This window comes from Quercus robur, chromosome 10, assembly GCF_932294415.1.
Source record: "Quercus robur chromosome 10, dhQueRobu3.1, whole genome shotgun sequence".
Taxonomy (NCBI): domain Eukaryota; kingdom Viridiplantae; phylum Streptophyta; class Magnoliopsida; order Fagales; family Fagaceae; genus Quercus; species Quercus robur.
Window position 1 is genome coordinate 11,312,359 of NC_065543.1, and position 72,089 is coordinate 11,384,447.

The window sequence follows — 72,089 nt, forward strand, 5'->3', positions numbered from 1 at the left end:
TCTCTCCCTCTCTAATTTGTTGTTAGTTGCATCAAGTATCAGCATTCAGGCCTATCTCTTTGAATTGGTTAGGGATGATCTTGCTAGATTGGTTCAAGATGAAGTCCTTTGCTATATGCTTTTAGCAAATGATATAGTTTTAATGGACGAAACCATGTCTAGAATTAATGTCAAGTTAGAAATTGGAGAGGTCTTTCAGCTAAGTAGGACTAAAACAAAGTACATTGAATGTAAGTTCAATAAAAGTAGAAACAAAGAAGAAGTGATTGTAAGACTTGATGATCAAGAGATACCAAAGAGTGTGTGCTTTTGATATATTGGATCGATCGTTCATAAAGATGGAGAGATTATGATGAATTATAGGTTAAGAGCATGGTAGATGAATGAAGCGCATTAGGAGTATTGTATGATTGTAAAATATACCAATTAATTTTAAAAGAAGATTTTAGAAGACTGACTATTAATTCTGCTATATGGTACTGAATTTTGGGTTATTAAGAAGCTAATTTGCTTATAAAATGTGTGTAATTGAAATAAAAACGTTAAAATGGATAAGTAGAAATACAAGATAGGATTTGAAATAAATAAACTAAAATGATTTTTTATGAGCATTTGTGGTAAACACTGTAGTGATATTGGAATGCTATATTGAGAGCTGGAATTTTTCGCCCATGATACAGAGGAACTATTCTGGATTCAGGAGGTAGTCAGGCAAATTTCTTGATGCAAGCCTTTATCTAAACCAAGCGTTCATTCGTCAACATGTCAAGGGACTTTGGATATTACTGGCTTAGGCTTGCAATTTACATTGTAGTCACTATCTGCATTGGGACCATCTATTTGAATGTCGGGACAGGCTACACTTCAATTCTGGTACTTTTGTTCGTTCTTTTCTTTCCCTTTCACTATTTAATCTGAGTGACAGCTGCAATTCCTTATATCTAAAAGCAGTGAATGGAGAAGTTGAGACAAGGATACATGAAGGCAAAGCTTGAGCTTTTTATAGAAAACTTGCTCCTCCTCTTATGCTTCTTAGGCACCAGTATATATGTTTGTCTTTCTAAGAATGAAGTTGAAGAAGTCTAGGTAGATAGAATTTTGGAGCGTCGTTTATCAAGGAGAACACCTTAATTTTGTTGCCTGGTTCTTGATCTATCATTATGACTTCTAAAAGTGAACGATTCCTTTTTTTTTGACACTATTTCTTGATTATTAGTTGATCATCACTATTCTGAAGTGTCAATGTCAGAACTGTGCATCTTAGGAACAAAAATTATATTAATCGCAATGGTACCTTTCAAGTAGCCCTAGTTGCAATTAAGTATTTTATCTGTTTGATTTAGAACAAGATGTTAATTAAGTATTCTCATTCTGACTTACTATTTCTTCGTCTTGATTTAATTGCTTTTACTGTAATGCTGCAGTTGTTGGCTCTAAAAAATAGAGACACAAATGAAGTTGGGGTTAAATGCATCAAGAAAGAAGCTGAGGGTTCTTGGAGCAGTCACAGTTAATCAGTCGCCACCTATTCCCTTCATTCCTTAGGCCTACAAGCATGACCCAACTCCTCCTCCGAGGACCAGATCTCCAATCCATAAAAATTGATCACATGGCTCAAGATGAAAGCTTCTGCAACAAGCATGACCCAACTCCTCCAATCCTCCGAGGACCAGATCTCCAATCCATAAAAATTGACCACATGGCTCAAGATGAAAGCTTCTGCAACAAGCATGACCCAACTCCTCCAAGGACCAGATAAACATAACTTTTGGCCATGGCCATTGAAGTAAAATTCAATTCTCAAACAAAGTAATCCACAATTTACTTGTTCATCTATGAGTTGGGTGTTTGAATTCATATTTTGGCACAGTAGATTGGTGTATAGATTTAAACATATGCTAGCTGCTCAGTTGGGCTACAAATCAGTATGGGAAATTGATTAAACTGTGGAAATTACATACTTTCTTGCCCATCAGTCAGTGAAATGTGATATATATGCTAGGTTGAATCATACTCTCTTTTGTTTAATTATTAATTCTTAGTGGTATATGTGCTACTGAGTGGGTTTCCAGCTCTGGCGTGTAACATGGGCTATGAAATAAAATTGGATTCTTTCTTTGCAATTTCTAATTTTTTTAAGCACCAAGTGAGCTTTCTTAAAGCACCTGACTTCTTACAATGTTTATCTTTGATTACTTGCTTTTGTTTGTGTTGGAACTAAAGATGTCTTTTCTAAGACTGATCCCGGGGTGCCAAATTATGCTGTATTTGGGGTTGTAATGCTCACAACTTGCATCAGTTGTCCATCGATGACAAAGTATTTTGAAATATCTTATTGTGGTTTTTCAAAAAAAAAAAAAAGACTTAGTGGAACTCGAGTTTTATATAATTAAGTTTTACAAATTGAGTTTTAGCAACTCGAGATACATATAGTAAATTGGGTTTTCAGACAGAGCTATATGCGCCCTGTTTTTTTTTTTTTAAAAAAACACTCAGTGGAATTCGAGTATATAAAACTTGAGTACCAGATTTGCAATGTGAATTTTTTTTTTTTTTTTTTGGACATGCAGGCTGTTGATACCTATTTTCGCGACACATTTCGTACAAGCCCGATTCAAGCAAGCCCCGACTTTCTTGTGAGCTCAATTCATATATTATATTATATTTTATTCTTTTAAGCATGGCCCAAGCCCATGCAACTTATGGGGAAATTGAGGAAGTGTGGTTTGGAGGGTATAGGTTGGTTCCTTTCGGACCTTTTGCATGAGCCCAGCCTATGCGTGCTACCAAGTGGGCAAGGGACACTGGTAGTACCTCAGGCTCATGGAGGAGGTCTTGTATCCAAAATTTCCACCCCAAAACAGCTTTTATGCTCTGTGTGACTGTGGCCCAAAGTTTCTGTCCGAACCTTTTTTTTTTTTTTTCCTTTAAAAATGGTTGACTCTCATTGGCCAATTTCAGCTGCTAGCTCTCATCTAGTTGAGCCTCCCAATGGTCTGAAAAAACTGAAAATGAGGAGCCAATGAGGGTTTAGTCAAGCATTTCCCTTAATGATGATAAAAGTAATCCTTCCTTTTATCCAAACAAAAGCAAACCTGAAAATTACTACTTGCTTAACACCTTAGGGTCCAAAGCCTTTTCTATTGACCAAAAACCAGTCACTTAGAGCACCCCAAACTCAATATAAATTCCACAATCAGATTCAAAACAAGGGAGGAGGTTTTACTCTGAGAGCGACACCCCAAGCTCAATACAAGAGTCTTTCTTCAACTAAAAAAAACCATAAGCCACGTTCTAGCTAAGGAGCTGAAACTTCAGAGCAAAAAACCCATTTAGCCAGTCAACAATCTCACAATTCCGAAACTTGGGGGTGGAAATATGGGTACAGGGGAACCTTCCCTTTCTTCCTCACGACCTCCCTTAATTTCCTCTTCTGTGTGACTGCGGGTCGAAGTTTCAGACCTGTTAAACCACGTTTTCCCTATAAAGCTGAAACTTGAGAGCAAAAACCCACTGAGCCAAGAGATATTCTCACAATTCTGAACCTTAGGGGGTGGAAATATGGGTACAGGGGAACCTTCCCTCTCTTCCTCACGACCTTCCTCAATTTCTTCTTCTGTGTGACTGTGGGTCGAAGTTTCAGACCTGTTATGTTTCTATGCTTTTTCTGCATTTCTATTGTGAGCATTTTGATTCTCTCTTGTCAAAGCACCATTAGCCTTTGTTTTTTATACATTGTGAATTTTGGGCTTGATTCTCCATAAACAAACACTTCTAAAGAACCCAAGGGGAGATTTGGGCTGTTTTCGCATTTTCGGCCCTTGTCGCAAAAACGTCCTCGACATTTTGGCGACTCCACTGGGGAGTCAAGCAGCTGACACAAGAGAAATGGTGCCTCCAAAGGTGTGGAACCAGCGAAGAGATGGTGTTTCTCACACCAACTTGTCGTTCCAAGGGAAGTTGTATGATGCTTTACCGCGCAAGAAGAGCATTGTGAAGTTGAGCTTGAAAAAGTTCTATCCTTAGCTCATTGAGCTGCTGGAGATGCTCCAAATCATGTGACGAAATTGCTCCAACCTTCGAAAACCACCCAAGAAGTGAAGGATGGAGGGAGAATCAACTTTCTTATTCAAGGAAATTTTTTTTTTTTTCTCCACTCATCTATATTATTATTTTTAGCTATCATTTTTATGGATGAATCATCATATATCTCTTGCTTTACATGATATTTGTGAAAATTTTTGTTGTAGCTTGAAAATGCAAAAAATGGCGAGCAACAAATCCAACCGTGAAGGGAATGACGGTTCCAACTAATAATCAACAATGCAAAGCTCTAAACATCAATTTCAAAACCAAGAAAGCCTCACGCGCTGAGCGTATGGGGGCTACCATGGGTGATTGACTCATTTTGGCGCAACAATAATTGCCACTATATGTGACCCTTCGTAGCTGAATATTTTTGGCGTCACTGCTAAATGAAGTCTTCACCAAATAGCTAAAGGCCATAGCTAAATGGCCACCGCAAGGCATTAGATATTCCACATACCAAGCCTTGAGGTAGCGACATACCATACATCAAGTTGTATTATTGCTGAGTTAGCGCCGAGCACATGGGGGCTGCCGCAAGTGATTAGATTATTTTGGCACAACAATAATCGCTGCTGTATGCGACCCTTTGTAGCTGAATATCTTTGGCGTCACTGCTAAATGAAGTCTTCACCAAATAGCTAAAGGCCATAGCTAAATGGCCCATCGCAAGACGCTAGATATTCCACATACCAAGCCTTGAGGTAGCGACATACCATACATCAAGTTGTATTGTTGTTGAGTTAGTGCCGAGCACATGGGGGCTGCCACGAGTGATTAAATTATTTTGGCACAACAATAATCGCTGCTGTATGCGACCCTTCGTAGCTGAATATTTTTGGCGCCACCGTTAAATGAAGTCTTCACCAAATAGCTAAAGGCCATAGCTAAATGGCCCACCGCAAGTCGCTAGATATTCGACACACCAAGTCTTCAAGTAGCGACATTTCATAAACCAAGTCTTGAAGTCATACAAGCGATATGCTATTGTCAAAGCACACTTGAGCTAAGACTTTCAAGCTTTCTCTTTACTAATTCATTTTTTTTATATACATATCTTTTAAACCATTTATATCTTTCAAATTTTTAATCAAAATATTTTCTATAAGTCGTTTATGCTACTTCGCTTGGCCATGAATACTAGTATAAATCACATTTGCACTTAGGGTGAAATGGAAACCTTCTCGGAGCACCCAACGACAAAGAAAATCCGACCTTAATCCCCTCTCACCGAAGCCGTGACACGCTCATGAACGCTAAGCTATGACGAGCTCACGCATCCAAAATCATGGTTGATCCGCGCACGCCAAGCCATGGCATGTTCATATATCTCAAGTCATGACAAGCGCATGCATTCTAAAAATCTTTCTTGAATTTGAGATTATACATGAAGAGGGAAGTTCAAACGTTGCCATCATCAAGAAAGTTGTTGTTGTCACTCAATTCTTGCAATTGAAATCTACGGCCAAGCCAACTACTAAAGAAAGTTCGCGTGCACCTTTGAAGAATGCTTCACTAGAGCTCACTCTAAACATTGATGTCAAACAACTCAAAAATCACAAGCTAGTTGCTAGAAATCCATTCCAAAGATTTTCGAGTGGAATCTTAGTATTGATGTGAAAGCTCGGCATAAGCGGTATAGAGGCCAACGAAAAAAAATTGTTGTGCTAGGAACGCGACAACCCTGTACCGACATCTCTAATGCTCAGCCCATCATTGTCCGAAAGTTAGAAGCCAAGAAAGCAAAGTATGGAGCCGCTGTTTGCGGTACCATGTATCTTCGACAAAAAGGCTAACCGAAGCGTGGGAGAAAAACTGTTGTGCTAGGAATGAAACAACCCTATACCGACATCTCGGATGCTTAGCCTATCATTGTCCCAAAATTAGAAGCCAAGTTAGCTGAGTATGGAGATGCTGTCTGCAGCACAACAAATCTTCGACAAAGAGGAATTATATTCTGCCCTCTATATAGCAAATGAGGAACCCCATTTTTGGAATTCATCTTGGAGAAATATGGTGAGTACTAAGGGAGGAATGAATCCTACCAACAACTCTTGGTGATGGGATACCATTGGTTTGGCATAACCAAATTCGCTAAAGTCGCCACACCTCCAAGTGCACTCCAAGCTTATACGCACACACCATATAAGCCTTCAAGATGTGAGCGCTCCATAGCCTTTTATACTCGGGGGCTTGAAACTCATCGAACCTATCCATTCACCCTTGAATGAGTACATTCGGGTCTTTGCCGCCACTAAATAGTTCACTAAGTGGGCGGAAGCAATTTAACTCAAGAAAAGCGATGGGAACAGTTGCAACCAAACTCATCAAGAAGTATATCATTTGTCACTTTGACGTCTCGTTCATAAGCGACAACAATACATCTCGCCTATACCAATTTTCGAAGGCAAGTCCTATGAAATACTAGGAAGCTGACAAACTATCATGTTATCCAAGCATGGCGAGATCCTTACATGCGAAGGTGTGATGCCTTCAATAAGGTAGGGAAAGCCAACGCTTTCTTCTAATGAGAAACCTTGCGAAGCAGTAAGAAAACCAACAAATTACTCTTACGGCAAAGCCTCTACATGCGAGGGTAAAAAAAAAAAAACACTCTCAATAAGGTAGGGAAAGCCAAACACATACTTTCTCAATGGTAAGCCTTATCAAATGGCTAGGAAGCCAATTAGATGTTTTATTATGGTGATATCCCTACTTGTGAGGGCACAACTAGCCCTCAACTAGGTAGGGAAGCCAACGCATCCTCAAAGGAAATCCCTACCGAATGATTAGGAAGCCGGCGAGATGTCATATCATTCATATGTGGTAGGACCTCTACTTGCGAGGATGCAATGCCCTCAACAAAGTAGGGAAAGCCAACATTTTCTTAACGACAAGCTTTACAAAGCGGCAAGGAAGCCAACATAATATCTTATAATTCAAGCGCGATGATCCACTACATGTGAGGACATAACCATCCCTTGAAAATATAGGAAAGTCGATGCAACGGATCACTACCTCATTGCCACATGGTAATTTGCTATATGCGAGGATAAAATCCTTCCTCAAGAAATTAGCAAGCCTATGCATTGTATATGAGAACGCGATCGCCCTATGAAATGGTGACAGTCAAATGCACCATGAGCCGCAATGCGCAAAAACGTAGCCCATATGTGGGGGCTTCTTGAAACTAACGAAATAGCAACCTAATACATGTCGAGAATAAGTCGACTACCAAGTGGCGACCCAAGCTTCAATATATATGAGCCGCTGTATGTGAAACCAAACCTGCTCGTCAATAGAGCACTGAAAAATGGTGCACAGACAGCGAGACGTGCGCTTAGCCAAAGCTCGTTCACAAAGACATGGCAAGCAAGCAACATGTCTCCTGACTTGCCCTTGCAAAGGCAAAGCCATATTCACAAATTATACAATCAACCACAAGTCATTCTCAAGAGACTAAGTGCATATAATTTATCGAAATTATGCTACTTCATCGCAAGGTGCGCTCGACCATTCCAAGCAAGCTTTTCTCAACATATTCAAATGGTCACAGCCATACAAGAGTTGTTTTCGCAACAAAAACATGCTTATAGCCTATGGAAGAAAGGTAGAAACTTGTTCTCAAGGTACTGAATACAAACTATTCACATCCTTGAGGTACAAATCATTCTTTTCATTCCAAAATTCAAATTACATGTTGAGACATCATATATGTGTTTCTTTGTACAAAATATAAATTATGCCTACTAACCATGACAGTACAAACTCAAAGTGGCACCAATATAACTAGACATGAGCCGCTCTATACATAAGTGGGTTATCCACGAGGGTGAAATACAAGAGAAAATGATTCTAAGGCAGCAGCCCATATTACACACTTCGACTAGCTCGAAATTTCAAAGCTTGGGACTCGATACAAGACAATCAAATAAAAAAAAAGGGGGCAAGAAAGGAGGTAAAGGAAAATTTGAAGTGATGTCATAGTCCCATTCCAACATCACCATCTTCGGGGCGTTGGCTTGCAATCACTCTCTTCTTTACTTTGAAGCCGCAAGAGGGAGACGGACTAAAAGGGTTCAAAGTTACTAACAGCGGCCGTGGTTCCATCTTTTGCAGCTCTATGTTGCTGTCTGCAGTAGCTTCAACCTCAGAAAATGATGCATTGGTAATGAGATTGGCCTCGTGGATGAAAGTCCCAATAACAGCACCACAATTCTCTAAGCCAAAGTCATCCTACAAGAAACCATAGTACAGCTCGCTCAATATACTATTATATGCAATCAAGAAAAGAAAATAAAGAAGATATGTGACTTACCAAGTAAGTTCCAAAGTTCCCGCTTGATAATGGCGTATTTCCTAAAGTACACTTATTCTATGCAAGATGGCAATGCGGCGCACTCAACAATCCCTATTGGAATGAAAAGGGGTTGGCAGCGAATTTTGACTTGCCACAACAAATTTTAACTTGCTAGAGAAATTTCGGCTTCATTTTCAAAACGGAGTTGCTGTCTGTGCAAAGTGTCGAGGCTGTTGACAATTACATTGAAGGAATAGTGGCTGCAACATGGAATCGCCAACTTCGGCCCCACCAATTAATGCTAATAATCAAGCTATGCGACGCATGGCCACTCTCAATGGCATTGCTGGGGGCTAAAAGCTTACTCAACCGCTATGCGCCCCTGCACTAGAAATTCAAGTTTCTGTCCTACACTTTCATTTCAAGCTTGCTGAATTGAGAAGCAACTACCACTCGATGACTATCACCCTCACTTGCGTTCATCGCAAGAATATGATACAAGGGGCTGCCAACCAATGTAGTGGCTATGTCACACCCCTATACTACATCGCCAAGTGATCTCTTCACTCCATTCTATCTATAAAAAAAAAAAAGTTGTCCCAAGATAGCCAGTAGTATCGCTCATGGCTACGACTTCATCGAAATTAATCAAGATCAAGCACAACCGCACTACAAATTGACCTTCATGTTTTGCAACTACCAGAATCAATGGAGAGTTGACTTCAATATGAAATTCGACTTTAACTACTGCAAGAACTCAACCTCATGGGTCTTTCTCTGACGGTGGGTTTGTGAGTTTTCCAAATAAGTTCCATCCTACACAAGCAACGACACAATTAATTCAACACATCACCAAATATATAGTGATGGCAAAAAAAAAAAAAAAAAAAAAGAAAAAAAAGGAAGAGAAGTGTTGACTCACCAAGGTGAGCATCACATCCATTTTTATCAAGTTCACGCAAGGAATGGTCTCGATACTTTATCGCTACATTCAGCGGCTACCTTCGGGCCTTGTTCACAACTTGGGGGCTTTTGTGTCCTACCAGCTGTTGTATGGATTATCTATGGATTATCGAAGCATTTGCTCCTAGAGATGGCTCCAACTGAGTCAAGCATCCTCGACACAAGCGCAACAAAGCTCATGAAAGACAAACTCATTATCCACAAACCCCTTGTCAGCTCACTGATATAAGAGAAATGACTACGCACACAGTGCCGTAAAATAGATGGGCCAGGAAAAATCTATTTTCGACATAGACAGAGTTCCACCAAGCCTTCAAGTGGCACCCATACGACCTATGGAACAACCATATCACAAATATACAATTCATCATTCTCCTACAACAAAAAATTACGCTCCTTGTCCGCGAAGGATCCTCTCACTTCACCAACAAAGATCGCTTTCGTTTCGGCTATATGGGTGGAGGATTGAAGGTGCTTAATAGATTTTCTTCGCTAGTATCCAAAGGTCGCCAACACACCACGCTAGGAGCAGCAATTTTAGCCTTGTACCTTGCGAATCTGCTCATGGTGATAGCAAAGATAATGGAACCACCACAATTGATATTAGGAATTTTATTCCTAAATATGTTATTCCTACAGAAAGTGGTGCGACACGCTATTAGAAAGGAATAGTGTGTTTGCTGAAGCGAAATTAAAGAAAATGGAAGTGGCGTATTAGCTAACATCTGAAGAGGAAAGTAAAACTTTTTGGCCTAAAAGCAAAGCAATTGGAATGGAGCAAAGCTAATGCTACATGTAGGTCAATGAAGGAAGAAAGTTTGAAAAGTCAAAGGCCACATATACATTACAAAGCAAAGAGGCTTCACGTCAGGTGCCTTAACAAAATAATATAAAGAATTGATGAAATCATCAAAGTAGCATGGAAGCTGCTATGAAGAAATGCTAAAATTACCATGGTGGTCATGGCATTCAAATTTCTAAAGCTACATGTGGACATAAAAATCAAGGAGCATTACGGGTACAACTCAATTTACTTGGATTTCACGATCCATGAAATTTCGACACATACAAGCTTCTTTGACCCAAGAGTTTTCTACAAGTGGACTTCATGATCCATGATATATCTACGAATGGGCTTCATCGACTTGTATCTTCTCAACAAAAAATAAAGCATTTGGGTAAACTAATTCCCAAACTCGCAAAATTTTCAAGCAATGGGAAACATCAATCACTCACATGTATGCCGCAAGCGCCACACATGCTCGGGGGGCTAATGTTGATACCCATTTTCGCGACACATTTCGTACAAGCCCGATTCAAGCAAGCCCCGACTTTCTTGTGAGCTCAATTCATATATTATATTATATTTTATTCTTTTAAGCATGGCCCAAGCCCATGCAACTTATGGGGAAATTGAGGAAGTGTGGTTTGGAGGGTATAGGTTGGTTCCTTTCGGACCTTTTGCATGAGCCCAGCCTATGCGTGCTACCAAGTGGGCAAGGGACACTGGTAGTACCTCAGGCTCATGGAGGAGGTCTTGTATCCAAAATTTCCACCCCAAAACAGCTTTTATGCTCTGTGTGACTGTGGCCCAAAGTTTCTGTCCTAACCTTTTTTTTTTTTTTTTTTTTTTTTCCTTTAAAAATGGTTGACTCTCATTGGCCAATTTCAGCTGCTAGCTCTCATCTAGTTGAGCCTCCCAATGGTCTGAAAAAACTGAAAATGAGGAGCCAATGAGGGTTTAGTCAAGCATTTCCCTTAATGATGATAAAAGTAATCCTTCCTTTTATCCAAACAAAAGCAAACCTGAAAATTACTACTTGCTTAACACCTTAGGGTCCAAAGCCTTTTCTATTGACCAAAAACCAGTCACTTAGAGCACCCCAAACTCAATATAAATTCCACAATCAGATTCAAAACAAGGGAGGAGGTTTTACTCTGAGAGCGACACCCCAAGCTCAATACAAGAGTCTTTCTTCAACTAAAAAAAACCATAAGCCACGTTCTAGCTAAGGAGCTGAAACTTCAGAGCAAAAAACCCATTTAGCCAGTCAACAATCTCACAATTCCGAAACTTGGGGGTGGAAATATGGGTACAGGGGAACCTTCCCTTTCTTCCTCACGACCTCCCTTAATTTCCTCTTCTGTGTGACTGCGGGTCGAAGTTTCAGACCTGTTAAACCACGTTTTCCCTATAAAGCTGAAACTTGAGAGCAAAAACCCACTGAGCCAAGAGATATTCTCACAATTCTGAACCTTAGGGGTGGAAATATAGGTACAGGGGAACCTTCCCTCTCTTCCTCACGACCTTCCTCAATTTCTTCTTCTATGTGACTGTGGGTCGAAGTTTCAGACCTGTTATGTTTCTATGCTTTTTCTGCATTTCTATTGTTAGCATTTTGATTCTCTCTTGTCAAAGCACCATTAGCCTTTGTTTTTTTATACATTGTGAATTTTGGGCTTGATTCTCCATAAACAAACACTTTAAAGAACCCAAGGGGAGATTTGGGCCGTTTTCGCATTTTCGGCCCTTGTCGCAAAAACGTCCCCGACACAGGCAACACCAGAGACAAAATAGAAACACACTTATAGCAGGTAAACCAGAAACAGAGATGAGAGGCAGAGAAACACAAACTATAAAAACTAAGAATGTAAATGCACTTAAATTACATCAAAAGGCATTCTCAATAGGCATTAAACTAAAGAAACTGTTTTTAGCCTGCATAAACTTAGTCGCATTACAATGTAAATGCACTTAAATTACAGCAAAATGCATTCTCAATATATTAACATTCTAAATATGTCTAACCAGGCTTAATTTGTAGTTCTAATCATACTACTCAAATTACAAACTTGAACCAGGTACATTTGATAAAGAATAGTTAGATTATAAGTACATTTAGCAAAAATCAAAAAATTAATTATGCCGATACAATGTAGTCAATTTTGATAAGATCGGTGGTTAGTAGTACTACAACGTACAACAAAAACGTCGTCCATGGAAGCATGTCTGAAAAACGTAGAGTAATCACGTTAGGAGACAAGATAGTAAACATTAGGTAAACATAGAATCAACTACAATTATTTAACGGTCCAGAACTTTTTGCCATGTATCACCTACCTAGTTTGGAACATGGCCACTTGTGGCAGTGCCACAGGACTCCAGACATTTTCTGCGATTATGCCCGGAAGCATGACACAGTCCACATGTCTTCTTGGGTTGACTCTTATCAAATCTACGTCCTGCCTCTACCTTCCCGGTTCTCGATCCTTATTCTTGACTTCATCTATCTCATTTCTTATTCTTAATTTCACTGGTCGACTTTTGGCCCGCAACAATTTTGAATTAGGCAACCACTTTGGCCCCATAGTATCCCTTCACAATGACTCTGACTTGGGAACCGCAAATGCATGTGAATAAGTGTTAATGGCATACTCCATATTATAACATGGGTGAATTTGTGTGGTCGAATCAATGTCTAGCACATCACATACTCCAAATTATAACATGGGTAAACTAGTCGCTAATTCGTGTTGTGCATGTGAACTTACCTATTTGTGAGGTAGACTTAAATTGTTTTATAAAATCTTAAATTGATTAAGAAACTACACTATTGCATTATTTGCTCTTGTATGATTTTAATTTGTGTTACAATTTGATAAAGAAGCCATTGCTTGAACATGCAATAGCTTACACAAAATTTGTCAGACAGTTTCAGATATTACAAAAAAATAACTCAAAAATTCAGTTATTAAAACTTCTGAAAGACCAAAAAATATTAAAGAATCAGATGATTCACTACTTAGAAATTATTGAAACAAAACAAAATATATATGACTAAACAATAGAGAAATATAAGAGAAAGATGAGTCATATTCAAAAGAATAATTTCAATTATTGCAAGTTTTTTTATCTTGTAAAAAAAAGCTAAAGAGAGTTTGGTGGTTTATGTACGAAAATTATTTTTTAAAAAATACATGAAAAACCATAAAGTAAATTTTTTTTTTTTTTTTTTTAACAAAGTAGAGAAGAAGAAAATAACATAAGAAGAGCTCATACCTCTACTAGGCTATAATATATATATATATATATATATATAGAGGTTTGCATTGTTTTTGTAGTGTTCATTATTAATCTCACAAATTTGGAAATAAATTATCAATATTTGAGTTTGAGTTTAATTTAGACTTGTTAGTTATAGAGATTTATTCTTTGTTAAGTCTTTGTTAAGTTTGGATTAAACACAAAGAATTTTATTTAAATAAAATGATAATTTTATTTAATATTGTACTAATGTAAAAAATTGTGAAAAGATTATAAATTTCAATTATATATATATATATATATATATTAATAAATGTCACCTTCACTTACACCTACGCCAACACCTACACCTAGACCTAGACGTTATGTATTGTCTTCTCACATTTTCCTCCGCCACACATTTTACTTTTTTTACCTTCCCAACCAGTCATCTCTATCACAGAATTTACATCTCATTTACTCATTTAACGTCTCTCTCTCTCTCTCTCTCTCTCTCTCATACACACACAACACTTACCTTTTCTTTTTTCAGCATCAGCAACACTGCATCGTCACTTTATTGAACATGCTCCAGACTTTATCTTACTTTTATCTTCCCAAGTTTTCAAACTTCACACATTTTACTTTTTTTTTTTTTTTTTTTTACCAACAAATCATTTATCGTTGAACAAAGTTTCTCTCCAAATTAGTTTAAAGAAAAACTCTATAAACTCATCAAATATATTTATATTGAGTGTGAATTTTAAAAATCTAACAGTTAAATTTTATGTTCCTTATGTTTTTAACATGCATATCAAATTTTGTTTAAATTAGATATTATTTATTATTTGATCAATTAACTTATTTTTTATATACAATTTTAGATTACAAAAACTTGAAATTATAACATTTATTTGATGACGTAGCAATTGATTTTTGATTTTCTTGAAATTTGTAAGCATTAAGGATGTAATAAGAACATGTAGTCTAATGATTAGATTTTCAAAATTCACATTCAATATAAATATATATGATGAGTTTATAGGATTTCTCTCCAAACTAGTTTGGAGAGAAACTTTGTTCTTTATCGTTTAGTTATTAGAATTTACTTTTTCTCTCTCCCACGCATAACACAGCACAACACAACACATGTTATTTTCTAGCATCAACAACACTATCTTAGTAAAATTTTGTTTGTGTATTATAAGTTATAACCTCTCTTTAAAGCATTAACGGGATGCGAAATAGAAAAAAAAAAGGGTAAAATTTATATAATTTTGTCTAAAAATATTAATACTAACTTATAATTGTGTAAATTTACATTGATATTGTAATAACTGTTACTATAATAAATTTACACGATTATTATAATATGTTTATAAGTTTGATATGGTAAATATGTAAATTTATACGGACATTATTTATTTTGCATTTAATTTAATATTATTTTTAACGTATTTTAAAGATAAAAAAAAAGAATGAATAGTGATTGTTTTCTAAAATGATGTTGATTGTTGTATATGAAGTTAAAAAAAAAAAATTGTACATAAAATTGAGAAAAAGTTTTTTCAAAAATGAACTTTTGAAAAGTTATACATAATTTAACCAAACAAAAAATTGTACATAAAAGGTGACTTATAAGCTAGTCTCAAACACATACACTATTTGTTGAAATTTTCAGTTTTTAAACTATGTTTTTTTCATTTTGGCAAATAGGGCTGAATGCTCGAAAATGTGTTAAAAACACAAGAGTTGTTTAGACACCCAAATAAAAATTACAGCTAGGTTGCTTTTACTTTAACTTATCTAAGTGCGGAAATAAGAGTAAATGAGGCGCAATTAACCGATACTACTCTAGTGCATAAACATGAACAACAAACATTAAAAGTAAAGCACAAGAGTAAGGGAAGAGAGAATGTAATCACAAGATAACACGCCGATGTGTTATTGAAGAAGAAATCGAAGAACTCAGCGAAAAACCTTTCCGCCGCCCTCTAAGCGGTAATCGATCCACTAGACAATCAGTTGGGATACATGGGTTAGTAAGAGACCCTCAAAACCTAATATACCCGATGTACCTAAGCCCTCCAAGCTCCTACTCCAATAAGACTTCTCTGAACCGTGTCTTGTCTAACTCTCCGGATCTCGCAATCTATCCGATTGCATCCGCTAAGCCTCACCGGCTTCTTTTGGCAATTCCCCAAAACTTCTCAAACTCCAAAACACTCTCTACACTCTGAAAATGTGTGAGTTATGTTTGGGTACAAATCTCCTCTCAAGGTATGACAATGGGAGAGGGATGGAGAAGAGGCTACAATGATTTCTCACTAAGGATGGGTAGCTCTCTTTCTCAAAGATATGTGTGTGTGTTGTAGAAAATTTATCTAGTGTTTTTCTCTCTGAATGACCTCTTTTACATTTATGGGTAATGAGGGTATATATAGTATGGGTGAAGGGTAAGAAAGTCACTTTTGAAAATCCTCAAAGCAGAATGTTTCACGACTATCTCGCGGGAAGACCTTACCCGCGAGACACTCGCGAAAATGACAGCCTGGCACGACTCTTCAGCTTCCAGTCATGTGCTTCTCACGTGGCTCTTTTGCGGGTTAGCTTCAAGTGATAAAATGACAAATATAATGTAACAAGTAAATTGCGATCAAGTAAACATGATATGAAACATGTGAGCAACTTGAACATATACCAAAACAGTTATATGGAAATGACTACAATGATCATATAACAAAGAAAATGATCATTCGAATATACAACCAATAAAGCATAATAGCATAAGGATATATGCATGTCCAACACATAAGCATGATGCGATGAGAGCAACAAAGCAAAGATATTAAATGTAACTTAAAGTACCATAAAGTAACGAGAAAACAAGCATAAAGTAAAACAATGTTTTCTAAAAAAAAATGTCTTTTCCCCCTTAGTATATGCATCTCCCCTATGATTTTCTCCCCCTGCGAATGTGCACGAGGTAGAATTACTCTCCCTAAGAGTGTGCACATGAGTCATATAGAAATGATGATACAAACCGGTATACTCTTCAGTATACTTTCCCCCTTTTTGTCACGAGTAGACAAATCAATCAAGAGGAAGGAGAGAAAGAAAAGAAGATATGAGCAAGGGTATGATGCATGAGGGGTGCAAGATGAACGAGAAAATGAAACTCAAACGAAAGACAAAACATAAAAAATGCTACAAAGCATAGAGTAAACATGACATACTAAGGATGATGGAATATGATGTAAACCTAGGCATGACATAGACACAGGAACATGTTATAAGAGCTAAAATGTTTAAAAAGACTTAACTAATATGAGTGAAGTACAAAACATGTCAAGTGATAGAGTGCGTGTAGCAAAGGTGCATCTAGTGTGCATGTGAGATGCATAACCAATGCATAAATAAGCACTCATGGGGCAAAGTGTATGAAACACACCACCAATGATCAAAATATGATAAACATGAATAATCATGGTGATTCCCAAAATTTGGTACTCATCAGAGTCCAAAACAACAACAAAATGCCATTTAGGCATTTTTCAAACACTTAGAGTGTACACACTACACATGTATGATAAACAATGTATGAACATATGAAAATCTTGTCTAAATACATGTTATTTTTGTCACAAGGGGCCAACATCCAAAACAAATCATCATTTAAAACAACGCCCAATAAAAAAGATTGACAAAAATTATGTTTTCTAACTCCCATTTGAAAAAATCCCAATTATGAACATAAAACCCCCAAAAACATAATCTAAAGATCAAAATCAATGAAAAGAGTTAAAGATTACCTTAGAGATGTTAATGGAATGAAAAACATTTGAATTTAGTTGGGTTTTGATGTAGAAATATTAAAAACAGGGGTTTAGGAGAGTATGGGAGACGTTTAAAACAAATGTCCCACAAAATGCCCTTTAAAAAGCTGATCTGGAAATTTTCGCGGGAAGCTGACTCGCGAAAGTACTCTCGAAATTTTTCGTGGGTAAGCCTTACTCGCGAAATAGTTGCGAAACTCTCTATCCAAAGTTGAAAAACATGAGATTTGGACCATTTAACTCCCAATTGAGCTTACACATGAAAAGGGTCACAAAAACACCCAGAAAACATGTTTTCCACACAAAAACAACTTGAAAAACTTTGAAAAATATGAGTGATACAAATCACTTCCAAAAACAAGCAAAAAGAACAAAAATCTTTTTAGTTTGATCCACATATGGTTGAACACATACACATTACATTTGAACATGTATAATCACACAAATGAAATAGATATTTATTGAACATTAAACTTGTGTGTTGTGTGTGTGGATCAAGTGTGGAATAGTCCTTAGACTAGAGTGAAACTTCAATGATCAATTTAATTAAGTCATACACAACTAGTATTAAGTCAAGTGGTTTATCTCAATTATAGAAGTGAACATATATGACCTCCCACAAGAGAATGATTACAAATCATAGAAGCTTTTCATTTGACTTCTGCATAAATCATAACATTTGGTCATTTTTGGATAATACATCTCTTTTTGAGATCGGTGCTTGAAATTTTTGATATTTCAACTTTTAGATTTAGCCTTTGGCTTTTTGAGCACCATAAATTTTAATATAAAAGTCGTTTTTCCTTTTTCCTAATCAAATACTAGTATGTGCAATAGACTTTTGCAGCTCATTATCTTTTTTCATTTGGAAATTTACATTTGGTGAGCTATATAGTAAAAACATAAAAATAAAGTGGGAAGAGATATAGGCACAAGTCTATGCAAGTATCAAGACCATCAAGACTATTGACCAATCATTTATGACAAGCTTGAAAATCTATTTACAACAATCACACATAATTTTTAAGATTTCTTCCACAAAGATATATGTGCATACATAACAAGCTATGCTCGTAATTGCACTACGCCATTAGTACGAAGGTACTAGGCCAAACTCACATGTGATATGTGCTCAAACATATACGATCAAACTTTTTCAATTTTTCACTTTTTATGTGGTTTTGGATTTTTTATTCACACAAAACTAAAACAGAAAAAATAAGATCAAAACAAAAGCAATGTATACAAATAAATGCAAAATGCACAAATGCATGACAATGAAGCATCAAATGCATGAAGGGTCCTACAAAAATTGAAAGAATTAAATCAAGGACCAAAAGAGCAAAAGCTCAATCATAGGAACCCTTCCTCATCCAAACAGAATGACTGTTTGGAATGAGTGTCTCATGAGAAGTGAGACGAGAGTTGGAAGAATGAGTACTGGAGATGCACATAGACAAGGAGTTAAGAGCATTAAACACTTTTTTTAACAACGTGCTATTATCACTCAAATCCAGTTTGCCTTTTTTAGCACAACTTCCAAGAAGCTCAAGTTTCTCTTTTCTTTTTATTCTTTTAAGAGCTTGAAACTTAGAGCAGTATGGTCTAAGATGACCAAAGGCACCACAATGGTGACAAACAATGGGTTTAGGTCTACTAGGCTTTTTAGGGAGGGATCTAGCACCTTGGTTTTGTTCTTTCTTCAAAATGGAGCATTAAGGTATTATGTGACCGATCACACCGCAATGGTGGCAAGTAGGAACAAACTTAGATCCACTCAATTCCCTGGGATGAGACCTAAATAGAGGCTTAGGCTTAAAAGCCTTTCTCTCTACATTTTGATTTCTTTTATGTGGTGGAATGTACACTGATTTGTCCTTTGAGGTAGAACACATAATAGACACAAAATTGGGTACCACAACATGATTGCAACGTATATTATCTTCCTTTTTAGCAACAGGTTCAGCAATCAAACACTTGGCCTGCATCTTAAGAGATTCATTTTCACATTTTGGCTCATCAACAAGTTTGTTAGATAAAACAAGTTTAGCATCTAAGTCCATATTCAAACATTTAAACTCTTTCAGCTTTTCAAGAGAAATTTCAGCAAGCTCCTTATACTTTTCAACCAATTTATTGGATTCATTGAGCTTAGCAATTAAATCATCCTTTTCACAACGAAACTTGCTCAAATTCTTATGAAACTTCTTAGCTCCTTTCTTCAAGAGTTTGTCAACAACACCCATAGATTCAAGTAACATGTCATCACAATTATGAGGATTAACATTCATAGAAGCATTTTCACAAACACATAGCATGTTACAATCAACAATATCCATAGAAGCATACAAAACACTATCCATGGCAAAACACGCAAGAGGTCAATGATCACACTTAGGTAATGAAACCAAAACAAGTGTACTCGCTTTGATACCAATTGAATGCTTGAAAATGTGTTAAAAACACAAGAGTTGTTTAGACTCCCAAATAAAAATTACAGCTAGATTGCTTTTACTCTAACTTATCTAAGTGCGAAAACAAGAGTAAATGAAGCGTAATTAACCGATACTACTCTAGTGCATAAACATGAACAACAAATATTAAAAGTAAAGTACAAGAATAAGGGAAGAGAGAATGCAACCACAAGATAACACGCCGATGTGTTATTGAAGAGGAAACCGAAGAACTCGGTGAAAAACCTTTCTGCTGCCCTCCAAGTGGTAATCGATCCACTAGACAATCAGTTGGGATACATGGGTTAGCAAGAGATCCTCCAAGCCTAATCTACTCGATGTACTTAAGCCCTCCAAGCTCCTACTCCAACAAGACTTCTCGGAATCGTGTCTTGTCTAGCTCTCCGGATCCCGCAATCCACCCGATTGCATCCACTAAGCCTCACTGGCTTCTTTTGGCAATTCCCCAAAGCTTTCCAAGCTCCAAAACACTCTCTACACTCTGAAAAGGTGTGGGTTACATTTGGGTACAAATCTCCTCTCAAGGTATGACAATGGGAGAGGGATGGAGAAGAGGCTACAATGATTTCTCACTAAGGATGAGTAGCTCTCTCTCTCAAAAAAGATGGGTGTGTGTGTTGTAGAAAACCTATCTAGGGTTTTTCTCTCTGAATTGCCTCTTTTACATTTGTGGGTAATGAGGGTATATATAGTATGATTGAATGGTAAGAAAGTCACTCTTGAAAATCCTCCAAGTAGAACGTTTCGTGACTACCTCGTGGGAAGACCTTACCCGCGAGACACTCACGAAAACAACAGCTTGGCATGACTCTTCAGCTTTCAGTCATGTGCTCCTCACGTGGCTCTTTCGTGGGTTAGCTTCTCGTGAGCTTCTTGCGAAATCCACTGATTCTTCATTTAATCTTGATTTTTCATCAATTTAATACTAAACTCAATACAATAAAATCCCACAAAATACAAGGAAATAAATTAAAATAATTACAATATTTTTGTCATGGAATAAAGCCAACATAAAACATAGTTGTAAATCACAACTTTACAAGGATTGTAAACAAAACCAAGTTTAGCCAAACTGAGTATTAAAAGTGCAATAGCATTCATTTATTTAGTTTTTTGAACACAAGTCGAGCTCAAACTTATCATCAAACAAGATTTTATGTTCAGTTTGACTCATTTTCTTATCAAGCAAGCTCGAGCTTGTTCATGAGCTATTTGATTAAATTATTCTTTTCTTATATATTGTGAAACCATTACTTAAATGATTTACATCTTCACAATTCTATGAATTTTTAGTACAAATGGAATGTTTATATCATCAATAAGTTACAAATAATAATTTAATATCATATGAATCTATTAACAAACTTATATTATCAAATTTCAAATTTATATAAATATATATCTAGACAAGCATATATACAAAATATAATATTATATATAGTAAAATCGAGCCTTCATATTCTTAAGTTTGTTCACGAACAAATTATAATATTTGGATTTGACTTATTTAATAATTGAGCCTAAACTTAAGGCTTGAACTTTATTTGTTTTTTAAACAAATGAACATAAAAGAGAATTGTGGATCAAATCAATCTTTGATTGTATTTACCATAGTTTTAAAAACTAAACCGAACAAAGAGCCAAAAAGAGAATTGGTTTTAAAAACCAAACCTTCACTTGAGTTGACATCACCCCGACGGCCCTTCACCGTTAACCATCCCCTACAGTTTCCTTATATTTAAAGTTTTGAAGTAAAATACCACCCAGTAAAAGAATACACTATACACCCATTGTTTTATTTTATTTTATTTCTATATTTTGTGTGGATAATCCCGCTGATTTAATTTTGTTCACCTACCTTTGTTTTTTTTCACTCTGTCCCACTACCACCTACCTTCATTTACTTTCACTTATCTTCATCCACCGACTCAAAATACCATCCTCTCATTCCAAATCCAAAGTACTCTTCCTTTGTAAATCCTCACAGACACGACTCTCTCTCTCCCTCAAAAGTCATGTGTATTTAAGTGAGGGTAATAAAGAAATTGCAGGCGTGTGAGTAGTAAAATTGCACACAAACGGGTATGTACTAACTTGTCCTATTTTACCAGACCATTAAAACCAATTAAAGAGTTGAAAAATGATTTGATTCACAATTCAAATCGAACACTAATAAAGTAATAATAGTCAAACATACTTTCATAAAAAAAAAAATAAAAATAAAATCAAACATACCTCCCTTCTATAAATACCCTCATACATACATTCTTCATTCTCTGCGTCCATCCTCTTCTACGTTTCTTCTTACTGTTTTTCCCTACCTCTTTCGTTTTCCTTTTCTTTTTTCCTCTACTATTTTTCCCTAACCCTCATCTTCTTCTTTTTATCTCCCAAGCCAGCCTTGTTCTTTGTGCGCCATGGCCAAGCCTCTCTTTCTTCCAATCACGCCCATTCTTCTCCATGCTTGTCTTTGTCAATCTCATGGACTTAGATTTGTGTATATGTACCAGCAATACATAAGAAGAAGACGTAGAAAACGGCACCATTGTGGCTTTGCTGGCGGCATTCAAGCACTTCAGGCACATGTTGCTGAACTGCTTATATTGCCAAAGTGGTATTTTTTTTTTCATGCATTGATATCCTTTCTTCCTTCCAAGTTTTTTATTTTATTTTTTATTATTATAATTTTTTTATTTAATTTTTATTTTTTTAAGCCATTTTCAACCTCTAATTGCTATTCCCTAATGAGAAATCTTTTGCAGGAATTTGAAACGGAAGGATTTCGAAAGACAGATGTGTTTGATTTTGGTATTGGCCCCTATGATGAGAATGACACATATGGGTTTGATGAGAACATTCCGTACAGTATAACTAGTAATGATGTTAGTAGGGAAAACCTTCGTTGGGGTCGAGATGATGTGAAGGGAATGACAATTGATGTCTCTATCATTAGTGAAAGAGATCCTCATGAAATGGACAACTTAGATGATTGTGAGTTCATTGATGATGAGTCCAACGATGAAGATGACAACGAAATCGAGTACAGCGATGATGAGTAGTGTAATAGGGTACTGTTGTTGTATGCGTAATTATGTTATAGTTATTATTGAAATTGTAAGTAGAATTTGTAAAGGTCTATTGCATGCAAAGTTGGACAATCTTGCATATATATGTGAAAATTGTGTTCCTCTTCATGTTGTTAAGAAATAACAGTTTTAACATAAGTAATTATCACGTGAAACTGCTATTTCTTCACGTTGTTGCTTATATATATTAAAACTGCTATTTCTTCATGTTGTTAAGAAATAACAATTTTAACATATATCATTAACTTTAAAACTATTATTTTTTCATGTTGTTATTTGTTCATGTGATTGGCTGTTGGCTATAATTATCTTTATGTTTGTGTTGTGAAGGTGTTGGACGCAAGTATTGGGAGGAGGAAATGACAATTGCTGCTTGTTTATGTTGGCGAAGGATCGTCACATTTCCGACAAAGGGTGGAGGCACAAGATGAGGAAGCTCATATTTCTGAGGAGACATGATTTTTCTTTTCTTTTACTTTTACTTTTCTAGGCAGACGATGCTTTTAATAGTTCAGTGTAGTGTAAAAATATTTTACAATGGTTGAATTTAGTTAAATAATATTCTAGATATTTTTATTTAGGTTAAATTAACTTGATCCACTTAATATAGCTCCCTTGTGCCTTATCACATAAATAAAATCTGTCACTTATTTATTGAAGAAAGAAAAGCTATATTTCCATGCTAGAGCTTCTTCAACAGTTTTGCAGAGCCTTTAAAGAATGGATTTCTTTTTAACAAAGATTTTATGTATTAAGAAAATAGATTTATATAGAATAGTAACTTAATTTTATTTTCTTTTTCTTTTTCTCAAAATAAGATCTTAAACTATTTGGAAAAGCGAGACTGCGAGGGAACTTGAGGTCTTGATCCCTTTAAAGTGGATAAAAATGCAATTAAAAATTTTCTTTTTTTTAAAACAAGATCTTAAACTACTTGGGAAAGCGAGTCTTGATCCCAAAGAAAAATGATGCATGAAGTATGAACCCAAAGAAAAAAGAACAAAAAAACTTAGAGATATTCCGTACGGAGAATATTAATACTTCTATCTTTTTAAGATGGAAGCCTGTAGGGAGTTTTTAGAATAAATTAAAAAAACAAAAAAAAGTAGAGGTTTACATTTTTCTGTATACCATAAAATTTTAACTTAATTAATGTAGAGGTTTCCATTTTGAAGTATACCATAAAGTAGAGGTTTACATTTTTCTGTATAACATTATTGTTGCATGTGCGTAAAGAGAAGAGAGCCCCAATGATCTCATAAAGCATAAAGGAATAAGTGTCTAAACGGAATAGCTTGAAAGGTAGCCAAGAAATGCATATAAATCCATTTTTCACCTGGAGATGCTAGGACTGCCTATGTCATGGCGCTCATCGATCAATCACTTTCAAATGAATTAAATATATATATATATATATATATATATATATTTCTTTAATTATTACAAAATTTTGAAATTTTGGCCTTTATTCCAGGGACATGGAATGAATTTGGTCTACCATAAATCATCTCCAACATTTTGATCCGCTTGAATTTTTATTTAAAGGTAATAGGACACACTTGTACTGATATTAAACAAATTTTGGATTAGTGATCATTCACTTAGGTTATTGCTTAAGATGTGATGAAGTTTTTATTTCCAATTGTTTGAATTATGTAGGAAAGATTCACTCATGAAGCTATAATTAGAAGAAGCTAAAGCTACAAGTCGTTTTTGTCTTTCTTCTTCTTTAACTACAAGTCGTTCTTTATGTGTGTATCCATCATTTCTCAACTGACAGTAATAAAAGCCTAATCCATTTCCCAACTCACATGATAATCATATGCCACCGGCAAATGATTGATGCACACTACACATATTTGTACACCCAAAAATTGCTCTAAAATCGTGAGTTGAAGTTATGAGTTATGTATATCAGAGTGTATATATACAGTATTTGGTGAATGAATGAAATCATATAAGCATTTTCACAATTGGATAAAATCTAGCTCCAAAATTAATAGATTTTGTGACAGTGAACTTATCGCAAGCCTTCTTTTTTTGGATTTTGTGATAAGTTATGCTAAAAACATCTACTTAGTACGTACTGTGTAAAAGAAATAATAATTTGAGGTGTTTTCTATTTTGGGTTGAATTTTTGGTTTGAGGCTATATATAAAAATTTACGCATTGTACACAAAATCGAGTTGCATATGAAGTTATTAGCAGCTAGGAATGGCAACGGGTCAGGTTCGGGCCGGGTTTTTTCATACTTGGACTCGACTCGCGGGTCTTAGCTCAAAGCTCGAATCTGGCCTGTTTACTAACCGGGTTTTTTTCTTGGGGCCCGGACCCACCTCCGCAGGGCCCCGTTAAGCCCTGCTAGATTGGGGCCCAATCCACAGCCCAACCAAAAAAAAAAATTTTTGAATGGCCATTGCCCATTTCTTTGCGCATTTTTTTCTTTTTAGTACATAAAATATAAATTATGGAGATGAGTAAATAATAAAATTTATAGAATATAGTTTTAAACTCATTTTAAAAGGAATACTCTTTGGCCTAATCAGATCTATGATTTTCCCTTTCAAAATTACAAACCAAACACAAATTTCAGAATGATTTTCATTTTTCCCTTTCAGAAATCATAAACACAAACACAAACATAAACTCACATGATTGAGGCGAATTGAACCCAGAAAAAAAAAAAAGAAAAAAGAAAAAAAGAAAAAAAAATGGAGAACGAGGTGGAGTGAGGCCGTGTCATGCTTGTGGCCATGGGCGAGGAAGATGAGATGAGAGGGGCAGAGGACTGTGTGACAGTGTGAGATCAGCGACGACGAGGATGAAATGGAGTTGAGAGAGTAGAGAGCTTGGGACCGGTGACACTGATAGAGCTTGGGACGGCGGCGAAGGCTTGGGACGGTGGCTAGAGTTGGACCGACGGTGAGAGAGTTGGCCGATCTCGCACTGTCGGAGTGAGGGTGAGGATTGAGGGAGGGAGGGAGGCGTGGGTTCTGACTTCTGAGTTGGTGCTGAAGAAATGAGAGATTATATTTAGGTTTAGATTATAGGTGTATATATATAGGAGGGGTATTTTTGTAATATACAGTACCGGGTTTTTATTCGGGCCGGGTTTCGGATCGGGTCTCAGATTTTTTAATAAAACCCGGACCCGACCTGGACCCGCTTCGGGTTTTGTTTTTTAAAAAACCTATTCCCGATCCTATTCCTAATCAGACCGGGTAAAACTCGACCCATTAGGGTCGGACCGGACCGAGTACCCGCGGGTCGGGCAAAAATTGCCATCCTTATTAGCAGCTTATGGATTGGGTCAAATGCAAACCATACCTTCAGTAGTTTTCTCTCAGGCAAGCTCAAAAGCAAAAAAAAAAAAAAAAAAAAAAATCATCTAAAACGGTTGGCAAATGCCAATAATAATTTCAAATAGACAACCTTTGTAATTTGGTCTTTATGCTTGGATGAATATATAAATCCCTCATACTCTTAATTAATGTAAAGGTTTACATTTTTCTGTATACCATAAAGTAGAGGTTTACATTTTTCTGTATACCATAAAGTAGAGGTTTACATTTTTCTGTATACCATAAAGTAGAGGTTTACATTTATTATCCCAAACAACAAAAATTAATGTGCTTTATGAAATACCTACCAGCTTATTATTCGTAATTTTATGTACTTTCTTCAATGGCTTTACAGTTCACATTACATCTCCTATTGTGTCAGTACTTTAGTAGTTTATGTTATTTCAATGATATCTAATTTATATTGAATGAGGGGTCAGGGGAGGGCCTAGGGGCAGCCGAACATGTTCATCCTTTAGGTTATATGAATGCGTGGGAGAAAGGTGTAAATGTACTAATGTTTTGTTTAAATGAAATTATAAACCCTTAATATCACATTAAGTTACTAGATGAATAATTTTTTCGTGCTGTGATATGTTTCACTACTTGTGAGGTTTGATAATTCAGTCCTAATATTGGTGGTTTTGTATATACAGATGATTATCAACAAACCCCAATAGTGGAAAATAGGCTTAAAAGACGTGGTCCTACAGGGCTAGCTGACATATGGGCATTGGATGGTGAGTACAAAATCCCGTTGCTGTTAAATGATCAAGGCCAACTGATTGGTCTGGACGGTGGCATGTTCGTTCGGTGGTTGGGAACTTTTTGCGAGAATGGCTTATTATGCTTGCTGGGTGGCCAAGCGTCCTTGAAAAATTTAAACAGGATTGTTGGATTGAGATTGAGGTAATATGAAAATAAAGTATAAGTAACAGTCATTTACAGCCGCTCTCCTAATTAAATGTCATATTTAGTAGGGTCCATGCTTGTATTTTGCTAACTCCACTTTTGCATTTCAGAAACAGTATCTAATTGACCCCAATATTGTCGCACCACCCGATCAAATGGAATGGGCAATGCATCAACTTGGGGTCCTGAGGAGAAATTAGAGGACAAAGTTGAAGAAGGATCACTATAAACGTGGGATGACAAAGGAACAAGTATTGGCCAACAAACCGTCGATGGTTGACAAAGTGCAGTGGACGGAGATGGTTAACTATTGGTTTTTGGACAAAACTGTGGTATTGCTACTTTATTTGTCTATCTCATCTTAGTGGTAATTTAGTCAAGAGATGTTTTGTTTTCATATACTTTGACGGCAATGTGGTTGCAGACATTAAGTAACAAGAACAAGGTGAGTTGAGGTAAATAGAAGGAGATAGCAAGGTCTGGGCCCAAAAGTTTTGCACAAATTTCTGATGACATGGTAAGAAATGCATTACAAGTGCTACTGTATTCGTGTATCACATAAGCTAATTTTATGCTTCTGAATCACACTAAATGTTGAAAATACTCTTTTACTTTCTTGTTGGTGGTAGATATAAATTAAAATTCATGAACGCCTTAGTCAATGCAAATGATAAACAACATGACAAATCTAAGAGCAATTGTGTTTATTGTATGAAATTTTGTTTATCATGTAGGTGAAGGCTAACGGGGCTTCGGTCAAGCGTGCAGATATGTATCTAATAGTATATTCTAGGAAAGATGGGGCTGCTGTTACTCCCCATGCGCAAGAGAACATGGTAAGCACAATTTGAATAGAATTTTAGTGTATTTTGTGTTTTATTGTTTATGGTGTGTAATATGTTATTTGGTTCTTGTGGGAAAACGTACAAAATAGGATGGAAGAACTTTTGACTCAAGAGGGCATGCGACTACAAGGAGAGCTTGGTAGTGGAGTCCTTTGGTCCAAAGATGATGCATATGCTCAGGTGTTTGGTCTAAAGTGCCCTGGACGTGTACGTTGGGTGGGATTTGGAATCACTCCATTTGGAAGAAGTGCCATAAACCTTTCACAGTTTACCTCGACTCCATCGTCATCAAGCAGAACGACCTAAAGGATTTCGGAGTTGCAGACTTCCCTTAGGAAGCAACTAGCCGAAGTACAAGAACAACTCTCCCAATCAGAAGCAAGGCATCAAGAACAACTCTCCCAAGTAGAAGCAAGGCACCAACAGCAAATGGCCGAAGTGATGACTAGCATGAGAGAAATGTTCGCCCAACTTAGCCCTTGTATGCGTGATTTGGATACGTCTCAGGTACCAAAAAAATGTTATTTAGCAAAACACTACTTTTGCAATGCATTGTTATGTGATATTAATATGATGCCTTTAATATATTCAGGGTGGCAATGCTTGATGGGGACTCTCCATGGGAATGAAACTATGAATCCTCAGGTAAAACAAATACAACTATTTGTTATAACATATACAACTATATTAGGAAAAAAATAAAAATAAAAATCAGATATATTCCTGTCTTTGTTGGTTTTATTCCAATTTGAAGGTCCCACATCAGTATATATGATGCAAGAAGTAGGGAAGTAGATGTACTATAAGACATAAAATCAAATTAGAAAATTTCAACCATGAATGTAGACAGGAAAGTATCCTTGTTCCAAAAACCTTTCAAGTGAACATTTTTATACATGCCTTTTTACACTTGCTAAATGTAGCGGATAGTTCCAGGATGCATGAGTGTTTTCAAGTGTTTTCAAGTGTTTGCACTGTTTTCAAGTGTTCCAAGCTTAGGGATTTTTGCGAGCCCAATTCAACCCAATTTCCGGTATTCTCAATGTCACAGGTAATTGGCTGTAGCTACAGGCATTGGACTGAGTAATCAAGTACCATGGTGCTTGCTAGAAACTGGCTGATCAAGTAACTTGATGCTAGCTGACAATTTTTTGTGATGTAAAAATCCTTGAGGGATATGCATTTTGAGCTATAAAATTCTTTTGTTGGGAACTTGTTTTGTTTATGTAATTATTTGTTTATGTAAATTATTTGGGCAATGCAATCTTTTGGCAATGAACTTGTTTTGTTTGCTGGCAATTGGTTGGGAACTGTTGAGTGTTGGCAATTGTTTTGTTGGTTGCAATTGGTTGCATTTGTTGAGTGTTGGCAATTGTTTTGGGCAGGAATTACAGATTTAGCAAGAAAAAAAAAGGGAAAAAAAAAAAAAAACCTAAAAATGCGGCTATAGAAAAACCTAATGTAGAGGGCTTTAGTCGTGTTTCTAAACGTAGCCCAAACATGGTCTATAGTCGCGTTTTAGACAAAGTAGCTACAAATCTGAGCCTATAGTCGTGTTTTAAAAATGCAGCTATAGGTCCAGGCTATAACTACGTTTTAAACGCAGCCCGAAATGGGTCTATAGTCGCGTTTTTTACAAAACGTAGCTATAAGTCTCAGCCTATAGAGGGTGGAAAAATGCAGCTATAGGGGGTGGAAAAACGCAGCTATAGGGGGACTTGTAGCCCTGTAGAGAGGGAAAATTCCTTACCTATCACAAGCTGACACGTCACATTACCAAGTCCACAAAATACAACCAATTACAAAGCACCACGTATTACTGCTAGGTTTTGCTATCACTATTCAGAAACCAATAGAAATTTGCCAAGTGTCATGCAAAAACCAATCACACATCAGCATGTGTAAGCGATGACACAAGCAGTCCAGCACGTGTAAGTGATGACACAAGCAATCTAGCATGTGTAAGCGATGACATAAGTGGACCAATCAGGTTGTGACATGTGTCACCAATCAGACTCTGCCACGTGTCGCTCACCCACCCCAAAACTCCTATAAATAAAAGCCTTCCTAAGGCATTTAAAAAGGACACTAAGCCATCTGGAGCACAAGCAGCATCAGAGGAGGTTCAGAAGCACTCAGAAGTACAGAAGCTCTGCAGGAATCAAACCTCAAAGCCTTCGAGAACTTCAAACTCGAAATCGAAGAACATTCGAAGCAAAATCATCCAAACTATCTGCCTAGATCTCAAAGTTCATTGGAATCAAGCTCAAAAGCCTCCAGAAACCTCAAACAACCACAAATCAGTGAAGCTCCACGGATTCAAGTCTCTAAAGCCCCGAAGAACTTTCACCACAAATCTTCGAAGACGAAGAACACACGAAGAATGTGAAGAACAAAGGATTTCCAATAAGCTCATAGCCAGAGATTCACTGTAATTCTGTTCCAAAGATCTTCAATCCATTCTTCAGCCAAATTGAAGTATATTGGGTGTTTGAATCAAAATCACATTACTACAATCAACAAGTCTTTTAAGGAGATCGAATCAGAGGATCACTCTTTTGTAATCACAGAGAAATGTATCACACATTCATCAATACAAATTCGTATTTGTGAAACTATTTCACTTGTTTGACTTATTTTGAACTGAGAAATTTAGTCGTTCACAGCCGCATTTAAAAAAATGCAGCTATAGACCCTATAGGGGGCTATTGTCGTACAGTAAAAGTTGCATTTGTAAACGCGGCTATTGAAAATGCGACTATAGCCTATAGCTGTGGTTTTAGGGTCTATAGCTGCGTTTTTCTGTAGTGTAAGTTGCTTATTTTTATTCAATTAAAAATAAAAATAGATATCTGTTTGAATCGAAAATTAAATTAACTATTTTTTTAATTTGTTTTTCTAATAGTATATAATGTGCTCCATGTAGTGCCCCAAAAATTATAATCCAAAAATTCATATTTAAGCCATTATAAGAAATCTCCAAAGTAAATAAATTTAGTCTTCAAAATAAAAGCATAAATAAATATTTTGAGGCTGTTTTGGGTTACTTTTAACAATAATATGAACTTTTGTTACTTGAGTAATTTTTATATGTACAGTTTGGTTTATGTAACCACGTATATGTAGGGAAATGAGTTTTGAAATAAGTGACGAGCTTGTACACATAGCATATATATTTAGCCAGGTATGCAAGTGTCGTAGCTTATATGGAGACGTATATGAATAAAGTACCGATGCATACAAATATACAAACAAGGTATGAATGGGTACAATATATTTTACATGGGAATGAGCAGAAATGTTGCAATGTATTTAGAGTATCATGTCATGTTTTTGGAGAATTGTGTAATACATTGAGCACTCAATATGGATATGAGGGTAGCAAATGAGTTCGCTTGGAAGAGTTTGGGCAATTACATTGGTGGTACTTGGTCATGACATGTGTAATAGAATACTTCACGATAGATTTCTGTGTTCGGTGAGACAATAAGTCGACACATGAAAATGGTAGTTACATTGCCAGGCAATGTTATGTCAAAAGATATTATAAAGCTTGTTAATCCTACATTTCCTAATGTGCCACAACATATTCTCAATTCTGATAGATATTGACCACATTTCAAGGTACTTTGTTATTTTGGTATCTTGATTTAATTTTATTCAATTTATCTTTATAATGAAAACACGTTGCAAATTTCACGGGGTATTTTTATGGCAATGATTAGGATTGCATTGGTATGATTGATGGGGTTCATGTCCCCGTGGTCTTACTAGTTCATAAGCAACATATATACAGAGGAAGGAAAGGGGAGCCAACAATCAATTGCATGTGTGTTTGTGATTTTGACATGAAATTCACATTTGTATGTGTTGGATGGGAAGGGTCAGAACATGACACAAGAATTATTTTAAATTGCCTCAATTAAGGGTCAGAACATGACACAAGAATTATTTTAAATTGCCTCAATAATAAGAGTGACAACTTTCCAAAACCTCCACTTGGTTTGTATTGTTGAATTTTAATTAATGTATTAAAATATGTGTTATGTAGTGAAAATGCTAATGTAATAAACATTCTTATTTGTAGAAAAATATTATCTTGTTGATTCAGGGTACCCTAGGAAGAAAGGGCTCCTTGCACCATTTAAGGGGGATAGGACCACCTCCCCGATTTTCAACAAGGTCAAACACCACAAAATCCAGAGGAGAAATTTAATTATCTCCATTCATCACTTCGTTCTGTCATAGAGTGAACTTTTGGTGTTTGGAAGAATAGATGGAGAATTTTGAGAGATGTCTAACTATGATATATGCATTCAAGAACGCATTATTGTTTCTACAATGGTTCTTCATAATTTTATTAGAGCACATGAAGACAATGTATTTGGACAAGGGCTTTCTAGACGGGACACATGTGAAAGTAGCGAGGGAGGTTATTACGATGAAATGGCACATGTGATCTCATTTTTAGATGAACTTGAGATGAAAGTTGTTCGGAACAATATCACAACATCGATATGTGGAATTCTTCCATCGTAGGACTTTCTTTGTTACTAATGTTGTAATTACCATTCATATTATGGTATATTTTTTTTATCAAAATCTAAAAACTTGTTATAATTACCACTAACATTATGGAATTTTTTTGGTAGCTCTAATTGATGGCTTTGATGAAATATGTATCTTAATTATGATATAACAAGCTTGATAGTAAATTATAGCTAAGACAAAAAAGAAGAAGTTATTATTATTGTTGTTGTTATTGTTGTTGTTGTTGTTGTTGTTGTTAAATATTTGTCTTTCGTATTTAGAAGTCACTTTGCATATTCAAGCATTAAAATAGGGTTAACATTACACATGAAAAAAAAAAAAAAAAAAAAACCTATAAAAGTGTTTAAAAAAAAAAAAACCTTTAGCGGCGTTTTTAAAATGACACTGTAGGTTCAAGACCAATTCCAGCACTTTTAAAAACGTTGGTATAGACTAGTTGGGTCTGTTGCCATGGTGTATTGGCGACACTACAAAACATGACTATAAAAATGCCGGTATATACAGCTTAAATAGGCTTATATTTGCGTTTTTAGGAGCTACAACCGCGTTTTAAAAACGCGGCTATAGACCTGTTTTTTTGTAGTGCGTACTTATACATGTCCTAATTCGTTTTCAACTATTTTGAATGCTCTATGAAAACCATACCTTTTGAATTGCAGTATTGCATAGTTATATCGGATAGCACTTGAAGATTAGTAGTTGTGAAATCTCTTCTGCTAATTTTTTTTCAGTCCGTATTTGATCTTTAATCCATATTTGATTTTCTCTTCTAATATGGATTGAAAAAAATTAATAGAAGAGACACTTAGATGCAACTTTTAAAACTTGTAACATTCTAATATATAGCATTTTAGTACTTATAATAAATTCGTTTGATTATGTTAGGTAGTGTTAATGACTGATACTGAATCAAGTGGTTGAAGCATTATGTTACAAATGGTTTAAAATTATGAAGTACGAATTATGAGGCAAATAGGAAAACCCAAAGCAGTGGAATTAGTGTCGTCACCGAAAGTGACGTTACTTACTATGGTGTTTTAACTGATATTATTGAGTTGAATTATTCGGATAGTATAAGACATGTCTTATTCAAATGTAAATGGATTGACATTCATAGCAGGAGGGGATATAAGATTGATGAGCTTGAGTTTCCTCTTGTAAATTTTATCCATTTGATACATGGTGGGGATGAATTGATAGATTAACCATTTTTCTTAGCATCTGAAACTTCACAAGTGTTTTATGTGGAAGATAAAAGGCACAAAGGCTGGTTTGTTATTAAAACTAAAGCTAATGATGTGTTTGATGTTAGTATTAGTCCCCAATGTGATGATGATGACACAGATACATTTTGTGATAACGTTCTTTAAAATTTAACTACTAATGATGCACATGATAGTGTGAATGACAAACTTGGTTTGGCTCAAGATGATGTAAAAGGATGACAATCATGCCATTATTGGTGATTGAGACTTTCTTGGAGGGGACCACTTAGACGATTATGAATTTATTGATGATGAGTTGAACGGTGAGGATGACAACGAAATGAGTACAATGATGATTAGTAATGTAATTGTTTTTTGGTGTATTTTGTATAATTATATTGAAGTTGTTAACGAAGTAGTAAATTATTAGTAGAATATGTTCTTTTCTATGGTGTTCGAAATTTGTCACTTTTTTGAAAATGAACTATTTGTGCCCACTTATGTCTCCTTAAGGTATTAGAGAAGACAATATAATTGTCATTATGAGTAGTTGTACTAATTGTAATTATGACCATGTTTAACTTTGGCATTGCGCTAACTCAACTTTCCATTTTAGAAATGGTGGATCGTACTTCGGACATTACCCTACCAGCCAAGCAAATAGAGTGGGCCATGCAACAACTTGGGCAATTGAGGAGGGGTCAATGGTCTAACTTGAAGAAATGATGCTATAAAGAGGGGATGACGAAAGAAGATGTACTGCGGTTGGCACCGTCGAATGTTGACAGAGAGCAGTTTCACAAATTCGTTGATTAATGGTTTTTGAAGAATGTACAAGTATTACTAATATTTTCCATGACATGGTTTGTGTTAATATACCAAAGATTTTATTGGATTTTACTAAGTTGATTAGATTGTTGATTTTGTTTGTTGGTCATTGCGGGAATGTATTCGTAGACATTGTGTGAGAAGAATGAAGCCCGCTATCAAACCAATTGCAAATACATTATTTCTTACATAATTTCTGCTAAACAAAGAAAAAACGAATTTATTACGGTGGCTATACATTTAAATTTGTTCTACAGTTTTATTGCTATATATAGGTTGTACTTACATAGTGCCATATATTTTGTTATTTTCCACATGAACTCTTGTATATTATACTGAATGAATATGGGTAGCTACACTACAAAGATGATAGTATATAGACCTAAACACGTCTTCATCCTATAACTATTTTAATAAATCAAATGAACAGTGTAAGTATTATCTACAGTTATGTTTATCCTTCTTACTTTACTTATATTCGCAAACAAATAGGTAACTATTGATTATAAATGCATGAAACTATTTGTATTATCTATTGAAAGTAATATGTTATTTGGTTCAATTGTGAAATAGACCATGACGAAAGAACTTTTGATTATTGAGGGAACACAATTACATGAAGAGAGTAGTGGTGGAGAAATCCTATGGGCAAATGATGGTGCACATGCTAAGGTGATGGGCCTAGAGCACCATGGGCGTGTATGTGGGGTGGGTTTTGGATGAACCCCATCTGGTAGAAATGCGAGAACCCTTGAACAGTATACCATGAATCCACTGCCGTCCAATGAAATGTCCTAGAAGGTTTAGGAATTGGAGCCTAAGTTAGCATCTTTGAGGGAGCAACTAGCTGAAGAAGAAATATTCGGTCTGAGGGAGCAACTGGACAAAGAGAGAAATGAAAGGAGGGAAGAAATGTTGCAAATGAGACAAACGATGTATGCATTCTTCATTTTAGAATCAATTACAATAAGTTACTGTTATGAAAATTAATTTAATGCATTGAGTTGGAAAAAAATAGTTGTATTGTGTTCTTTTTTGGCTAGAAAGTGGTTTGATGTTACTTCATTAGTAACGTTGTTGTTAAATTACTTATAATGTTGCCTTTATTATATTCAAGATGATGATGATGATACGAATTCATGAGTATTATTCTGTTGCAAGAAGTCTACATCAAGGGACTCTAATTATGGAATATGACACTTGTGGTATTTTTTGGTTTGAGGACTACTTAGTTATTTACTTTTCTATTCAATGTATAAATTAGGATACTTAACGTTTTATATGTCATTTCTAGACATTTGGATTGTCTTCTTTAATTTGACGTTTCAATGTATATATCATAGCTTGTCATTGTATTAAGTTGATAGTTTGGAATGTCTAATTCTTTATTTAGTACTGAATTTTGTGGACTTAAAAATAGGGTGACGAAACTGCCCAGCAGTTTTAAAGAAATTTTGTGGAATGCCCAGGTGACAAAACTTCCCTGAATTCTATGAACTACCCCCAAAAAAAAAGCACCTATACCACTGTTCTAAAGTGCCGCCATAGGTTAAAGACCTACTAAGACCTACAACGACTTTTTAAAGTGCCGCAATACGTGAACTACCCTATAGCGGCATTGTAGCAATGTGGCCAAAGCTAATTTCGAAAAAAAAAAAAAGGAACCATTTAGTGGTGTTTTAAAGCGTTGCAATAGGTGAAAGTCCTATACCTACGTTTTTCAAAACACTGGTATGGCCAAGCTACTATTGCGATGATGCAAAACTGACACTAGAAAACGCCACTATAGAAAGTGCCAGTATAGCCCAAATGGACCTATATATGCCGGCACTTTTAGGAGATATACCTGCATTTTTAAAGTGCTGGTATAGGCTTTTTTTTGTAGTGATGTATTGTAAATGGTGACGGTGAATTGCAATACAACTGTACCCCATTTCACATATTATATAAGAGTTTTATTAATGCACGCCCTAATATATATAAGGGTTTCACAATTCATAGTTGTTTGTTGAGTTTATGATATGTAATAATTTTATATACTATCATACAAAATAATTTAACAAAAAAATATATGATGTTATCTATTTATGTTTCATAGGAAAGATTATATAGAAGTTAAGTTTAAGATTATCAAATAAATTTTTAAGTGACTATTTAAATTTTTTTTATAAACTTAGTTCATAATCAAAACGTAAATAAATTTAATACAATGAAAGAACGTAAGATATAATTTTATTGAGTTAAAGTTCATTTATGAAATAATTTATTTGGTTTGGGTAATCATTTTTTTTTTCTACTTAAGAATTTTCTTATATTTAGCTTCCTCCCATGAAAATTTTCTAGCTCCACCACTAGTGAAATACCATTAATTTTGTTCTTAGAAAACACTTCCGTGGATGGTTGACTATACGATGTTTATGTTAAAATTTTTTGTCCATGATATTTCTCTGTTGAAAGGGTTTGTTTCTATTGCTCTAGGTAGTATGAAAAAAAAATTTTGCTTTTTTTTTTTTAAATTTTGCAAATATTTTACAATATGCTTTATTGGGTTTTGCCCATTTCTCTTGTAATTGAATGTTTGATTGTGATAAGTGTTCTCTAATTTTTTCCATTTTTTGCAATTTGGGTTATTGTTCTCTGACGGTTGGGATTAGTATATGGGATTACTTGTGTTATTTATAATATATACTATACTAGCTTGTAACCCCATGCATATGCATGAATATACTTAAAATATATATATATATATATATATAAAGATATGTAGTATAGTTCTTACATATATAATTTATTAATAGTCATTCTTATATATATATTTTTAACTTTTTAAAAGTCTTGTAAGAATATTATTAGGTAGAAAATGTAAATTGTCCATTTAATTTAAATTTTTTTTTTATGTTTATTAATTTTAGACTCTTTGGTTTTTGTACACTATAATTCACTTGAATGTTTATTTATGATGTAATCACACATTTGACTCCAAAATTAAGAAATAAAACTCTCTAAAAATAAATAATTTAGGACACATGGCGCAAAATTGAACTTCAATTGTAGAATTTAATTGGATTTTCTCTAAATTTTACCTATATATATATATATATATAGATTAATGTGCTAGCAAGATTAAGATCCAAATTCAAATTCAAATTAGCCTCAAATTGTAGTATTTTTTTTTTTATTTTTTATTTTTATATATACAATGTCTACTATAATTTATTTAGCTTTGGTGTCAAGAGATACATTAATAACCCTTATCATGAAATTTTGGATGCCATAATAATAGCTCACAGGGTAAGACAATCATAGTACACTTTAGAATAATGGTGCAAAACTTTTACTCCAAATATGCCTATACAATTTAGTAGAGGGCTTAGTTTACCTCTGATTAACTCTTTTTGTAAGATCTATTACAATTCTTTAAGTTAAGAAGTCATGCAATTTGACTATACTTGTTAGGACATATGTGAATCATGTTAGGAACATATGTTAATATAGAATTGGCTAATCCTTTGACAAAACACACTTTACTTGTAATTGGGTAGATCTAGGATGTATTTAATGCTTCAAGGAACAAGAATTCAAGTCCAAGTATTAAAGCCATGCAAGTCTGTCCAAGAAACAAGTGAAGAAGTGCTAGATTTTAAAGCTCGACAGCTAACTCAACATATAGCATTTGTCGAGGTTTAAAAGGCAGCTTAGCCCGATGCTCGACAGCTGCTCGATAGATACCCTATCTGTTGAGATTTATGAAAATCAAATTTTCAGTTCTGATTTTCATCCAATCCGTTGTATACATGTTTAGGCTTTCTTTTCTCACAACCCTAAACGTATATAAGGATTATTTTAAGGGCCGTCACAGCTGATGCAAGTAAGTGCAACTTGATGCAAAGGTTTTTCACAAGCATATTGTGACCGGAGACAATTTGCCCTAGTTCATCTTTCTCCTCAAGAAGCTCTTGCGTCTGTACGTCGTAGGGTTTTGTAACCAAGGAGTTTCGTGATCTTCATCGTGTGGATGAACTGAAGAACTTTGCAGCCAACATCTTTCTCAAGTTGGTGTGTAAGCTGTGTACTAGGGTCCACGCATCGATTGATTAGTCACATACTGGGAGCCATGTATTAAAAGGAGAGATTGTCACTACAGAACAAGTCCAATTGGGTATTAGGGTAAGGGTTCAACTTTAGGTTGGTATAAGGTGCTGGGATTCCTTTACTTGAAATCACTTGTTGTGATAATAGTGAATTCTTGGGAGTGGTGACCTTAAAATCACCTGGTGGGGTTTTTACCGTGTAGGTTTTCCCCATTCATAAACAAATCACCATGTCAACTTTATTTTCCACTGCATATTAACTTAATTGGTGATTTGTTTGTACTACGACACGTATTGCATGTTAATTAACTTAATTAATTAACTTGATTAATTAATTGGTTAATTTATCACAAGGGGTTAATACATTCTTGGCCTATCAATACTCAACTACTAGGTTACAACATTTTCAACCACCTCACTCTCTCTTCCTCATCCTCACCTTCGGGTCTCTCTCTCCCTCACTTCGCCAGCTCTCTCTTCCTCCCTCAGCCTCGCCTTGCCTTGCCTCTCCCCTTCACCTAGCCACACCTTTCTCTCTCCCTCACCCTCATATCTCCACTGCTGCCTCAAGCTCTTCTGCTAGACACCGCCATCGCCCTACCTTCTCTCATCTCCTCCTTTGCCGCTAGTCTGGTACCTCCTCTCCCTTCTGTATTTTTTGTATTCTTTTTAACAAAGTTATTGGTATTTTTTTTTTTTTTGGTGTTTCAGTTGTTAATTTTTTTTTTTTGTTTCATGTATTTTTTTTTTCATAATTGTTCTTGGTGAAAGTTTTTATTATTATTGTTTACTGATTTAAATGTAATTTTTTTAGCAAGCTTGTTTGGATATCCTTTACTTACAAAATTTTCAGTGAATTTAGGGTGTGATTATATGTTGTTGGTTTTACTCAAATATTGCACGCTACTTGGTTGTGATTATTGTCTACTACAAATTTGTTTTAGTCTTTTTATTCAGGTAAAATATCTTAGGTCTTTTTATTCAGGTAAAATTACCCTGTTGGGGTAATTTTGTGTTTAGGAGTCAAATTTGTTAAGGATGCAATGTGGACCCAGTCTTTAGTAGATTGATCACAAGCCTTGCGAAAAGTGCCTTTTTTCATAGTTAGCTACATGTATGCTATATAACCATTAATTTTTGGCCCACTAAAATCCTATTATGAACTCATGGGTTGCTTGCATTTTCTTTTTCAAAGTGGGGCTTAATGTCTGAATTAGATATAGTGCTAAAAAGAAAATTTAGGAGTTGAGAATGTTCATGAATATGTGGAGCCTTAGAGTTGGATTAATCATGTTTTTTTTATTCCCAATTGTTTTCTTGGATTCCAGATAATTGCTAGCCTTCCTATATGTACAAATTTGAATATGGATGTAATTGTTCTACTGTCTAATGTTTTTTGTAATACAATAATTTTTGTGGAAATTAGTGAAAATGTTGGTTATGTGTGTGTGTGTTTATTTTTTATTTTTTATTTATTTATCACTTTTCAACTACTTAGGCACAAACTCAATTGATGTTGTTGGGCAGGAGAACAAGATTGAATCAACCTTTTTATATATTCAAATGGAGTATTGCCCTTAGTAAAGCTTTTGATTTTATTTTCTATCCCAATTCTTTCCATAGAATCACGCTTTCATGAAATATAGTCATTTAATTATTCTACTATTATTCAGTTGTCAATCATCATTGTTGAAGTGCATAATTTATGTAAAGTTTATCTTGAGTTTGTATGGATGAGTTTAGTTTTACAAAATAAGTAGTGTAAAAGTATAAGTGTAACTAGGAAAAGTGATACTTTAAAAGCTATACATAAATTGGATGTGAACATAGCATTACGGTTTGAGTTTGCTATTGGTATGTTTATACATTTCATAGGTGGACATGAAGTAGTATATTATTTTTATAATGAACAGTGTTTCTTGTTTATTAGGCGATTAAGATTGTTGTTGAGATGTATTTAGTAACATTCTGTTCATGTTTATTTTTTGTTGGTATTAGTATATTTGAAAGTTATGCCATTTTATCTTTTCCTTGTGGTTTTTTTGGATGTATCATGTAAAGTATTAGTTGAAAGTGTAATTGTCAACCTAATGTATTTTGTATTATTCATTAAATGCATTGTCATAATCAGTGTTGTAGATCATGGACATTGAGCTTAGTTAAATCATTAGATGCAAGGAATTATTGCCTTATATTTTGCTTTGAAATTTGAGTGAAAATTAGGAGTAATAAAAGTATAATCTGATGTATTTAGTTGAAAGTATATTGAAATACCTGTGAATTTAGCTCATTTTTGTGACATTTTAGTGTAAATTGTATGTGTTAACCTACAACAAGAAGTTGAGGTTCTCTATGAAGAGAAGGAAGTGGAAACTGCCGCTATAGGCCTTTTTAGGCCTGTATTAAAAAGACCTATAGCGGCGCTTTTGAAATTGCTGCTATAGCTAGTATTTAAAAGAGGCCTATAACAGCGCTTTTTAAAACTGCCGTTATAGGCTATATTTAAAAAAAGACATATCTTGGCACTTTTAAACCGCCACTATATCCTATATTTAAAGGAAAAAAAAAAAACCCTATAGCAGCGGTTTAAAAAGCGGTCCTGGTGCTTTTGATAAGTGTTGGTACAGGTCCAAACCTATACCGATTGTCACTGCACGGCAGTTTAAAGCACTAGGATAGGCATTTGGGGCCTATTCCGACTCTTTTTGGGGCTATCCCAGCGGTTTTACAAACGCTGGGATAGTCCTTTTTTTTTTTGTAGTGAGTGACAGTGTAATTCAGTTATAAAAAAAAAATATAGTGATAATATAACTCTTTCTCATTTTGTTGCGTCTGAAATCAATAGTGGTCTTCTCAAAAAAAAAAAAAAAAAAAAAAAGAAGCAATTGTACATTTTTTTTTGAAAATTTATTATAAATAAAAAATACAAAGAATAAATTTAGTAGTCTTCTTCAAGTAGCAGCATGGGCTGAATAGGGGTAGATTTAGATAGATTTCTAACCATGTTCCATTTTTTTTTTTTAAAGAAGAAGAAAAAGATAGAGAAAAAAGAAAAAGAAAAAGATTAGTTTATATTCTAGGCGAAAATACACTTTTAATGTGTATTTGGCAAAAATTAAAAAGTCAGCTTATTTTACAATTTAACTTATTTTTGCTACTATTCATGGGTCCCACTGCACTTTTTGGTATTATTCATGGGTCTCAATGTATTATTTCAGCTAATTTTTTATCTTTATCTACAGTACTTTCAGCAAAAAGTTTTTAGTTTCAGCAAAATTAGCGAATCTCAAACGGACCCTTAGTCTCTACATTTTGGGCCAATTCTCATTTTGGTCTCTAAATTGATTTTGCGCCTACCTCAGTCCATAAAAACAGAAAATCATTTTCGGGTCCCTACAGTCAACCCACTAACAGAAACGTCCTACATGGCAAACGGAGTGCATAGGTGGCATGTTAAATGGTGATGTGGCTAATAAAATAATATTAAAAAATTTATTTGGCTTTTAGAAAATGACATGTCAGCATTTTAATTAATAAAAAATTTTTAATTTAAACTGAAAAATTCAAAAAAAAAAAAATTCAATTTTAAAGATTGAGAAAATTTTTTATAGCAATTATTTCAACTTTTCTTGAACTTTCTTAAGAAACAAACACTAAATTAACACTCCTTCTCACTCTATGTTAGCGTTTCTGTGTTTGTATCTATTTCATTTTTTTTCTTTCTTTTAAGATAAACCAAAAAAGTAAAATCAAAACAAAAATAAAATAAATAAATCTTTTTTTTCTTTCATTTTTTTGCCCTTGATGTTTTGGGTTTGTTTATGTTCTGAGATTTTGCCCTTGATGTTTTGGGCTTGTTTGTGTGTGTGTGTGTGTGTGTTTTTTTTTTTTTTTTTTTTTTAATTTTTTAATTTTTATTTTTATGTGGATTTGTATATTTTCTGGGTTTATGGGTTTATTCTTGGATTTATGGGTTTGATTTACTTGAGGTTTCAATGTTGAATGTGCTAGAATTTTATGTGCTGAGATTGATTATGAGTGGGTTGGCCTTTTGGGTTTGTCTTGATTTAGGGAAAAATATGAAGCATGAAGTTCATGTTCTAGGAAGAAGAACAATGTTCTTTTGAAAAAATAATGAAAAGCAAAAAAAGAAAAAAAAAAGATTTAAGGTTTAAAAAAATATATTTCATTATTTGTTTTTTAATTTTATGAGGTGGCTTTTTAATTTATTAAATTCTGACATGGATGCTGACGTGGTATTTTTAATATTATTTTATTAGCCACGTCATCATCTAACATGTTGCCTATGCCCTCTGTTTGCCATGTAGGACTTTTCTGTTAGTGGGTTGATGGCAGGGACCAAAACAAAAACGATTTTCTGTTTTCAGGGATTAGGATAGGTGCAAAATCAATTTAAGGACCAAAATGAGAATTTGCCCAAAATGTAAGGACCAAAAGTATATTTTGGCCTATATTTTGGCCTATATTTTATTATTAATGTAAAATTTTCATAGTAAATTAAACAAATATTAATAATATTATTCATTTATAATTACAATATGATATATTTTTTATGGGAATTGAAAAGCTGTTAAAAGAGTTAATTATTTTTTGGTTTTTTTATAAATTTTTTTTTAAAATGATTTACTAATGTATGTCTTAAGAGCACACGTTAGTCCTAGTAAATCCCTATTTTTTATTACAAATATATACATATAAATATATATATATATATATATATATGTACGTTTTTAGATCCCTGTAAACTAGATTGTTTAACATAATTAATTAACCAAGTGAATACTTAGGTTTATTACTCAGATCTAGGTTAAAACAAAACAATCATATCATGCAAAGCAGCGGAAAAAAAAAAACACAACGATATGATAACTGAGGAAAACCAAACAGGTAAAAAACCTGAGGAGGATTTAACCTAGTTATCTTCAAGGTAAAAAGCAAATCCACTATGAAAGAATTGAAGTTTATACAATAGAATTTAGACCACTAACATTTTATTACTACTTCGAGTAGAAAACTTACTACCACGATCCTATGATATGTCCGAGTCTACGGACTACTTCTTTCCTTGGCCTTTGCAACACAAGCACCCATACTTGTGATAAAAAACACAAACTCTCCTGTTTGTGACTCCAAGATCACCCTTGAAGGTTTAGATCATCATCACCTTTGATGACTAGAGAAGGTAGCAACTTCTACAACATTGGATTTTGAGATTCTTCAAGGAATAACACCGGTAGAAGACATGAGAGAGCTTTTTGAGAACAAAACCCTAGATACAAAGGAGGCACACTCTTCTCACTCTGAAAAGCCTTATAAAAACGTGCTTAGGGTTTCCTTTATATACTAGGAGAAGTAGATTTGAAACCCTAATCCTTTTTGGGCTTGAACTGCTGTTTGAGTTTAATTAAAATTCTGCAGATACGAATCTTGATCGGTCAAGCCCGTCTCTTGATCTGTCGAACTAGGCAGATTATGAAATCTTCTTCCTGTTGAAGTGGGCCGTGTGTGGCTTGAATTGCCACAAGCCCACGTCCAACTATTGAACAAATCCTATTTGTAATAGGATTTGTTACTCCAGCCGACTTTTGACATATATATATAAATATATATATATATATATATATTATGCTTAAGAAGATGTGCAGCCGTGAGATTAAAAAGAAAAGGGGTAATTCCAATTAACCTAGCCGCATGAGAGAAAATAGAGAAAAGAGAGGCAGCCAACTTCTATTCTTATTTTTTCTGTGAGAGAGTGCTATGGTGTAATTGGGATTTGGGTTTCTTGAGAGTATTCTTGTGCACTATTGTATTTTCCCTGATAATAGTGAAATCCCTGCAACTCCGTGGACGTAGGCAAATTGCCGAACCACGTAAATATTGTCTTGTGCGTGTAATTATTTTCTTTGACGTGTGTTTTCTCTATTTGTTTTGTTTCTCACAGGTTAGGAATTTTTGGTTAAATTCCCTGCAACTGGTATCAGAGCCTAGGGTTAGGTTTGAGTGGGAGCAATGACAGAGGAAGCAGGAAAGGCGTCTGGAATAGAAAAGTTTGATGGCACAGACTTCACGTATTGGAGGATGCAGATTGAAGATTATCTCTATGGGAGGAAATTGCATCTGCCTCTTTTGGGAACAAAACCTGAGGCTATGAAGGCTAAGGAATGGGCTCTTCTTGACAAACAGGTACTAGGAGTTATCAGGTTAACTCTGTCTAGGTCTGTTGCACACAATGTTGTAAAAGAGAAGACCACAGCAGATCTGATGAAGGCTTTGTCTGGTATGTATGAAAAGCCGTCAGCAAACAATAAGGTGCACTTGATGAAGAAACTGTTCAATCTGAAGATGGCAGAGAATGCATCAGTAGCACAACATCTGAATGAATTTAATACTATCACAAATCAATTGTCGTCTGTAGAAATTGATTTTGATGATGAGATTCGTGCTCTGATCGTCTTGGCTTCTTTGCCAAACAGTTGGGAGGTAATGAGGATGGCAGTAAGCAATTCTACAGGAAAGGAAAAACTCAAGTACAATGATATACGAGATTTAATTCTAGCTGAGGAGATTCGCAGAAGAGATGCAGGTGAATCCTCAAGATCTGGTTCTGCCCTAAACCTTAAGACAAGAGGCAGAGGTAATAACAGAAATTCAAATCGGGGCAGATCAAAATCCAGAAATTCTAATCGGAACAGAAGTAAATCTAGATCAGGCCAACAAGTACAATGCTGGAATTGTGGGAAAACAGGTCACTTTAAGAATCAATGCAAAAGTCCTAAGAAGAAGAATGAAGATGATTCTGCTAATGCTGTAACAGAAGAGGTACAGGATGCATTACTTCTTGCAGTAGACAGTCCACTTGATGATTGGGTTTTGGATTCAGGAGCTTCGTTTCATACCACTCCACACCGAGAAATCATACAGAATTATGTTGCAGGTGATTTTGGTAAGGTGTATTTGGCTGATGGTTCAGCCTTGGATGTTGTGGGTATGGGAGATGTTCGAATATTATTGCCCAATGGGTCTGTTTGGTTACTGGAGAAGATTCGACATATTCCTGACCTGAGGAGGAATCTGATTTCTGTTGGACAACTTGATGATGAAGGACATGCAATACTATTTGTTGGTGGTACTTGGAAGGTTACAAAGGGAGCTAGGGTATTGGCTCGTGGAAAGAAGACTGGTACTCTGTACATGACCTCAAGTCCAAGAGACACAATTGCAGTTGTTGATGCAAGTATTGATACAAGCCTATGGCACCACAGACTTGGTCATATGAGTGAGAAAGGGATGAAGATGCTACTGTCAAAAGGAAAACTACCAGAATTGAAGTCCATTGATTTTGACATGTGTGAAAGTTGCATCTTAGGAAAGCAGAAAAAGGTGAGCTTCTTGAAAACTGGCAGGACACCGAAGGCTGGAAAATTGGAGTTAGTACACACTGATTTGTGGGGGCCTTCTCCAGTTGCATCCCTTGGAGGTTCAAGGTACTACATCACTTTCATTGATTACTCAAGTAGAAAGGTATGGGTTTATTTTCTGAAAAATAAATCAGATGTATTTGAAACCTTTAAGAAGTGGAAGGCCATGGTTGAGACAGAAACAGGTTTGAAAGTAAAATGTTTGAGGTCAGATAATGGAGGAGAGTACATAGATGGAGGGTTCAGTGAGTATTGTGCTGCACAGGGAATTAGGATGGAGAAGACCATTCCTGGGACACCACAGCAGAATGGTGTGGCTGAGCGCATGAATAGAACTCTCAATGAGCGTGCTAGAAGTATGAGGTTGCATGCTGGACTACCAAAAACTTTTTGGGCTGATGCTGTTAGCACTGCAGCTTACCTGATAAACGGAGGACCTTCAGTTCCCATGGAGTTCAGACTTCCTGAGGAGGTTTGGAGCGGTAAAGAGGTAAAGTTTTCACACTTAAAAGTTTTTGGTTGTGTTTCTTATGTTCATATTGATTCTAATGCTCGTAGTAAACTTGATGCAAAGTCTAAAATATGTTTTTTCATTGGCTATGGTGATGAGAAATTTGGCTATAGGTTTTGGGATGAACAAAACAGGAAAATCATCAGAAGTAGAAATGTGATATTTAATGAACAGGTTATGTACAAGGACAGGTCAACTGTAGTGTCAGATGTTACAGGGATAGATCAAAAGAAATCTGAGTTTGTCAACTTAGATGAATTGACTGAAGGTACTATCCAGAAAAGGGGTGAAGAAGATAAGGAGAATGTAAATTCACAGGTAGATCTGAGTACACCTGTAGCTGAAGTCCGCAGATCTTCCAGAAACATTAGACCTCCACAGCGTTATTCACCCACTTTAAATTATCTCCTGTTGACTGATGGTGGTGAGCCAGAGTATTATGATGAAGCCTTGCAAGATGAGAATTCAAGCAAGTGGGAGATAGCCATGAAGGATGAGATGGATTCCTTGTTGGGGAATCAAACATGGGAACTAACTGAATTGCCAGTAGGAAAGAAGGCTTTGCACAACAAGTGGGTATACAGAATAAAGAATGAGCATGATGGTAGCAAACGTTACAAGGCCAGATTAGTTGTTAAAGGGTTCCAGCAGAAGGAAGACATTGACTACACAGAGATATTTTCTCCAGTTGTGAAGATGTCAACAATCAGACTAGTACTAGGAATGGTGGCTACAGAAAACTTACATCTTGAGCAGTTAGATGTGAAGACAGCATTCCTTCATGGTGACTTGGAGGAAGACCTTTACATGATTCAGCCAGAAGGGTTCATTGCTCAAGGACAAGAGAATTTAGTTTGCAAACTAAGAAAGAGCTTGTATGGCCTAAAACAAGCTCCTAGACAGTGGTACAAGAAATTTGACAGTTTTATGCACAGAATTGGGTTCAAGAGATGTGAAGCTGATCACTGTTGCTATGTTAAGTTTTTTAACAATTCTTACATCATATTACTGTTGTATGTGGATGATATGCTTATTGCAGGGTCTAGCATTGAAGAGATTAATAATCTGAAGAAGCAATTGTCCAAACAGTTTGCAATGAAGGATTTGGGAGCTGCAAAGCAAATCCTTGGTATGAGAATCATTAGAGATAAGGCTAATGGTACATTGAAGCTTTCACAGTCAGAGTATGTGAAGAAATTTCTCAGCAGGTTCAACATGAATGAAGCTAAACCAGTGAGCACACCCTTGGGTAGTCATTTCAAACTAAGCAAAGAACAATCACCGAAGACAGAAGAAGAAAGGGACCATATGAGCAAGGTGCCCTATGCCTCAGTTATTAGCAGCTTGATGTATGCTATGGTGTGTACAAGGCCAGACATTGCACATGCAGTGGGAGTTGTGAGCAGATTCATGAGTAGGCCTGGAAAGCAGCATTGGGAGGGAGTCAAGTGGATTCTGAGATATCTGAAGGGTTCATCAGATACATGTCTTTGCTTCACAGGTGCAAGTTTGAAACTGCAGGGTTATGTAGATGCTGATTTTGCTGGTGATATTGATAGTAGAAAGAGTACTACTGGGTTTGTTTTCACTCTGGGTGGTATAGCTATATCATGGGCTTCAAATCTACAGAAGATTGTTACTTTGTCTACTACAGAAGCTGAATATGTTGCAGCAACTGAAGCTGGAAAGGAGATGATTTGGCTACGTGGTTTCTTAGATGAATTGGGTAAGAAGCAGGAGATGGGCATTCTACACAGTGACAGCCAGAGTGCAATCTTTCTTGCCAAAAATTTGGCTTTTCATTCAAAGTCGAAGCACATACAGACAAAATACCACTTTATCCGTTACCTTGTTGAAGATAAGCTGGTAATGCTTGAGAAGATTTGTGGATCTAAGAACCCGGCAGACATGTTGACTAAGGGTGTCACTATTGAGAAGTTGAAGCTGTGCGCAGCTTCAATTGGTCTTCTAGCTTGAGGACAGGAGGATGAGTTGCAGGGATGAGGGATTGTGTTATGGAGGATTGTGGCTGATGTTTGCAGCTTGTGAGCCCTTAAGGGCTAAGGTGGAGCTAATGGAGGAGTTTGCTCGTGTAGCTTGATCAATTCAAGCCAAGGTGGAGATTTGTTGAAGTGGGCCGTGTGTGGCTTGAATTGCCACAAGCCCACGTCCAACTATTGAACAAATCCTATTTGTAATAGGATTTGTTACTCCAGCCGACTTTTGACATATATATATATATATATATATATATATATTATGCTTAAGAAGATGTGCAGCCATGAGATTAAAAAGAAAAGGGGTAATTCCAATTAACCTAGCCGCATGAGAGAAAATAGAGAAAAGAGAGGCAGCCAACTTCTATTCTTATTTTTTCTGTGAGAGAGTGCTATGGTGTAATTGGGATTTGGGTTTCTTGAGAGTGTTCTTGTGCACTATTGTATTTTCCCTGATAATAGTGAAATCCCTGCAACTCCGTGGACGTAGGCAAATTGCCGAACCACGTAAATATTGTCTTGTGCGTGTGATTATTTTCTTTGACGTGTGTTTTCTCTATTTGTTTTGTTTCTCACAGATTAGGAATTTTTGGTTAAATTCCCTACACTTCCTGCACCTTTATGTTCTTGAATCTTGACTTGAATCACATTGAGTATTGTCTAATAATACCTATAGACTCTAGGATCTATATCTAGACAAGTTTGTGTTCACAATTTGCCAATTGTTCTAAACTTTTAGAACCTAACAATATATATATATATATTTAGTGTGCGTTTGGGAAGCGCGCTTGCGTTTCCCAAACACACGTTTTGAGTTTTCAGCTTTTTTTTTTTTTTTTGCATGCGTTTCTGGCCAATTTTTTTACTGTTCATTCATTGTTGCAGCTACTGTTCATGAATAATAGCCGCAATATTTGACTTTTTTCCGTAAATAGTGTATGGTGTGCACTGTTTACGGACCCACAAATTTGATTTTTCAGCAACTTTTTCATTAAAAATGGGTCCCATGGTACTATTCACACATTTAAAAATTATTTTGCTACAGTGTTTTTCAATTTTCAGTTTTTAGTTTTCAGTTTTCAGCCTTATCCAAACGGACCCTTTGTCTAACATATAAATATAATACTGCTTAAACTTTAAACTAAGTTAAAAAACAAAAAACGAAAAACCAAACAAACACATTAAAGGCACCTTATCTCTCTTCTCTATCTCTTTTAACTTTATGTGACCTACACGGCTACTACTAGCCGACTACACACGTTATTCCTTTTGAGTTTTGTATTCCCAAGTTTTCCTCCATCACACATTTTACTTTTTTATCTTTCCAACAAGCCATCTTTATCACATAATTTAGAGCATTTGCAGCAGTGGAACTAAAAAGCTATAATGCTATTTTAGCTCCACCAATATACTAAAAAAGGCTTGCAGCAGTGGAGGCAAACTTATAAATTTTAGCTGATTTGCTACAGTACATATCTATCTATAGATGTGCACTATAGCAGACATCTAAAAAAAAAAAAAAAAAAAAATTTTATTCCAACACCGATTAAAATAATGCAACTCACTATATATTTTTTTTTTCATTTCTTTTATTCTATCTCATAGTCCACTCTCATCATCACTCTCAATCTCTCATCTCCCTCATCTCTCAAGCTCTCATCTCTCTCATCTCCCAACCCACGCCGTCGCTGTCCCAGCCTACATCGTCGTCGTCCCACTCCATCCCAACCCATGCCGTCGCCGACCCACGCCATCCCAGCCCATGTCGTCGCCGTCTGTGAAGCTCTCATCTCTTAAGCTCTCATCTCTCTCATCTCCCAGCCCACGTCATCGCTGTCCCAGCCCACGCCGACCAGTCCTCCAATCAGACCCATGCCATCTCTCTATTCTCTTTGTTGTGATTGAGTTTGTTTTTGTTTTTGTTTTAAATGTATTTTCATATGGGTTTGATGGTTGTGGTGGTGGTGGTTGATTTTGGCTGTGGTAGTGGATGATTTTGAAAGTGGGTTTGTGGATTATGGTTGTGGTGACTGGTGGCGATGGGGTTGTGATTGTGATTGTGGTTGTGGTTTTTTTTTTTTTTTTTTTCTATGTTGTGTTGTGGTTGCCAAGTAGAGTGGTGGTTGTGGCCGGTGGTGGTGGCGGTGGCGGCTGTGGCTGATGATTGAGGTGGTTGGTGCTGTGTATGTATTTTTTTTGTTAGTGAGATATATTATTTTATTGTAGTGTATTTATTATTTTATTGTGATGTTTATATTATTTAATTGCGTTGATAGCTAAAATAGACCCACAGCTGCAGTATGTGTGTAGATATAATAGATAAAGTAACTTTTAGTGGAGCTAAAAAGCTAAATTTTTAACTCCACTGCTGTGGATGCTCTTACATCTTATTTATTCATTTTAGGTGTAAATACACTTTTAGTCCTTATGTTTTGAGGTCATTTCTATTTTGGTCCCTATATTTTCATTTTACCACTTTTAGTCCCTAAACCAATTAACGCGTGATATTTAAGTCCTTACCGTCACTCAACTAACAGAAAAAACTGACATGGCTAACGGAAAACTTTAATAACTGACGTGGCGCTGATGTGGCACTAACATGACGATTAAAATATTATTAATTTTTTTTAAAAAAAAACCTTAAATCTAATTTAATTTAAAAAAAATATTATTTATAATTATTAATTTTCATAAAATCATTACAACTTGTTCTTTTGCTTCTTCCCAATCAAACCTAGCAACGAAGAACTCAAACCCAGATTACAAGAAAACAATCCCAGCAACCAATAACTCAAACCCAGATTTCAACAACACAAACGAAAAAAGAAAAAAAAAACAGAGATCAAACACAAACATAGACCCAAATCACAACAACACAAATGAAAAAAAAAAAAAAAAAAGAAACAGAGATCAAAAAATTTCTTCATGTTCTTCATTTTACAGCTTGTTCTTCCCAAATCAAATCCAATATCCAAGAACGTAAACCCATCACAAGAACACCAAAGAAAAGAAAAAACAAATTATCACCTCTCACTCTTTCATTGATGAACCCGAGTTCTCCCATTCATTCCCAACAAGAACAACTCACTCGGTCTCAAGACCCAAACAACATGACCACTCAAAATCAAGATGAACTATCACGGTCTCAAGACCCAAACAGCATGATCCACAAGACAAACCCCAGCAAAACCTAGCAAGACCCAAACAGAATGACCGATTTGAAGAAGAGCGCCACCACTTCGATGGTTGAAGTGGACTCGCTAGGATCGGCGGAGGAGAGAGATGCCGATCTGACCCACCACAATCGCCGATCTCGGTGCCGATCTTCAAGAAGTCCTTCTTCAATCACATCACACTGGTCCTTCCATGGCTTCTGACCTTTTCTTTGGCCTCCGCCACGCGACTCGTCGTTTGGGGAGATCTTTCGGGATCCGGGTTTTAGAGACCTAGAAAAATGACTTTTCGAAGACTCACGCAAGTGGTGGCCCATGGAGGAGTGAGAATGAGGTGGAGATCCCACTGGGCTGAGAACTGGTGTGGAGTGAAACGACGTCGTTGTCTTCTCACCATCGTGGGAGTCACGAGATGGGCTCTGAACATAGTAGACTTGTCTTCGAAGAGATCTAGTTGGTGAAGATGGGGCTAGGCTTGTTACCTTTAAGTCCGAGAGAGAGAGAGCTTTAGATGGTTGGGATTTATTTCTAGGTTTGCTCTTTGATTCTGGATTTGATGTCGTTGCTAGGTTTATTTATTTCTGGGTTTGATGTTCTTGTTTTTAATTTTTTTTTTTTATTTAGTTAAAATTAGATCTCACTTCATTTTGTTTCTTAAGATGGGGCCAACGGAGGATTTATTTTGTTTCTTAGACCTCACATCATGTAATTTTTGTTTTTAATTTTTTTTATTTAATTAAAATTAATTTTGATGCTGATGTGGCAATTTTTTAATGTTAAAAAATATTTTTTAATTATTATTTTAATGTGCTGTCAGCCACGTCAGCTTTTCTGTTAGTTGGTTGACGTTAAGGACTTAAATATTACACGTTAATTGGTTTAGGAACTAAAAGTGATAAAATGAAAATATAGGGACCAAAATAAAAATGACCCCAAAACATAGGGACTAAAAATACATTTACGCCTTTATTTTACCGTCTCTCTCAGTGAATCTCTCTTTCTCTCTCTCTCTCTCTCGCACAACGCATACTTTTTCTATTCTCAGCATCAGCGACACTACATTGTCAGTCTGTCACTGTGCTTGGCTGCTAGTCCTGACTTTAACTTGACTTTCCAAGTTTTCCTCCTCCACACATTTTTTTCTTTTGGTTTTGAAGTTACTTTTGTTTCGTGTGGTGGTATGCCCTAACTCCTGACACCCACCCACGTGAGAGAAAGTATAGTACGAGCCACTCTCTCTCCCCCACTTTCACTCTTTCATTTCAGATTTTCAGCCATTGTCTTGGGTTTTGACAATCACATTGCCCAAACTCGCTAGTCTCCACCACAAATGCCCCCACATTGGATTTCTTGCCATCACTTTTGAGTCGCGAACTATGCCAACAACGACAGTTTTCGCCATTAAAAGTCCACCTCCTCCCTCATTGTAAACTATAAACAGGTAACCTCCTCCCATTTCTTTTTTCGTTTAGCTTCATTTCATGTTTCTCTTTTATTTATTGTGGAACGTTTTGATATTTTGATAATGTGTACGAAACCTAGTGAAGCGTGGGTGCGTCAATGGTCGAGGACCGGCGGCCTAGATTTGTGAGGTTAGGTCGGTGGATCCCAGGTGTTTGGTGTTATTGGGGTCACGGTATTATTTTTGTGTCTTGCTGTGCCTTGGGTTTAAAGGGGAAGGAAAAAAAAAGGTGTTGCCTTTGTTTAGAAATCAGACTATGGGTAGTCCCTTTGGAGATTTTTAGTGAACGTCTTAAAATCTGAATTATGTAAAACAAAGATGTAGTATAAGGGGTTGGCTTTAGCGTCTCAATGCTTGAAATATCCTTGGGTTTGTGTTTCGAAGATTTGAGCTTATTCTTAGTAGTTCTAGTATAGGAGTTATTATCTATCATGATATCTTTAAGTTGAGCTGTGAAGCTTTTCTCCTGAGGAATTATTGCTACTATAATGCCTATGTTGTGGTAGAACATGAAGTTTTAGTAGGTTGGATTGGGAGAATTCTACTTGTTTTATGTACTCCTAGTCTCATTTCTTCTGATCTTTCTCTTCTATTTATTAAGATAGTATCAAACCAGCAGAGCTATCACCATCCCTTTTCTCTCTTGTCCTCATCAGCCGAATCTCACTCAGGTTAGTCCCCCTCAGTCCTCTCATTTTATTTCTTTGCTTCTTATATGTTGGGTTAATACCTAATGTGAGTGGTAGATTTGTGTAGTTAATGGTTTTAAGATGATTTTGTTTTTCTTCTCAATTTGGTTAGATCGTTAAGCTATTTGAACTAAAAGAATGTGGGTTAGAAATAAGATAAATCCCAGGCAAAGAATGAAAATGAGTCCGAGAGAGTTCAAAGATGTCGATCTACGCACCAGCCGATAATATGTTGGAATTGGGGGACTAGGAAAAAAGGTAAAAGAATATGGATATTTATGTTATTCTGTTTATACTGAATTTTTTTTCTTCTTTTTCTTTTTTAGTAAGTTTTTCATTTATTTTGGCTGGGTGGGTTGTTTTGTCTATATATGTAATTATTATGTCTCTTTATCAATTTAAATAGAAATATATTACTTTATAATAACATTACTGCAACTTTAAGAATGTTATTCTCCATTGAAAGTATAATGTTTATGAACAACTTAAGTGCGTAATGGCTGGTTATGTGTGTGTGTAGGGTCATACTACTTGGTGGATTCGGGCCTATTAATTGGCACTAGTTTTCTCTGCCCTTACAAGTCAACTAGGTACCATACTCAGGAGTTTCGCTCAAGCAATAGACGGCCAACACTGAAGAAAGAGTTGTATAACTATAGGTAGTCATCCTTGTGGATGGTTATTGAGCGATCTTTTGGAGTGCTGAAGGCTCGTTCCTCCATTTTGAATTTAATACCAAACTTCAAGCGAAGTAGGCAGCGTTACGTCATTGTTATGCACTATGCTCTACACAATTTCATACGCATTAATAATCGATGTGATGAATTGTTTAGCACAATAAGAAGAGTGTTGTCAAAGGCAATGAGACTAATATTGAAGGCAGTGGCGATACTGGAGCATCAACAAGCTTAGCAACCCAAAGGCATGTAGTGGAAATGTTAGATGCATTGAAGAGACTGATGGCCTAATTTAAGGACGATATTACTGACGCAATGTGGGATGATTATGTTGCATGTGGCAATTGACCATTTACTTTGTTGCAATTTAGATACTATCATTTTGCAATGTAATTGTTTTGGTACTACTTTATGTCATGGAATTACTGTTTACGTAAGCGGATGTAGAACTTAGTTAAACTTGTAACGTTACTGCACTATTTTGGAATGACATGACAACGTGTAGAGACACGGGTTGCAATATGTTCTCAGCATAATTATGTAACATAATTTGAATATATCAATTATTATAATTATCAGCATATTTTGGAGCAGGTTAACATAATTGCATTTCATTGACCCAGAAGCGATGAATACATAGTATACCCTGTTAGGACATATGTGATTCAATGTTAGGATCATATGTCACAATTTTTATGTAATTGGCTAATACTTTGACAAAACACACTTTACTTGTAATTGGGTAGATCTAGGATGTGTTTAATACTTCAAGAAAAAAGACTTCAAGTTCAAGTGTTAAAGCCATGTAAGTCTGTTCAAGAATCAAGTGTGAAAGTGCTGCTCATTAAAACTCGACAGCTAGCATCTATTGAGGCTTAGAGAGTTGTCTGAATCTTGTGGCTCAACAGCTGCTCGACAGATAGGGTATTTATCGAGGTTTATGAAAAATAGATTTCTCAGTTTTGTTTTCATTCAATCCGTGGGTATATGTTTGGGATTTCTTTTCTCACAACCCTAGACATATATAAAGATTATTTTCAGGGCCGTCAAATGTGACACAAGTTGCACAAGTGTGGAGAAAAGTTTTGTTCATGCAAATTGTGATTGGAGACAGAATTTGCCCTAGTTCATCTCTCTCTTGAAGAAGCTGTTGTGTTTGTACACCGTGGGAGTTTTGTAACCAAGGAGCTTCTTAATTTTTATCGTGTGATGAACTGAAGAACTTTGCAGCCAACATCCTTCTCTAGTTGGTGATTGAAGTCGCGTATTGGGATCTGCGTAATTGGTTAGTCATGTACTAGGAGCCGTGCATTGAAAAGGAGAGATTGTCACTACAGAACAATCCAATTGGGTATTGGGGTAAGAGTTTAACTATAGGTTGGTATAAGGTACTGAGATTTCTTTACTTGTATCTGCTTGTTGTGATAATAGTGAATTCTTGGGAATTGTAACCTTAAAATCCCTCGGTAGGGTTTTTACCGTGTAGGTTTTCCTCATTCGTAAACAAATCACCGTGTTAATTTATTTTCCTCTACATACTTAGTTTAATTGGTGATTTGTTTATGCTACCACACGCTTTGTATGTTAATTTGGTTAATTAATAAACTTGATTAATTAATCAATTAATTTATCACAAGGGGTCAATACGTTTTTGGCCTATCAAGTAGTATCAGAGTAGGCACACTCTGATTAGGGTTGATCTTTGCTGTGCGATCCATTGACCCTTGTTTGTAATGGATAGAGGACAGTCTCTTATTATACCTCTTTTATTTGATGGCACTAACTATGCATACTAGAAAGTACGCATGAGAGCTTTCTTGCAGTTTTTAGATGAGAAAGTGTGGCAAGCTATGGAGATAGACTGGACTAAGCCTACAAAAGCGCCGGCCGATTGGGATGATGCTAAGATCAAGACAGCAAACTTTAACAGTAGGGCATTGAATGTCTTATTCAGTGCGATTACAAATGAGGAGTTCAAGAAGATATCCTTCATTGAAACTGCGAAGGAAGCATGAACCATTTTCCAAACAACCTATGAGGGAACAAAGGCTGTCAAGGACTCGAAGCTTCAAAGGCTCACTACTAGCTTTGAAGAGATCAAGATGGAGGAGGATGAATCGTTTAATGAGTTCTATGCCAAGCTCAAGGACATAGTGAACTCAGCTTTCAATCTTGGAGAAACCATTCCTGAACCCAAGATTGTGAGAAATGTGCTCAGATCTCTACCCGAGAGATTTCATGCCAAGATCACCGCGATTGAGGAATCAAAGGATATTGATAAAATTCCTTTGACAGAGTTGGTTGGAAATCTGCGGACCTATGAGTTGGGTTTGACAAGGATTGGGAAATCGAGCAAGAGCAAGAGCACGACATTGAAGGCCAAGAGCAATAATACTGATGAGTCTTTAGACGATGAAGATTCTAAGATGAAGTCCTATATTACAAGGCAATTCAAGAAGTTTATGAAGAACGCCAATGGGAAGGGCTTCGACAAAGACCGTAGGCAATCTAACTCCTCACCGTTCTAGAGTCAAGACAAAGGGAAAAAGGATGCAGGGATGGCGGTCAGTACACTGTTCCCTCACGACCAAAGTGCTTCGGGTGTCAAGGTTTTGGACATATGAAACAGGAGTGCCCTACATATCTCAAGAGCCTTGGGAAGAGCATGGCACTTGCTGCTACATTGAGTGACACAAAACCTAAGGATGATTCAGAAAATGAGGAAGAAGGATGCAGGGATGGCGATCAATACACTGTTCCCTCAGGACCAAAGTGCTTCGGGTGTCAAGGCTTTAGACATATGAAATAGGAGTGCCTTACATATCTCAAGAGCATTGGGAAGAGTAAGACACTTGCTGCTACATTGAGTGACATAGAACCTGAGGATGATTCAGAAAATGAGAATGATGGAATTCTGAATGCCTTCACTGCCACTGTCAATCCTACTGAGGGGATTGTTGAAGATGTAGATGAAGAAGAGGATTTGGTGGAATTTAAGTTTGAGAAGATGGATGATCAAGATGGTATCCATATAGCCTATAAGAAATTGTACAAGGTTTCTGAGAAGCATGAGAAACTTTATAGGCTGGCCACCAAGAAGCTCAATGATGTGGAGCTTGATCGTGAAGAGATTTTCACAAAGTTTGATGAAGCCAATCAAACTATTGGAGCACTGAGATTTGAGAATAATTTCTTGGCTAAGAAGACCAAGAAGCTTGAAGCGAAGCTATTTCAAGTCAGAGCTCAATTGGAAAGGACTTCAAGTGTAAAGCTTGACAAGATGCTCAGTATTCAGAAATCTGCTTTAGATCGAATCGGTTTAGGGTATGATTTCTCTTCTTCTAGTATTGCTTTTGCTATTACTACTATTTTTGTTCCTCCTAGTAATAATGTTGAAATTGAGAACACTAATGTCAAAACTGATTTAGCTAGTGAGAACATAGACAAAGGTAAATCTATCTTAGGAGTACCCCTTAAGTAGGATAAGAAAGAAGTTAAAAACTCTAGGGTTAAGAAGGCTAACTCTTAAAAATCTAAACAAAAGAAGCAGTATCTCTGTCATCACTGTAGAGCAGCTGGTCATACTCGACCTAATTGCTATAAATGGTTAGCCACTCAACAGAGCAACGGCATGATCTCATCGGGAAACCAGAATTAGTTTCCATCCTCTTTTGCTCCCCTTGGAGATCTTCTCAAAGCCCTCATGTTCCTTTCGAACTTGAACGGTTTCAATTCTTCCCCTTCACTGTCGGTTCAAGGGTTTACTTAAAGGAAAGGTTCTTCCAAGGTGTGGAAGGAAAAGAGCTATAAGTGATTCTATCACTTTTTTCTCTCTTTCTCTTCTTGTTTTTGTGTTTGCATTATTTGTGTGTTTTGCTTTCAAGTTTTGAGTTAGTCTAGTTTTTATGCTTTGTTTTGTTTAACATGTTTTTGTTTGTTTATTTTGTTTTTCATATAAAAATAAAAAAACTGAAAAATTAGAAAAATACAAAAACAGTATGTGTTTTGTGTACATTGGTACTTGTGTACCTTGGATGGCCATTGAAACAAAGTTTTCTAAATTTTATATATTTTGTAGCTTAGATGAGCATCTCTATGCACAACTAAGCAAGTAAGCTTTGTGACTTGTGTTTGTGATGAGTAAGATTAAGTAATCTTTTGTACTTAACACTCGTATCACTCTTTTTAACGGGAATGACTAAAAAGTTCTAAAAGAAAGGTATAAATAACCATCTCACCACTGTTGCTCACCAATCATGAAATGGCATTTGTATGCTTCAGCATAGCAAAAGTGGAATGTCAAATGCTTAACATAATTGGGTATTTCTTTTCTCTCTCTTATATGCTCATGCATGGTTTGCTTAAAAGAAAAACAAATATGCAAAGAAAAATAAAAGCAAAAAGATCAAAATGATTTATATATGATTGCAAGCATGTATTCTAAGAGATGTGAGAGTTATAAGATGTACCTCGAAGGTGATAGTCCCCATCAAACAGTTATGATTATGTATGAGTTAAAGTGATTTTCTCATATCTCAAATCGTCATAACATGTAGACGCTTATGCAATCTTGCGATGTTTTTCACACATAACACGCAATATTCTTTGCTACTCTTGATATATGTGCAGGTACAATGTGATTTAGCCACCACAAGGTTTATATGTGTTAATGTATGCTCACTAAACTGTCTTGACTTGTTTTTGAAATATAAAATTGGTTAGACTTGTTTAGTATGTGTGTGTGTTTCTGGATCTATGTGTTTATCATTTTTTTGTTGAGAGATGTTTTTAAGAGTTCAAAATGTTTTTTTTTGGATCCTTGGTTGAGTTGCATGTTTGATTGCATTCATGGCTGTGTTTTTCTCTTCTTTGAAAAATAGTTTTTAAGCAATCTCGACAGCTCCTAGACACCTCTTGACACCTAGCTTATCTATCGAGCTCTTCAGTTGCTTTTTATCGCAATCTCGACACCTTTCAATAGCTAGGTCGATCGATCGAGCAACTTTCTGTCCCCTCAATAGCTCCTCGACAGATCCTTGATTCATCGAGCTTCTTTTTGCCTTGGACACTTACTCGATAGCTGCATCTGTCGAACCCTTTAAATCTCGACACCTCTTGACACCTCTCGATCTGTTGAGAATTACTGAGGTTCTATATAAAAGGGTTCTTGCGATCTTAGACTCATTTCGCTCGATCTCTCTCGATCTTTCTTGACTCTTCACCTCCAAAAACCTCTCTCACTCACTCCAAACCTCTTCCTCAAGGATTTTTCAGCCTAGATCAAGTTTTTCTTCACTTGGTAAGGGTCCTAATCCGTCTTTTTCATGCATTTCATCTTTTATGACCTAACTTTTGGGGTTTGATGAAAAATTTGGGTTTTTTCAAAATCAAAGAGGTTTTTGCAAAATTTTTGGGATGGGTTTGTGTTTTTGATCTTAAAACTTCATGCATTACATCTCATGTGCATTATAACAATGTTTCATGCATTCTTAGATGTGTGTTTACCTTGTTGCAAACTTGTGTGCTGGTAGGATTAGATTGGCCTGAGCTCATGATGCAATTACCTTTGCATGTCTCATGTTCATGCATTCCCATACATACGTACCTTCTATTCAATATATTTTGATATATTTTGCTGCTTGGGACTTTTCTGAATGTCTCTTTCTCCCTCTCTCTCTCTCCTGTTTACGTTAGTCTGCTTCTATGGCACCCAAACGCAAATCTACTCCGTCTCGGAACCCTCTTCATTCCGAGGCATCCACTTCTTCTGATCCTATCCGGTTCAGTGATGAGAAGGCCAAATCGGACTTCTTTGAGAACTTATCTAGACGAGGCATTCATTCGAAACGCCAAGTCATTGTGCTAGACTTCTCCGACACTAACCTTCCCACTGTCATCCACAGTAGGGAATGGGAGTCACTGTGTGACGTCTCGGTCACTTGTCCATTTGTGCTGATTCAAGAGTTTTACTCCAACATGCATGAATTTGATTATTCAGTACCTCTCTTTGTCACTTGCATTCGAGGTACATGCATAGTGGTCACTTTGGATATTGTATCCGATGTGCTCTGTGTCCCCAGGGTAGACCATCCTGACTATCCCGATTGTGATCGTCTTAAGACTGTGTCTAAAGACGAGGTTATTTCTTCTTTTTGTGAGTGCCTTTCTGATTGGGGTGAGCGTCAGTTTACTTCTTGTACGGCCTTTGCTTTTGCCAAAGGCCCTCGGTTTCTTAACATGGTCATGACTTTTGTTTTACATCCTTTATCTCACTCTAACTCTATTACAAAGCCCCATGCTCGATTTTTGCTATCTCTGTTAGAGCATCTTACTATAAATTTTCCCTCTCATTTCATTCTTTCTATCATAGATGTACATAGGGATTCGGCGACCCGTGATAAGCTCATCTTCCCTTCGGCTGTCATGAGGATTTTACGCCATTTTTCTGTTCCCTTTCCTGTGTCCGACCACTTCCACGTTATGGGAGCTATAGATGCTGCTACCGTTAAACGGAGCGAGTCGCAGCTACGTTCGAGGCAATCCGGGTTGGCAGCTCCTCCCACTCTTTCAGCTCCATCCACATCGGCTCCCTCTTCTTCTACAAGCGGTGTGACTCTCGAGGACATCACGGCACAGCTTCAGTGCATGGATGCTCGCCTCGACATTCTCAGTGATGAGTTGTCACGGGTGAACACCCATGTTGGTCGTATTGCACGACGCCAGGCTGTCATGGGTGGCTTCGTTGCTTCTCCTCCACCTACTCCAGAGGCTTCTGAGGATGAGGATGATGATGGTGATGCTACTGCTTTCGATGATGAGGATGATGGAGATGCTAGCTCTTCCAGTGCTGACGAGATGTCTACTTTATATACTTACCCTTTGTCACTCGTGACAAAAAGAGGGAGTAGTTTTGGATATGAGAGTAGTCAAACTTAGGGAGAGAGTTAGTATATGAGATTTTTGTTAGAGGGAGTGTTGATATTGAGGGATGTAGTGAGGATTTTATGTATATTTTTCTTTTCTTTCTACTTTAGATACGTTTATCTCTTGTACATGGGTCTTGTGACCATTTTGACATACATTCACTACAACAAAATGTATTTTCAGAGACGAAAAATTCGTCACTAAAAGTCTAGTTTTTCATCACTAAGGACCTTTATTGATGAAATCAGACTTTTAGCGATGAAACTCATTTCGTCGCTGAAACCCCATCACTAAAAGTCCTGGTGACGAAAAATTTCGTCCTTAAAAGTCCGATTTGATTTTTTTTTTTTTAAACATTTAGCGACGAAAACCATCACTAAAAGTCCTGGTGACGAAAAATTTCGTTATTAAAAGTCCGATTTGATTTTTTTTTTTTTTACTTTTAGCGACGAAAACGTTTTGTCGCTAAATGTTTTCCTCGCTAAAAACACTATTCAGTAACAAAAATATTTCGTCACTAAAAACACTTTAGTTTATTAAATCATATTTAGTGACAAACTTTTTCGTCACTATGTCTACCCAAAAATAGTTTTAGTGATAAACTTTCAGGTACATATAGTGACGAAAAAGTTCATCACTAAAACTATTTTTAAGAAAATCCAAGCACATATAGTAACAAAAATTTTCGTCACTAAAACCATTTCTTACAAAATTTTGCTACATTTAACGACGAAATATTTCATCACTAAAACAATTTTTTGTTGCTATATTTGTGACGAAAATATTCGTCACTGAAACTTATTTTCTGTTTTTTTTTTTTAATGGCTTTGATATTAACCTGTAACCTGTTATTACATTATTAAAACCTCACATTTGAATAATACATTTATTTCAACAACACATTTATAAAAAAAGATCCATACATTCCACAAGTAAAAAATAAAACAAGTGTCCAATTCAAACTCCTTCCATACAATAATTGTTTGCAACATATGCAATAACTAAAGATGTTTTATAACAATACAAAAAGTGTAGCATAATATAATTAGAACTAACGGAAGATGTCCTCATATGCCTTCAAGTAATACCAAAAGTAAATCTCCTAAAAGCCACCAATAAGAAATCTGCACAAATATAAAAATAATACTACATTAAAATCGTAAAGTAAAAACATTAATTATGTTATAAGAAACATTTCTAACAATGCATTAAGAGTAGTCACACCATGTACTGTGGGTCAATTGCTAAAATAAAGTACTAACCAAAAAGTGTTTTAACTTGAAGTTGAACCACCCCCATAGGTAAGAGCGTAATCATAACCCTTGCTCCTCAAAAAGTTAAGAATATTCTTTTGGACCTCCTCTTGCTTAGCTCGTGCCTCTTGGTCCCTAACTCGTTCCTCTTGGTCCTTAGCTCTTGCCTCTTTGAGCTCAATTATCTCATTTTCTAGCCATTAGATATACTCCATTAAGGAATTAGATGAAGAGGTGGTTACTAGAGAAGAGGAAGGTTTCATGCCAAGTCCTTTTACAATACCGGACTTCTTCTTAAATACCAAGTTTGAGATCTCCTCTTGTGTAAGGGGAATTGCATTAGGATCTTGACAATGATCCTCTTGCACTTTGAGAATATTTTCCTATCATTTGAAAGAAAGAAACAAACAAACAATCACAACATTAATACTACATATGTTATAGCTTTAAAAACATGATAGTGACGGAATGATAGGGATGAAATGATATACATATGTCGCTTCATCCTTATGGTGTATCCACATATTTGTATTTGGATTGAAATGAACATTTTTGAAGATTTTTGCCAATTCAGGAACTTGACCGTCATTATTATTTGTCTGATTAATTAACATTCAAGTTGTTGGTTTTTAGACCCCTGAAAACCACAATTAGATTAACCTAGGTAATTAGCCAAGTGATTAGTTAGTCCAAATTACAAGTCTAGGTTATCACAATCAAACAATCATATCATGCATAACAGCGGAAAGATAAATAATACAACGATATGATAACCCAGGAAAACCAAACCGGTAAAAAAACCTGGGGAGGATTTAACCTAGCTATCCTCAAGGTAAAAAGCAAATCCACTAGAAAGAATCGAAGTTCATACAATAAGACTTACAAGCCCTCACGCTCGACTTCTTATTCCTACCCACTAGTAGAACTTACTGACACGACCACGTGCAAGCTCTGAATCCATGGACTCCTTCTTTCTTTGCCCTTTGCAAAACACAAACACCCTCGTATGTGACTTTGAGATCCCACTCAAAGGTTTAGCAACACAAACTCTCCTGTTTGTGACACCAAGACCACCCTTGAAGGTTTAGATCATCAACACCTTTGATGACAAGAGAAGGCAGCAACTTCTACAATACCGGATCTTGAAATTCTTCAAGGAATAACACCGGCAGAAGACATAAGAGAGCTTTTGGGTACAAAACCCTAGATCTACAAAAGAGGTACAAGATGCACTCTAATCTCTCTAAAAAACTCTCAAAACCCCATCTAGGGTTAGCTTATAATGTCCTTTAAATACTGGAAAAAACGGCTCGCGATTTGGGCTTCAAACGGATAAGTTATGGTCTTTTTACGTTTGTTGATTTTGCTGATATGCGATTTTCGATCAATTGAAAATCACTAGCATCAATCGAGTATCAATCGAACCAACCAGCTTGTAACTCATTTGTTTTTATCTCGAACTTGAGTTTTTTGTCTTGGGCTTCAATGTAGACCATTCTAAACTAATGAGACTTAGTTTTTGTCATGTTTTGTCATAGTTTGCCAACATTACAAACTCAAAACCTAACACAAGTGTTAGATAGATATGCTAAGGTTTAAGAAAATGAAAAAACACGCACCTCCTCATCAACCCTAACAACAAGTGCATTTGTCCCACATCTATGTTTGCCTGAAGTTTTCTTCCTATTTTCAGAGTTTTTTCTTGATTTTTTCTAATAGACAACATTCAAGATATTTATTAGATCATGAATAAAACAATATACATTTACTTCATCTAAGTATTAATCTAATTAGTTTACAACATAATATAGTAAACATTAGATAATAATAATATACGCATAAATAATTTACTAGCCAATCCTCATTGGTCCATCTCCCATCAATGAGTTCAGTCCACAGCTCAAGTTTGGCATTCTTTGGCGGGTGGCTTCTTGCATAGTCAGCACCATGAGATTGTACAACCTTTTTATAAGTCTGATGCAACTTGTGGGGGCTGGAACTCAATAATCTTCCACATTTTGTATTTAATGTTTTCGTTACCAAGTTGGAATCTTCTTGTAGCTCAAACTGATCTTGTAAAATGAAGTCTATATGTATTATAAAAATATTATTATATGAATTTAATATGCTTAGTGACAATAAAGACGAGTTAGACGTTATCAATGTAAATTTACTGCGATATTTTGAAGCATCACATCTCTAGTAGCAGCATCAACATTTTTTCAATTTTTGACGTTGTAACTGGATAAATTACTTCGCACTTGTACGCCAATTTGATTGACAAGCTTGCACGCATTCTTCCTAACAGAAGCATCATACTCTGCAGTTATACGTACTGACAGCTTACCACTTTTTTCAACAAGTGCTCGTATTGCCATACCATGTGTTGTTCCACGAGTATTTCTGCTAGTAGATCCCATTTAAACATTATTAATGTTAAAAAATTATACATTCCATGTATATTATAGCTAAATTAAGTGAAGTATAAACTCAATAATAAAAATAGGGTGCAGTTGTAATTAAGTATGTTCTATATAATTATCAGTCGTGCTAGTTAATGCGCCGGTAGTCTGTGCCTCTGCGCTAGAAGAACTTTGGGTGGGAGGATTTGCTTTAGGAGGTGTTTTCGTAGATTAGACCACCGGGTTAGATGTCTCACCTCGCGAGCGTGTAAGTCGTCTTGGTGCCATCTGTAACTAATAAACATACATATAATGGAACGACAAAGTCATTACAAGTAATGGAACAATAAAGTTATTATCATCTATTATATCTTATGGAACATCTATTGTACCTTATGGATTACAGAATTAGATGACTCATCATCATTGTCATCGTCACTAATAGGTGGTACATAATCATCATCTATCACAACATTAGCTCTACTTCTTTTCCCTTTTGCACAATTAGACTAAGCAGAATCCTTTAGAGAAGTTGAGATGTGCTTCAATCCCAAAGCATCAATTATCTCTTGGTTTTGCCTAATTCTATCCAATTTTTTCATCTCATATCTCGGTATATTATGAGTGTATTTGGCATTTTTCGGCATTTTTTAAAACTATGTACTGACATGAAATATAAGTACAATTGCTACTAACTTAACATCAAAGTCCACACCATTATCCATATCAAGCAATTCATAAGTGCAAAATTTGAACACAATTGCTACTAAATCAACATAACAAATGACTACATCAATATCCATATTAAGTTCAAGATAAGTACAAAACATCTCAATAACAATTACTATTAACTTTACATATTATAGTCTATACCATTATCTATATCAAGCAATTCACAAATGCTAAATTTGACCACAATTACTACTAACTTAACATAACAAATAACCACATCAATATCCATATCAAGTTCAAGATAAGTACAAAACAATTGCTATTTAGACAAGCATAAAACTTTAAGACAAGCACACAACATTTAAGACAAGTGTTATGAACTCTACATATCATAATCCAAATCAAGATCAACATCAGGTATGTCATACTCTTCATTTTGATTAGCATCTCTTAAAGTTCCACCTTCAAGAACAACCTCAGTTTCAAAATCACCCATACAATAGTCAATAATATTGTCCTCAACATTGATAGAGACAACATCAACAATCGTTTCTTGTTGGAATTCATCACTATCTTCTGTATTATCATTGGATTCTCCACTCCCGACTTTCGGGACATCAAACACTCCCCTATGTTCGATGGATTTCACAATTTTCCAAGATTTACCCAATTTGGTATCTTGAAAGTAAAAAACTTGTCTCGCTTGACTAGGAAGTATAAAAGGGTCATTTTCATACCACTGACTTGTAACATCAATGCTTGTGCAGTGTGCATTTGTTCTTATCGTTCTCCTTCGATCGTTGGTACTAGTATTGTACCATTCACACTGGAACATGACAACTTTATGGTGAAACACATACTCTAATTCTCAAATTTTGTACACATGACCATAAAAGTCATACATTTCTCCCTTATGGTCCCCTTCAATACATACACCACTGTTTTGGGTTACACGACGATTGTCTAGGTCCTTTGTATGGAACTTTACATTATTGACCATACAAACTGTGTGCTCCTTCACATGCAGCTTAGGACCATTTACTAATGACCATAACTGTTTAGTAGTTTCTAGTGACTCGTTAACTTTCAATCTATTCATCTATAATGACATACAACAAATGATATTAATTAGTAATAAGTAATGACGAAACTATTTAAATGTTTAATTTTTATTAGTGTGTGATTAAATTTCAAATGTCTTACACGTTTTCTGAACCACTTGGGAAACTCTTGTCATTGGATTTGAGTTATGGCTTCTCTAGTAGGATTATGCAATGCGCTTTTGTGTTCACTGTTAAAAATAAGGTGATTTATTTTCAGCTAAGCATTGCAGATAATATTCAAAACTTGATCAAATAATACATGCATATGAAATCACATACTTTGAATAAGGCTTTAACTCAGGACTATTGTACAACAAGTATCAATGAGCAATATCAAGGAAATGCACGAGACAAGTTGCCATCATTCCGCCTACTACTTGTAGGTTGGGCAGTCTGTGAAAAAACTATCAATCCTTCGCTAGATTCACCAAAATCTTCATTTCTTTCTCTTTGATTATGCACAGTTTTGATCCCATCAATATACAAAGACCAGTTGTTAATACATTCTTTGAGAATGTAAGCCTCTGCAATTGAACCTTCTAGTCGAGCTTGGTTGGAAACGTATTTTTTCAATTTTCCAAGGTACCTACAAGGAAAAAATACGCATATTATATGATTTTATACCACATGGGAAAGATGCAATTAATAGATGCAATTAATAGATGCATCAAAGGATTTAATTACCTTTCAATTGGGTATATCCACCGATATTGTACCGAGCCTCCTAGAATTGCTTCTCGAGGTAAGTGGACCATAACATCAAAGAATGCTGGAGAAAAGAACCTCTTAAACTTGCATAGTATAAGAACTATACGTTCTTTTAGTTTCTCTAATGCACTCTGTTTTAGGGTCCTTGAGCATAAGTCTTGGAAGAAGCTGCCCAACTCAAACAATACAATACTAATGTCTTTATGTGCAAACCCTCGCAACCCAATTGGAAGAATTCATTGTAGTAGCACATGACAGTCGTGGCTTTTCAAACCAGATAATCTACCATTTTTTGCATTCACTGACCTTGATATGTTGGCTGCGTAGCCATCCGAATATTTGACTGATTTCAAAAAGTCATAAAAACCATCCCTTTCATTTGGGCTTAATGAAAAGAAAGCTCGATGCTTGTTATATGAACTATCAGTGTAACATGTGCCTAAAGTTCATATTTTGCAAGTCTATCCGTACCTTGTCAGTATCCCTGTTTCTCCTCTCAATGCCCAACAAAGTACCGTAAGTACTCTCATTAATGTTCTTCTCCACATGCATGACATCAATGTTGTGCTTAAGTTTCTTATTCTTCTAGTATGGAAGCTTGTACAAAATATTTACCTTTGACCAATTTGGCTCCCCAATGAGTTGTCTCTTCTTGTTACTTGGATGCTTTCCTAAAATTATATTTGGCATTCTATCTAACTGCTCTTGTATCTTTCCCACTTGTAACTCTAAAGATCTCTTCTGTTTTTCTGATAAACCATTATGCAATCGACTATGTCTCCAACGATGTTCCATAGGCAAATAAGCTCGATGGTTAATGAATCCAATTTTACTTTCCAAAGCTTCTGAATATGGTTCATCGTTGCGAGTGTAACAAGAATGATAACCCTTTGTCCTCCATCCAGACACGTTACCAAATCCAGGATAGTCATGTATTGTCCACAACAAAGTTGCACGCATCTGAAAATGCTCTTTACTATAAGAATCATAAGTTTCTACACCTTTTTCCCACAACTCCTTCAACTCGTCAACCAATGGTTTCAAGTAAATATCAATCTCATTTCCCAGTTGATGAGGACCAGGAATAAGCAAGGACAACATAAAATATGGCTCCTTCATAACCAGCCAAGGCGGTAGGTTATAGGGGATAAGTATAATAGGCCACATACTATAGTTGTTGTTCATATTCCCAAAAGGGTTAAATCCATCTATAACCAACCCCAACCTTACATTGCGAGGTTCGAGGGCAAAATCAGGATTTTGTAAATCAAACTCCTTCCACTCCTCACTATCAACTGGATGCCTCATTATCCCATCATCCACACGTTTATCTATATACCATCTCATATCCTTAGCTCTTTAGCCTAACATGTACAATCTCCTCAGTCTGGGTGTCAACGGGAAGTAACGCAATACCTTATAAGGAATCTTCTTACCTTGGGCACGTGTATCCTTGTACCTAGGCGCCTCACACACCAGACATTTATCAAGGTTTTCATTTTCCTTCCAAAATAGTGCACAATCATTTTTGCATGCATCCATATGCTCGTATGACATGCCCAAGTCGTGTAATATTTTCTTTGCTTCATAAGTTGACCTTGGAACTAAGTTACCTTTTGGTAAAACATTGGTTAGCAATTCTAGCATCATATCAAGTCCCTTATTACTCAAGTTGGTCATTACCTTTATATTCAACATCTCAATAACAAACTTCAAGATACTATAATCAATACCACCTAGATACAACTCACGCTTTTCACCTTCCTCAAGTTTGTCAAAATGACGCACCTCCTCATCTTCGGTTACATTTCTTGGTTCCCCTCTAATTTGGTCACCTACCAAGGCATCGATACCATCTATATGATCACCATCCGACATTTCATTATCATGAATGTTCTCGTTCAATACACCAGATTCTCCATGATTATATCAATTAATGTAAGATTGCATAATCCCACGATGAAGCAAATAGATACGTACAGTATGAGGAGATTCTCGATAGCGATTCACACAGTGAATACACAGGCATGGAATATTACAACTCAAGTCCACAACCGCTCTTACAAAATTAATAAATGCATTGACCCCTTCAATATATGAATGGCTTAATCTACCATCGGGTGTCTTACCCATTGTCATCCAACTTTTATCCATGTTTGACTACAATTACAAGATGAATGCTACTTTAGTAAAATAAGGACAACTCATGCATAATGTATTCTAACATCTAAGTCTATAAGCTACTTAGATAAAATTCTATCTCATTCATGAATGCACAAGTTTATATTAATACTTAAACAAATATACATTGCACACAAATATACACTCCCAATATGAATAAACCACCTTATAACACCATGCAAGCCACCCACTTGCTCCAACACAACAATCCACCATAAAACTAATCACAAATATCACAAGTATAGAGTGTTTACAAGTATTGAAATCAATTAAAGTACTATTCATCACATCTAATCAACAAAATCCTTTCACATTTGCAAGAAACTAAAAACACTCCCAATATGAATTTAAACCACCTTATAACACCATGCAAGCCACCTGTTTGCTCTAACACAACAACCCACCACAAAACCAATCACAAACATCACAAGTATAGAGTGTTTACAAGTATTGAAATCAATTAAAGTACTATTCATCACATCTAATCAACAAAGTCCATTCACATTTGCAAGAAACTAAAAACACTCCCAATATGAATTTAAATCACCTTATAACACCATGCAAGCCACCCACTTGCTTCAACACAACAACTCAACACAAAACCAATCACAAACATCACAACTATAATGCTTACAAGTATTGACATCAAGTAAAATACTATTCATCACATCTAAACAAGCATAGTCATTCACATTTGCAAGAAATGAAAAACACTCCCAATATTAGTTTAAACCACCTTATAACACCATGCAAACCACCCGCTTACTCCAATACAACAAACCACCACAAATCCAATTTCCAACATCACAAGTATAGAGTTTTACAAGTGTTTAAATCAAATAAAATACCAGTCATCACATCTAACCAATAATACTCATTTACATTTGCAAGAAATGAAAAACACTCCCAATATTAACTTGTGTTCTTCACCTTGTTCCTCACAATTTCTTCAGCCACAAAAGAGAAAGAGAGCTGGATATAAAAGAAAGATAACTTTTAGTTAGCTTTAGCCCACATACAAAAGAAAAAAAGAAAAAAAAAAGAAAAAAAAAAGAAACTTTTAGTTTACTAAGAAATGGATAACCCCAAAAAAAAAAAAAAAAAATCCCAACTAAAATTAGCTTAGTACTTAAGCTTAAGCACAAACAAAACCAATAACAAACACATAACAACCAAAGGGAGTACAGAAAAGCAAAACATAAAAAGACCCATGAATAATCTTACCTTTATGATTATATATGACCAGTGTTCACTGTCCAGTTCTTGTTCAAAACATCATTTGAGATCACTTCACTTGTGTCTGTTTCAAAACAAAGTGTTGGGTTTGAAATGATTTTTAAGTGTAAAATATACATAAAATTTGTGTTTTTTGTTGGAGCAAAATCCTCAAAACTTAAAATCCATCATCCTTTGTTAAAATTTATATCAAGTGAATCTCTTGAATTTGATCCTCAAATCTAAATGCAAATCTAACAAATACAACTGATTAGCAATAGTTCAGGTGAGTTTATCACTCTCTTTATTAAATCCACATTATACTTGAATGCTCTGGTCAAACTTGACCAGCTCTGACCCAGTTGCGAGGGAGCCCATGATGGCTTAACATTGCTAGTTAACTGCACATACATTAGAATATACAAGCTGTCATCATCATCCTCATACATTAAGATATATTCATTGAACTCATTCCCCACATTCTGTTATATCTTGCTAGCTATTTGAAAAGCATGAATCCAATTAGAATTTGAAATCTATTATGTCATTCAATAAGAATAAAAATTCAAATCAAATTCTTAAAAAAATTAAAAAGAAGAAGAAGAAGAAGAAGAAGAGCATTTATACTTCCATAACACCATATTTATGACACAATTGTCACAAAGACATGGAAACCAAAGTGAACTAGTACCATTGCAACTGTTTAAGTCATAGGCATGGTAGATTTACCACATAATTATTTTATATCAAGGGATAATCTACAAGTACATGGCACTTTTAGTGTAATCCTTACATATACAAATAAAATAGCTCTAAGATTAACAATCTAATCAAATTTAACCAGAAAATAAGCTAAGGTAAGATGTCACCCATGATTTACAAGTTGGACTTGTACATAACTTTAGGATAAACCTTATACAACAAACAATAATTCCAAGAACACAACAACAGATAGTAACTTATGATCAAGAATTATCAATTAAAAAAAAAAAAGAGAGAAATGTTTGATAAGGTTGGGATGAGAAATGACACGTACAGATCGGTAGGTGGAGAAAGAGGCGAAGTGTTGCCGGTGCGAAGGGGAGGCAAAGTGTCGCCGGCGTGGAGGAAGTCGAAGCGTCGCCAATGCGGAGAAATCGAA

General features: G+C 35.8%; 5 long non-coding RNA genes across 11 annotated transcripts in view; all 5 read left to right on the forward strand.

Annotated features, from left to right (window-relative positions):
* The window catches only part of LOC126702892 (uncharacterized), a 6,052-nt gene extending 4,041 nt beyond the window's left edge, over positions 1–2,011 (forward strand). For all 6 annotated transcript variants that reach the window (XR_007647871.1, XR_007647874.1, XR_007647873.1 and 3 more), the window contains 2 exons: positions 681–873; positions 1,425–2,011. This is a non-coding gene — a long non-coding RNA (uncharacterized LOC126702892). The remainder of the gene's footprint in view (positions 1–680; positions 874–1,424) is intronic.
* A 19,963-nt stretch (positions 2,012–21,974) lies between these two features.
* Positions 21,975–23,316, forward strand: LOC126702893 (uncharacterized). Its single transcript, XR_007647876.1, has 3 exons — positions 21,975–22,297; positions 22,446–22,751; positions 23,100–23,316. It is a non-coding gene; the product is annotated as an uncharacterized LOC126702893 (long non-coding RNA).
* Positions 23,317–26,769: 3,453 nt separating this feature from the next.
* On the forward strand, positions 26,770–27,669 carry LOC126703038 (uncharacterized). The gene is made up of 3 exons (XR_007647923.1): positions 26,770–27,019; positions 27,133–27,354; positions 27,447–27,669. It is a non-coding gene; the product is annotated as an uncharacterized LOC126703038 (long non-coding RNA).
* An 89-nt stretch (positions 27,670–27,758) lies between these two features.
* Positions 27,759–29,226, forward strand: LOC126702556 (uncharacterized). The gene is made up of 4 exons (XR_007647783.1): positions 27,759–27,858; positions 27,957–28,374; positions 28,460–28,512; positions 28,919–29,226. It is a non-coding gene; the product is annotated as an uncharacterized LOC126702556 (long non-coding RNA).
* Positions 29,227–52,749: 23,523 nt separating this feature from the next.
* On the forward strand, positions 52,750–55,012 carry LOC126703339 (uncharacterized). Of its 2 annotated transcripts, none has more exons than XR_007648017.1 (4): positions 52,750–53,103; positions 53,730–53,795; positions 53,926–54,071; positions 54,334–55,012. It is a non-coding gene; the product is annotated as an uncharacterized LOC126703339 (long non-coding RNA). The 2 variants fall into 2 exon arrangements; XR_007648016.1 differs by having other exon boundaries at positions 52,752–53,103; positions 53,726–53,795.
* Positions 55,013–72,089: the final 17,077 nt, after the last annotated feature.